Source organism: Salvelinus alpinus, chromosome 30 (genome assembly GCF_045679555.1).
Source record: "Salvelinus alpinus chromosome 30, SLU_Salpinus.1, whole genome shotgun sequence".
Taxonomy (NCBI): Eukaryota; Metazoa; Chordata; class Actinopteri; order Salmoniformes; family Salmonidae; genus Salvelinus; species Salvelinus alpinus.
This window is the reverse complement of record NC_092115.1, coordinates 13,579,347-13,651,435: the sequence shown is the minus strand read 5'-3', so window position 1 is coordinate 13,651,435 and position 72,089 is coordinate 13,579,347. Positions and strand designations below refer to the sequence as shown.

General features: G+C 42.9%; 2 protein-coding genes across 5 annotated transcripts; one reads left to right on the top strand and one right to left on the bottom strand.

The window, feature by feature from the left end:
* Window positions 1-23,933: 23,933 nt before the first annotated feature.
* On the bottom strand, window positions 23,934-35,438 carry LOC139560415 (sorting nexin-16-like). Of its 3 annotated transcripts, XM_071377158.1 has the most exons (9): window positions 35,370-35,438; window positions 34,929-35,019; window positions 31,701-32,043; window positions 28,819-28,905; window positions 25,949-26,097; window positions 25,697-25,766; window positions 25,168-25,304; window positions 24,710-24,904; window positions 23,934-24,440 (listed from the first exon to the last, which is right to left on the bottom strand). In XM_071377158.1, exons 3-9 carry the CDS (start codon window positions 32,025-32,027, stop codon window positions 24,341-24,343), a joined length of 1,065 nt encoding a protein of 354 aa, XP_071233259.1. In that variant the 5' UTR covers window positions 32,028-32,043; window positions 34,929-35,019; window positions 35,370-35,438; the 3' UTR covers window positions 23,934-24,340. The 3 variants fall into 3 exon arrangements, with proteins under 3 accessions (XP_071233259.1, XP_071233258.1, XP_071233257.1); XM_071377157.1 differs by lacking the exons at window positions 34,929-35,019; window positions 35,370-35,438 and adding an exon at window positions 32,145-32,990 and having other exon boundaries at window positions 31,701-32,040; XM_071377156.1 differs by lacking the exons at window positions 34,929-35,019; window positions 35,370-35,438 and adding an exon at window positions 32,145-32,972.
* ripk2 (receptor-interacting serine-threonine kinase 2) lies at window positions 33,946-63,180 on the top strand. Of its 2 annotated transcripts, none has more exons than XM_071377155.1 (11): window positions 33,946-35,032; window positions 35,885-36,038; window positions 38,325-38,480; window positions 39,068-39,225; window positions 45,537-45,586; window positions 45,963-46,124; window positions 50,186-50,271; window positions 50,933-51,040; window positions 52,699-52,795; window positions 53,076-53,288; window positions 58,720-63,180. In XM_071377155.1, the coding sequence occupies exons 1-11, from the start codon at window positions 34,836-34,838 to the stop codon at window positions 59,103-59,105; spliced, it is 1,767 nt and encodes a 588-aa protein (XP_071233256.1). In that variant the 5' UTR covers window positions 33,946-34,835; the 3' UTR covers window positions 59,106-63,180. The 2 variants fall into 2 exon arrangements, with proteins under 2 accessions (XP_071233256.1, XP_071233255.1); XM_071377154.1 differs by having other exon boundaries at window positions 53,073-53,288.
* Window positions 63,181-72,089: the final 8,909 nt, after the last annotated feature.

Genomic DNA, 72,089 nt, shown 5'->3' with positions numbered 1-72,089 from the left:
GTTGCAAGTTCAAATCCCTGAGCTGACAAGGTACAAATCTGTCGTTCTGCCCCTGAACAAGGCAGTTAACCCACTGTTCCTAGGCCATCATTGAAAATAATAATTTGTTCTTAACTGACATTAAAAAAGGTTAAAAATAAAATGGAGGTTCTAGACATGTTGTGTGTTTCCTTACTGTTGTACTCAGACAGTCTGCCTGCTTTGTCAGCAGTGTTGTAGTTCGCACTGTGGTATTTTTTGGTTACATTTATCCTGTATTATGTTTTAAATAATCCAATGTGATGCACAAATTTTCACTTAAATATGTCAGGTATTTTTGCCGGAAAATGTTAGCCCAGCCACTTTTACTTATGCCCAGCCACACAGCTATCCCTGTCTACGCGGCTGACCCAAGCTCTCACTTCCTTTATCCACTTTAATCCACTGGGGAGTTTGCTAGTCATTTCAAAATGTATGTAACCACAGCAGCAAAACCTGTTATTGAGCATACAGCAATATGTTTTGCCAGCAGGGATAACTGGTGAGAATAGCAATAAATAGTAGATGAGTGAGGCTAACAAAGTTATTTATTCAATAGAGAAAATATAGAGAGGATGTTTGTCGAAGTTATTTGATGTTTTTATGGGTTAGCATTGGCTCGACATGACCTACAATCTACAGTAGCAGAGGTGCACAGTTATACAAAAGCAGAATTAATACAGTTATGCAGGAAACGTATACTGTTACATATCCACAACACATCCATACATCGTTTATATACATACATAGAAAATATTGTGGGCCTTGTGATATGTGATGTGTCATTGAACCTATATTGTGGGCCTTGTGATATGTGATGTGTCATTGAACCTATATTGTGTATATTGTGGGCCTTGTGATATGTGATGTATCATTGAACCTATATTGTTGGCCTTGTGATATGTGATGTGTCATTGAACCTATATTGTGGGCCTTGTGATATGTGATGTGTCATTGAACCTATATTGTGGGCCTTGTGATATGTGATGTATCATTGAACCTATATTGTGTATATTGTGGGCCTTGCGATATATGATGTGTCATTGAACCTATATTGTGTATATTGTGGGCCTTGTGATATGTGATGTGTCATTGAACCTATATTGTGGGCCTTGTGATATGTGATGTGTCATTGAACCTATATTGTGGGCCTTGTGATATGTGATGTGTCATTGAACCTATATTGTGGGCCTTGTGATATGTGATGTGTCATTGAACCTATATTGTGGGCCTTGTGATATGTGATGTGTCATTGAACCTATATTGTGTATATTGTGGGCCTTGCGATATATGATGTGTCATTGAACCTATATTGTGGGCCTTGCGATATGTGATGTGTCATTGAACCTATATTGTGTATATTGTGGGCCTTGCGATATGTGATGTGTCATTGAACCTATATTGTGGGCCTTGCGATATGTGATGTGTCATTGAACCTATATTGTGTATATTGTGGGCCTTGCGATATGTGATGTATCATTGAACCTATATTGTGGGCCTTGCGATATGTGATGTGTCATTCATTAGGTCCAAAACATTTAAGCATATATCTGTGTAGTATGTCCATGTTTTTGTATCAGTATGTGTTTACCTGTGCAAGTGCATCAGTGTGATGTCTAGCAGTCTCTGTGAGATGTGTATGTGTGAGTGTGTGTGTTTGCCTGTACAGAGTCTCTGGTTCCTCTTGGGGCAGTGCTGGCCCAGTTTCCAACAGTGGCAGTCGTGTGTGTATACGTGGTGAAGAGTTGTGTATGGTGTGTGGTGTGTGTGGTGTGTATGTGGTGAAGCGGTGTGTGTGTGTGTGTGTGTGTGTGTGTGTGTGTGTGTGTGTGTGTGTGTGTGTGTGTGTGTTGAAGCGGTATGTGTGTGTGTGGTGTGTGTGTGTGTGGTGAAGCGGTGTGTGTGTGTATGAAGTGTGTGTGGTGTGTGTGGTGTGTGTGTGTGTGTGGTGTGTGTGTGTGTGTGTGTGTGTGTGTGTGTGTGTGTGTGTGTGTGTGTGTGTGTGTGTGTGTGTGTGTGTGTGCGTGCGTGCGTGCGTGCGTGTGCGTGCGTGCGTGCGAAGCGGTGTGTGTGTGTGTGTGTGTGTGTGCGGTGTGTGTGTGTGTGTGTGTGTGTGTGTGTGTGTGTGTGTGTGTGTGTGTGTGTGTGTTTGTCTAGGTCTTCTTGGGGCAGTGTGGGCCGAGTCTCCAGCAGTGGCAGATGGTGTTGAAGAGGCGACAGCGGCAGGAGGCACAGGGGTCACAGCAAGGGGTGTGAGGGGCACAGCTATCCATCAGACGACCACACCGCCGGGCAGGGGCTGCAGGCTCGTGTTTCTGAAACTTCACCCACAGGGAAAGATATGTTGGAACGCCAAATATCAGTCATTGAGAAAAATATTTTTTACATACAGAATCACTTAACATCACCCATAGACAAATACATACTGAATAACCCAACATCACCCATAGACAAATACATACTGTATTTGCTCTGAAATGCACTGTCAACTGTGGGACCTTATACAGACAGATGTGTGCCTTTCCAAATCATGTCCCATCAATAGAATTTATATCAGGTGGACTCCAATCAAGTTGTAGAAACATCTCAAGGATGATCAATGGAAACAGGATGCACCTGAGCTAAATTTCGAGTCTCATAGCAAAGGGTCTGAATACTTATGTAGATAAGGTATTTCTGTTTTTTATTTTGAATACATTTTCAAAAATTTCTATTAACCTATTTTCGGTTTGTCATTATGGGGTATTGTGTGTAGTGTATTTAGATCTGTGTGCTCGAGAGGAATCCGATGAGTGCTAACGGTCCCTTTACACCAGGAAGCGGCATCGTGCGGTGAAACATCGTAAGCCATTCGCTATCAACGGAAGGAAAGTGAGAAAAGCGTAGTGGGCAGGGGACAGTCGAGCGATGTAAGCATGGGCAAGGGAGTTGAACATAGCGGGATTAATGTTGGGGAAAGCTGAACTTTATTCTCCACCCGGCACAGCCAGAAGAGGACTGGCCACCCCTCATAGCCTGGTTCCTCTCTAGGTTTCTTCCTAGGTTTTGGCCTTTCTAGGGAGTTTTTCCTAGCCACCGTGCTTCTACACCTGCATTGCTTGCTGTTTGGGGTTTTAGGCTGGGTTTCTGTACAGCACTTCGAGATATTAGCTGATGTACGAAGGGCTATATAAAATAAACTTGATTTGATTTGATGATTCAAATCCTCTTCTCAGCCAACCCTACTGGATTGGCTGAGAATGGCTGTTGATACATAGCACTACCTAGCATGCTTGCTAGCTTGCTTGTTAGCACCCACATGAGGGCGAGGCTAGGGTGGCTATACGAGTGCCTTCAGAAAGTATTCATACCCATTGACTTATTCCACATTTTGTTGTGTTACAGCCTGAATTAAAATGTGATTAAATATTATTTTGTAATCTCACCCATCTACACACAATAGCCCATAATGACAAAGTGAAGAAAAACAATTGAGACATTTTTGAAAATGAAATACAGAAATATCTAATTTACATAAGTATTCACAGCCCTTGGTCAATACATGTTAGAATCAACTTTGGCAGCGATTACAGCTGTGAGTCTTTCTGGGTAAGTCTCTAAGAGCTTTCCACACCTGGATTGTACAATATTTGCCCATTATTATTTTTTTATTTCTTCCAGCTGTCACATGAGTTGACGCTGGAGAGACGAAGCAGGAACGGGGAGTCACATTTAATAAAGGAAGGACATGTAACGAGACAAGAACAGCAGACGGGGAGCAGACGTGACACAAGCTCTGTCAAATTGGTTGTAGATCATTGCTAGACAACCATTTTCAAGTCTTGCCATAGATTTTCAAGAAGATTTAAGTCAAAACTGTAACTCGGCCACTCAGGAACATTCACTGTATTCTTGGTAAGCAACTCCAGTGTATTTTTGGCCATGTGTTTTAGGTTATTGTCCTGCTGAAAGGTGAATTAATCTTCCATTGTGTGGTGGAAAGCAGACTGAAACAGGTTTTCCTCTAGGATTTTGCCTGTGCTTAGCTTTATTCCGTAATTTTTTTTATACTGAAAAACTCCCCAGTCCTTAACGATTCCAAGCATACCCATAACATGATGCAGTCACCACTATGCTTGAAAATATGGAGAGTGGTACTCAGTAATGTACTGGATTGGATTTACCCCAAACATAACACTTTGTATTCAGGACAAAAAGATACTTGCTTTTCCACATTTTTTGCATTAGTACTTTAGTGCTTTGTTGCAAACAGGATGCATGTTTTGGAATATTTTTATTCTGTAAAGGCTTCCTTCTTTTCACTCTGTCAATTAGGTTAGTATTGCGGAATAACTACAATGTTGTTGATACATCCTCAGTTTATTCCCATCACAGCCATTAAACTCTGTATTTGTTTTAAAGTCACCATTGGCCTCATGGTGAGTTTGGATAGAGGCCTGTATCTTTGTAGGCTGTATCTTTGTAGTGACTGGGTCTATTGATACACCATCCAAAGTGTAATTACTAACTTCACCATGCTCAAAGGGATATTTAATGTCTGCTTTTTTTATCTATCAATAGGTGCCCTTCTTTGCGGGGAATTGGAAAACCTCCCTGGTCTTTGTGGCTGAGTCTGTTTGAAATTCACTGCTCGACTGAGGGATCTTACAGATAATTGTATGTGTGAGGTACAGAGATGAGGTAGTCATTCAAAAATCATGTTAAAAACACTATTATTGCACACAGAGTGAGTCCATGCAACTTATTATGTGACTTGTTAAGCACATTTTTACTCCTGAACTTATTTAGGCTTGCCATAACAAAGGGGTTGAATACTTATTGATTCAAGACATTTCAGCTTAACATTTTTAATTCATTTGTACAATTTCGAAAAACATAATTCCACTTTGACATTATGGGGTATTGTGTGTAGGCCAGTGACAATACATTTCAGTTTAATACATTTTAAATTCAGGCTGTAACACAAGAACATTTTGAAAAAGTCTAGGGGTGTGACTACCTCCTGAAGTCACTGTATAGTGTAAATGCACTGTAAACCATGTTTGTGTGTGCTGTAAAGGAGGACAGAGGGTGATTTTTCTGACGTCATGCAAAGTCACCTGATATTAAGGGATTTAATGACGCAGCCAACCACCGGATGGAGGCAAAGACACGTTTATTCGACAGAGATTCTTTAGAAGCTCCTAAATTATTTCCGGACATTTCAGATTGATTAGTATCAGGTTAATTAATTCCTACAGTAATTCTTCCACTTCTGTTCGTAGACAGCTGGTCTTCATACAACCTCTTTAAGCATGATTTAGTACATTGTTCCTGCTATAGTTTTAAGGAGATAAATGTACATTGTTCCTGCTATAGTTTTAAGGAGATAAATGTACATTGTTCCTGCTATAGTTTTAAGGAGATAAATGTACATTGTTCCTGCTATAGTTTTAAGGAGATAAATGTACAACTTACTGCAACGTGGTGCTGTCCCTGATGTGGCAAAATCCATCTCCTGGCAAACAGTCTTCCGGGTTTCCCTTGGCTCCAAACTATAGTTCATAGAAATATAAAACAAGGATTTATGATTAGATATGAAACGTATTGCCCCAAATGATGGGTTCAACTTAAGTATACATCTTCAGTGGTTCTAGGACACTTTTCATTTCCACTTTTCAAAAAATGGGCTGGTGTACAGAAATGCCAGGGACAATTTCTGGTCCCAGTCCGACCCTGTGTGAATCCATAATATGAAGTACATTTGTAATTCAGGTGAACTATTCCTTGAAGAACACAACCTTTTACTATAAATGTCTTAATTACAAAATAGTGCCATCATAGAGAGCTCATCTGATGCAGTACATATATAGCATCAGGGGGTGGAGGCTAGCTGAAAAATGTCTACTTTGCAGACCAACCTTGTGATGAATGGTACTTGTTGTACTGCCAGAATGTTGTATGTACAACCACAATTTGTTATTCTTTGTGATAAGAAACCGTACACAACTAATATTATGCATCTTAATAATTACATATCATGAGTATTGCCAAAAAGCCTAAAGCACAGAGAGGACTAGAGATGGCCATCTGGGTTTTGTCATCTTAATTACAAATTAATCAAATAATTGTGTGCACTTCTTGCTAAAGTAAACCAACCCTGATTCATAAACTTAATGGAGACTTTGTCCCCTGACGGCTTTCAAAGCAGTAACTGCTTTTAGAGACTTCATCTCTTTTACACAAACTCAGATGCAATGACTCATATGATGGCTTAGTCAGTTGATTTCGATTATAGTTTTAGTAATAAAGAGGTAATACAAAAGTATTACATTGCCACATGTTATGCACAGCAATTAAAATTGTATTTGGCGACATGCGTGGGAACTGCATGTGGTTTAACTGGTCAACTGCCATAATTGTATAGGTCATGACTAATGATACGTAAATTGTACGCTTTTGGTTAAAATCTTGTGAACATTATTTTTTTACAATGAAATAATTAAAATTGTTCGCCATAGTTCCTTAATCCAAACGCAAACCATAGCCCTATGAAGCAATCTGTCAGTAATGGCAAATATACCATACATTTATGTGCAAAAGGTGTGATCTTTTCTCTCAGCAACAAGAGCGCGCAACCCTGCTTAATAATCAAAACAGAAAACATGCAAAATAGCTTCACCTGAATCATTTTCATGCTGTATATGCGCATCCCTCTTCAGGTCTTCGGCGAAACATAACGGAATAGACACCGAAAGGAGACAAACCCAGAGAAAATGTTTTCCCAACATCTCCACTTCCAATCTTGTAACCGGAATCCGGGTTAATAATAATGTTATGGACTGCAGCACTGTTCAGGTGAAAGCACACTATTAAATTTGACACGTTGGGATAGGCTACTTACAGGTTACTTTTTATCCACTCTGGGGAAATGAATATATATTTTTATTTTAAATGTCTTAATATGGTAGCCTATCAATATCGCAGCTCAGAAGGTTCTCGTTCTAGGGAATGGGTTCTCATAAAATGGGTTGTTAAGTGTAGTCAAATATTCCACGCCCACAATTTCTTTCAGACTCTGAAGTAGCCTTCTGTTGACCTACCCAATTTTGTTGAATTATGGTTTCCATCCATACATTCCCCCAACTAAGTCAAACAGTAACAAGCTCCCACCGATACTATAGCAAAATGCCACTATAGCAAAAGGCCGATGTGATCGTGTAATGCATTGTCAACTGAGATCTACATCTTGATTGATTATGCCCTGTTGCGCTCAGCTGCACTGCGGCCCTCCATGTAGAGGTAAAGGGAAATCTTTCTAACGGTTTAATATGTTATATTTACTGACACTGGACGGAACCCACATGCAGGTGTGTTCGAAACATTGATATGGTATTTGGGCCTGGGGTTGGCCTGAATGCGACATCAATAAACCGGATGTTAAAGACATTAAAGTCCCTCTCCCACGCTTATTACTTGCCGAGGGACATGTGAGGTGAATTGGCGCGCAGACAGCAGGGAGCCTTCCGAAGTTCTTTCCAAACACCAGACATTCCTCTCTATGAGCCTATGTACACAATCTGCACATTGTTATTCATTTCCTAAGCCCATGTTAATTAATATATATTAACAGTGGGGATCAGTGGAGGCTCCTCAGAGGAGGAAGGGGAGGAACATCCGACTCAGTGAATTTCAGAAAAATGTAAATAGTGAAACATAAAAAAGTTATCCTTTTTAGATAAAACTATACTTTGAAACAAACTGTTTTGCAAGGAAGGTCTACAGTAGCCTCGACCAGTGGCACATAGCCTATTAATGGATGTCAAGGGAAGCCAGCCCCCCCTCTCAAAAAAATAAATACATATTAAATAATTTATCTGTCATCTCTCTGTTTTTCATAATTGTCCTTCAATTCGCAAGAGGCTGAATGTATCTCACCGGAAAAAGCATCGGAGCGAGCGAAACAGCGCCCCTCTGTCTCTGTATGTGTAGGCCATCTATCTGATGCTGTCTGGTCCAAACAAGTATGACATTGTTTCCGCCAAAAGCATTGAATGGAATGGAAGCCAGCGAGCATTTGGCTTCCCTTGATAAAAAAGTATTAAAAAATAGCCAAACTGAGTGAGCTCAACTATGTGCACCCCAAAAAGTTGTCAAGGGAAGCCAGCTTGGATTTTGGCATCACTCCTTACAAATCACATCGAGAGCATAGGTCATTGACAGAAACATCTTGAATTGTTGCATCTCGTTGTATTGTTGTCCTCTGGTGGCTATCTAGCTAAAATCAGCCTTTTCCTAAATTAGCCATGGATGGAGATTGGGATTTGTGACTTGTGGTTTTACTTAATTCTCTGTACTGGCCAATGACTATAATGGCGATTCTGATCCAACCATTAATTCATACATTGTTGTGCCCCTGGCCTGAGAGGATGGAGGTTCAATATGTAGCTAGTTGTAGAAAGCTAATGTTAACTAGCTAGCTAATGTTGCCCATGAATGGAAGTTAGGCTTTAGAGCAAACGTTTTAGCCAGGTAGCCTTGGACAACAAAAACTAAAAGCGTGTACTGTATAACAGACTGATAGACCGTTTTGTCAACATGAAAGAGAGGAAGATGGCAGATGCGTTTCTCTACAAGTAGGATGCGTCAATACATTTTTCTACTTGCACGTACGCGCACGCAAACACACACAAACACGCCCACAGAAATTAGAACCACGGACAGCGACATCATATTTAGCTTACGTTGATTCGACTTAATTGTTTTTGTTATCTTTTAGTTGTCACTGCATTAGACTAAGTAGAGGGGATTTGATGATGTTGAAATGTCGAAGTTGAAATGGTGCTGGAATAGTGGATGCGGCTCCGGTTTTCTTTGCGACTTGCGTTAACTCTCTGTGGTTCTAAATCAATAGTTGTTTAGTGGTCGGAAAATGTCCAAAACATTAACTTGCTTGACCATGCTGTAGGTAATGTAACTGTCTGTTACTTGCAATATGCTTTGTGGAATAAAGCGGACAGAGGTTGCTATCTGGTTTTGTGATAAAATTAAGGTATGGTTGAATTTATTCTGCCACTGTCTTCTTATTGTCTTGGCCTTTAGGCCTATATATCACAGTAGCAAGGCAAATTAAATAACAGTTTATAGAGCAAACAGCACTATTATCACAACACATAGGTTGTAATATGCCATTTTTCTGTCTTCCTCAGTGATTTTACCCACGCACCGCTACTGGCCTCAACAGACCTAGGAGGCTCATAGTTCTCACCCCCTTCCATAGACTTACACAGTAATTATGACGACTTCTGGAGGACACCCTCCAAGAGCTCTTGCAGCATGAACTGACATGTTGTCCATCCAATCAAAGGATCAGAGAATGAATCTAGTACTGAAAGCATACGATACAGCTAGCTAGCACTGCAGTGCATAACCTATGGTTGAGTAGTTGACTCAAAGAGAGAGACAAACAATAGTTGAACAGTTTTGGGGAAAAAAAGGAGAATTAGCAGAGAGAGAGAGATACTGTAGCTATATTTCGTTGTATTTCTTTCACTTTCATTTAACTAGCTAATGCAGCTAATTTAACCTACTCAACAACCTGACTCAAACAGAGAAGAATGCTATTTATGTTAGCTAGCTGGCTAAGGCAATCCAACATTCTAACTCTTCCAAGTCAAGGTAAACTTTCGGTTTGATTCATTTATTGTCACCGGGGCCCACCATTGAAACTTCTAAACTGCTTGCTGTACACTGTATTGCGTAATTGTACACATGGATTGGATTGTGGCTTTACTAACGGGTTGGTTCTAGTAGCTATGTTGACTATGTTGTTAGCTAATATGGTGTGTTTATCAGTTAGCGGATATGGAATGAAGTTTTGGTTTTGAGAGTTTTTTTTCACCTGATCACAGACAGCTGTTGTGTTGTGCACTGAGGTCCACAAGCAAAGGGAAAATGTGAGAGGAGGAGAATGGGTACAGTAAACAGTGCATTTGGAAAGTATTCAGAGCCCTTGACTTTTTCCACATTTTGATATTTTAGTGTTATTCTAAAATGGATGAAATTGTTTTCCCCCCTCATCAATCTACACACAATACCCCATAATGACAAAGCAAAAACACGTTTTAATTTTTTTTTGCAAATGTATTAAAAATAAAAAATACAAATATCACATTTACTTAAGTATTCAAACCTTTTAATCAGTACTCTGTTGAAAGACGTTTGGAGCGATTACAGACTTGAGTCTCCTTGGGTATGAGTTTCTCCCACTCTTCAAATCAAATCAAATGTTATTAGTCACATGCGCTGAATACAACAGGTGTAGACCTTACAGTGAAATGCTTACTTACAAGCCCCTAACCAACAAAATGCAGTTTAAAAAATACGAATAAGAAATAAAATGAACAAGTAATTAAAGAGCAGCAGTAAAATAACAATGGCGAGACTATATACAGGGGGTACCGGTACAGAGTCAATGTGCGGGGGCACCGGTTAGTCGAGGTAATTGAGGAAATATGTACATGTAGGTAGAGTTATTAAAGTGACTATGCATAGATAATAACAGAGAGCAGCATGATGTTCAGGAGTCTTATGGCTTGGCAGTAGAAGCTGTTTAGAAGCCTCTTGGACCTAGACTTGGCTCTCAGGTACCGCTTGCCGTGTGGTAGCAGAGAAAGCAGTCTATGACTAGAGTGGCTGGAGTCTTTGACATATTTTAGGGCCTTCCTCTGACACCGCCTGGTATAGAGGTCCTGGATAGCAGGAAGCTTGGCCCCAGTGATGTACTGGGCCGTACGCTCTACTCTCTCTAGTGCCTTGCGGTTGGAGGCCGAGCAGTTGCCATACCAGGCAGTTATGCAACTAGTCAGGATGCTCTCGATGGTGCAGCTGTAGAACCTTTTGAGGATCTGAGGACCCATGACAAATCTTTTCAGTCTCCTGAGGGGGAATAGGTTTTGTCGTGCCCTCTTCACGACTGTCTTGGTGTGCTTTGACCATGTTAGTTTGTTGGTGATGTGGACACCAAGGAACTTGAAGCTCTCAACCTGCTCCACTACAGCCCCGTCGATGAGAATGAAGGCGTGCTCGGTCCTCCTTTTGCTGTAGTCCACAATCATCTAATTTCTCTTGATCACATTGAGGAAGAGGTTGTTGTCCTGGCACCACATGGCCAGTACTCTGACCTCCTCCCTATAGGCTGTCTCGTCGTTGTCGGTAATCAGGCCTACTACTGTTGTGTCATAGGCAAACTTAATGATGGTGTTGGAGTCGTGTCTGGCCGTGCAGTCATGAGTGAACAGGGAGTACAGGAGGGGATTGAACACGCACCCCTGAAATGTGTTGTTACCTACCCTTACCACCTGGGGACGGCCCATCAGGAAGTCCTCAATCCAGTTGCAGATTTACACGCTGAAGCTATGTTGCGCTTGGTGACCTCTGACTGTTTCATCCTAACATCGTTGGTGCCGACGTGGATAACAATATCTCTATACTCTCTACACTCGCCAGTTTTAGCTTTAGCCAGCACCATCTTCAGATTAGCCTTAACGTCGGTAGCCCTGGTAAACAGTGTATGATCGCTGGATAATTAGTTTTAAGTCTAATACTGCGGGTAATGGAGTCGCCAATGATTAGGGTTTTCAATTTGTCAGAGCTAATGGTGGGAAGCTTCAGCGTCTCAGACCCCGTAACGGGAGGAGTAGAGACAAGAGAAGGCTAGGCCTCAGACTCGCTGCTTAATGGGGAAAACCGGTTGAAAGTTTCTGTCTGCTGAATGAGCGACACCGGTTGAGCATTCCTACAGCATTTCCCTCCAGAAGCCATGAGAAAGTTGTCCGGCTACGGGGACTGTGCGAGGGGATTTATACTACTATCTGTACTTACTGGTGGCACAGACGCTGTTTCATCCTTTCCTACACTGAAATTACCCTTGCCTAACTTTATTTTTTATTTTTATTTCACCTTTATTTAACCAGGTAGGCTAGTTGAGAACAAGTTCTCATTTGCAACTGCGACCTGGCCAAGATAAAGCATAGCAGTGTGAACAGACAACAACACAGAGTTACACATGAAGTAGACAATAAACAAGTCAATAACATGGTAGAAAAAAGAGAATCTATATACAATGTGTGCAAAAGGCATGAGGAGGTAGGCAATAAATCGAATAATTACAATTTAGCAGATTAACACTGGAGTGATAAATCATCAGATGATCATGTGCAAGTAGAGATACTGGTGTGATTGCGTCTGAAGCTGGGCTTGCAGCACTGCTATCCTCGCCGTAAGGCGATCGTTCTCCTGTATATTATGAGTACAGCGACTGCAATTAGAAGGCACCATGTTAATGTTACTACTTATCTTCGGCTGTTGAAGGTGCTGACGAACCATGTCCAGATAAAGCGTCCGGAGTGAAAAAGTTGAATAAAAAAGAGGTTGTGAGGGAAAAACTAAAAATATAAACGGTAATTAAAAAGTAAAAACCGTAAAGTTGTCAGGTAGCAAAGTAAGGTTGGCGACAAAACGCACAGCAACACGTCTGCAAGTTGCAAGTTATTCGTATTTTTTGAAACTGCACTGTTGGTTAGGGGCTCGTAAGTAAGCATTTCACTGTAAGGTCTACACCTGTTGTATTCGGCACATGTTGTGACGGCCCTGAATATTTCTGAACCGTCTCAGTGCTTCTCCTTCTAATAGGGCGCTTCCCCTTTAATTCCCCATTAAATAGCCAGCATCAGCTGCGCAAAGGTGAAGTTGTGATTGAGACATGAATGAGGATGTGTACTACCTTCAGTTCATGAAACTTCGCTATTACGTTTGTTTGTTGCCTTGCAGTGTGTTTTGTAGCCTTAAAACGAGTTTACCCAGGATTGGATCCACTCTGTGCGTCTGTGGACTACAACTCTCCGTTGGTTTTCGTGGCTTTTTCTCCGCTGGAGATCTGTTGGCGGATTGTCTGACTGACCGACTGACTACAACTTTTTGTACACGGTATTTCATTTGTTTGGGGTGATGTATACTGTGATTTATCTAGTTGTTAAGACGTATTATTCTTTGATTAGTCTTTGATACGCTTTCTAGTTGTGTTGCAAAATAAGTGCTATTTTGAGTGTATGAATATACTGGGTTTATGCTACGGACAAACGTTGCGTGACTAAGGTCACTTGAGTCACTGAACTTATTTACCGGGCTGGACTCTTTTTATGCCCGAGGTACAGGACATTTGTAAATGAACATAAGTGCATTGATTTGTTATATTGTGTGTGGGGGTGTGTGATCATTTATGTTGTTAATACAACTACGCAAAAGAATACACTTGTTTGAAGTTCTTTCCAATGTTTTAAGGGGTTTATGAAAAGTATATTTCCATCTTGACTTTTATATAAGTCCTTTGTATTGGTGTGACTTGACGGACCAGATGGTACTCATTCCCTCCCAAACTAAAAGGAGAAACCCATGCTTTCTCTGGTAGGCACAACCTACCTGGCACCCCTATAAATAACCTCAAGTCAAAACCGTTACAATGTGACTAATAAAATTTGATTTGATTGGATATACTGTCCATTTCTGAAACTCACTTAGATTGTACCTTTGATACAGCAGTAGCAATACAAGGATATAACATCTACAAAAAAGACAGGCATGCCTATGGGGGAGGTGTTGGGGTATATGTTCAAAGACATATTCCTGCAAAGTAGGGATGCACAATATATCGGTGAACATATCGGGATTGTCCGATATTAGCTAAATATGACAATATCGGCATCGGCCCGATGTCTAGTTTAACACCGATGTGCAAAACTGATGTCAAAGCTGACGTGCATACCTATATAACGTAGGTAGACGTAAAATCCTGCGCTACACATGCAACACAGCATTCCTAACCTAGCCCACAATGTCTGCTGTGTGGATCGAGCAGTCAACACGTCGAGCAGTCATTTGAAAGAGTAAGAACATTTCAGCGAGACAACTCAAAGGCGAAATCCATTAACGCCAAGATAATGGAATTAATTGCCCTTGACAATCAACCGTTCTCTATCGTGGGTGATGTTGGCTTTCACAGTTGGTCGAGCACCGGTACACACTACCAAGTGCGCTATTTTTCAGTTGTTGCCTGACCGGAGTTACACAGTAATAGCATCACTGCTATTAGCCTCACGACATACTATGAAACGCCATTTGGGTCTTTGCGTGTCAAAAAAGATACACGTCAAATAACACCATTTGACATAACACTATTTGACGCTTTAAATAAGCTTTTAATTTGACACGTCAAATAGCACAGTTCTATTATATAATTTTCTGTGTTCTGAATTTGCACGTGCAAGCCAGGCGCCACCACTACTATCAGTAGCACTGTCAAGCTGTACAAAAAAGTTTGCAAACAAGTTACACCAGCCACAAACGGTGTGTTTACAATACCACGTTGGTAATAAAGCATTATTTGTTTGACCGCAACTTCTGAGGTAGCTAGCTAGCTTTAGCTTGGTACCTAGCTAGCACCAATACAACCAGCCTGAAAACAATGACCAGTAGAAACTGCAATAATTTTCATTATTCTTAGCAATGATTTAGGAATCCTTGTGAGTAAGTATTAGCTAGGTAGTTACTTGTTGTTCGCCTATTGAAATTGAACTTCAGTTCATGAAAATAAATAGCTAGCCAGCGACTTAACCCTGTTGCCCAAAGCTAACATTATAAGCAGCCAGCTAGCTTCATCTGGCTAGTGATGCTCGACCAGACAACCTGTTATGTGTCGTGAAGCTAGCCATAACAAGGATTAGGCACAATAGTGGAATTTGCGGTTTGCCTTCAAAATAAAAGTACCTCTTTGAAAGTAATGCAGAAGGTTACAATTGGTGGAATCATGACATATTTAGACTAGATAATGTTAAACAAGGTTGGATTGTGAAGCAATGAAATGTGCGTATCAGTCTACTCGGTGACACCCACAGAACACGACTGTGAAGTGTTTATGCAAATATTAGCGTTGTAGCTCTTATCGCGGGACTGCGACCGTGTGAAATCACCTCCCCAGTCAGCCTATTGTGTGTATTGACATTCATATTGCACTATACAGCTTTACCGAAGGATTGGGGATCAATGAAATGGGGTATCAGTCTACTCAATACCCAAGATATTTTTTCCCAACGTCCTCCTCAGAGTTATCAGACTCCAAAACATCCACCCAGTATTGTTTTTCCTCTGGAATAGTGTTCAATACAAATAGGTTGACAATAAATCTGGCTCAATTCACAGTTGTTTCAGAGTCCCGCAATAAGAGCTACGACGCTAATGTTCTCTGGGTGTCACTAAGTAGACTGATACCCCATGTCATTTTGCGGCCTGAAACAGATTGTTATTTTGGAATGTTTTTTGGGATGAACATTGTTTGCATCCATGAGCTAGCTAGCTTTTTTTATAACCAGTACTGTAGGTGCACGAGACAACTTTACCAGCATCATAGCATACGTATCGATGGATCGTTGTCACATATGAAATACGAGTGATAATTTAATCAATGTGTAATAACTATGTAAAAAATGTATGAACGTGTTAAATTATTATGTGACGTGCAGTCATATTCAGGTCCTGATTGGTCAACAAGTTTATTTGACGCATCAAATAGTGTTATTTGACATGTATCTTTTTTGACATACAAAGACCCAAACGGCGTTCCATATAAATCCTGGTTGAGAATGAAACGACTGAACAAATGAACAACAAAACAGCACAGCAAGTAAGTGAAAGAAATAGGTTTTGATTATGTTTTACTGGTAATGGGGACATACATAAATGCCAACAAAATAACTTTTTGGTCAGTGTGGTGTGTGTGTGTGTGTGTGTGTGTGTGTGTGTGTGTGTGTGTGTGTGTGTAACCTGACGGCCTACCCCGGCCAAACCCGGACGATGCTGGGCCAATTGTGCGCCGCTCTATGGGACTCCCAATCACGGCCGGATGTGATACAGCCTGGATTCGAATGCTTAAAAGGCCGCAAAAAAATGTAATATCGGTTATCGGTATTGGGGGGGTTTTTGGCAAGGAAAATATCAGATATCGGTATCGGCCAAAAATGTCATATCGGTGTGAAGTGTAGAGAGGATCTCATATCAAATATTGTTGAAGTGTTGTGGTTGCGTTGCCTCATCTAAAGCCTCTTCTTTATGGTGCTGCTATAGGCCACCAAGTGCTAACAGTCAGTATTTGGATAATATGTGTGAAAAGCTTGATAGTATATGTGTTGTTAATAGAGAGGTCTATTTTCTGGCTGACCTGAACATTGACCGGTTAGCAGCTAGCTGTCCTCTCAATAAGAAGCTTCTAACTGTGACTGATGTAATATGTCTGTAATATGACACAGGTTATCACTCAACCAACTGAACTGCATACCAATAGTGTTGGATCTGTGACATCCACTTGTATTGATCATATCTTCACTTTGCTCCAAATCAATATCAGTTCCCATTGGCAAAAGGGACCGTAACATTGTGGAAATAACACGGAAAGCAAAAGTGCCAAAGGTTGCGCCTAAAGTAATTTCTAAGAGATCATACAAAATATCTTATATGTTGAAGGTGTAAAACGTGTGATGTGCATAAGGAAGTGAATCCAAATGCAGCACTGGAAGTATTTGTTAAAGTATTCATGCCAATTGTTGACAAGCTCCTGTTAAGGAATTAACTGTATGAACTGTTAGAGCCCTCACCTGGACAAAAGGAACACCTATGTGAGAATGCTATTCATTGACTACAGCTCAGCGTTCAACACCATAGTGCCCTCAAAGCTCATCACTAAGCTAAGGACCCTGGGACTAAACACCTCCCTCAAAAGGTTCTACAGCTGCACCCTCGAGAGCATCCTGACTGGTTGCATTACTGCCTGGTATGGCAACTACTCAGCCTCAAACCGCAAGGCACTACAGAGGGTAGTGCGTACGACCCAGTACATCACTGGGGCCAAGCTTGCTGCCATCCAGGACCTCTATACCAGGCGGTGTCAGAGGAAGGCCATAAAAATGATCAAAGACTCCAGCCACCCTAGTCAGCATGCATGTAGAGAAGGGCACTCAACTTGGACTGCACTGACTCAGATGACAGATGATTGGTTAAAATAAATAGATAATAAGATCATAGTTGGAGCTGTATTGTTAGATTTCAATGCAGCCTTTAATGTTATGTTATGTCACATTCCATCACATGGTTGGAGAGTTATTTATCCAATAGAACCCAGAGAGTGTTCTTCAATGTACATTAGATATGTACAGTGCGGTGTACCTAAGGCCAGTTGCCTTGGGCTGTTACTCTTCTCTACAAATGATTTGCCACTGGTCTTACACAAAGCTAGAATGACAATGTATGCAGATGATTCCACACTCTACATGTCAACACCCAAAGCCAGTGAGCTCACTGACATTATAAATAAGGAGTTACAGTCAGTATCAGAATGGGTGATTAATAATAAACTGGTCTTAAATACAACTAAAACTAAAAACATTGTATTCTGTTCAAAACATTCTCTAAGATCTAAACCTCAACTGGAGATAAAGGGTGTGACCATTTAGCAAGTTGAGGAAGCTGAACAATTGACAACAATTGACCCAGGGTCGTCCGGGTTTGGGTTTGCCTAGTTAAATAAAGGTTAAATTAAAACAAATATTTAAAAAATCATGCTCAAGTCATATTGACAAAGTTGTTGTAAAGATGGGGAGGGGTGACACACAAATCAACTGTACTGGTTCTTCAGACTCTGGTCTTGTCCCATCTTGATTACTGTCCAGTAATATGGTCAAGTGCAGAAAAGAAAGACCTAGCAAAGCTGCAGCTGTCTCAAAACAGAGCAGCACACCTTTCCCTTAATTACACGTACATAACTAACATCAACAACATGCATGCCAATCTTTCCTGGTTGAAGGTTGACGAGAGATTAATTTAAGATTATCTGCATAAACAAATAACGTTCAGCTCCGACATCCATACATACCCCACAAGACATGCCACCAGGGGTCTCTTCACAGTCCTCAAGTCAAAAACGAATTCACAGCAATGCACAGTATTATACAGAGCCATGATCACATGGAACTCCCATCTCCAAATACTCAAGCAAACAGCAAAATTACTTTAAAAAAAATACATCTCATGAAACTGCGGGGACTGTGAGGGGACACATACACAAACACGCACACACAGACACACTTTAACACACACATTTTTTGTTGTTGTTGTATTGTTAGTATTCATTTTTAGTTGTATTGTTTGTATATCATTGCATTTTAAATGTTTGTGACTCTCCTTGCCTATCAGTGTATCAGTGTTTTGTTACTTGTCATGTTTTGTGTTTTTTGTGGACCCCAGGAAGAATAGCTGCTACCTCTGCAAAAGCTAACGGGGATCCAAATAAACAAATAAATAAAAAAATTCATTACCATTCAGAAGATAGGAGCAGAGCTTTTTATCATGTCGTAAATCTGAAGAGGCTGTGGACCCGATCAGCATGTTTCTCTGTCAAGCCCCCAAAAATATCATAGGCCTTACCTATACATCAATCATTGTGGATATACTTTATGTGAACTGTTATGTATTGAGGTACATGCCCAGCTACAAGGAGTTCATGGGGGTGTGGTTTCGGGGTCACAGTTGACACTGTTGTGAAGTGATCTTACCTGACATGTGAATGTTATATTGATCCAAATTTCTTAGGAAAAACCATTAAAAGTTTGTTTTCAGCTGTCCTTTCTACTACTTGAGAGATGTTACTGCTCCAGCAGTTGGTGAGTCTGGTGGGGCAGAAGCAGGAGTCATTTCAGTGGAGCTTCCGAGGGGAAGCTGTGAGTCAGCTGGGATGGCTTTATCTGGTTATAACAGAGACCAGCTGGTTGTAATCAGGTTACATGACGTCTTCGCAGCCAGAAAACCAGTTTACAACCAGAAAATGACATCAATAAGACATCATGTGCAATATTTTGCTCGCTGGGTTACTTGTGCAGGTTATAAAAGACCCACATCTTAGTTCATATTACAAGAATCATACTGTAATTCAATCGTTGCACATAACGGTATTTCTGCACTGGGCTTTCAGGAGTGAGTTTTTCAAAGGCTTTAAAAATAAGGTTCAAAAGCTCCGCAAAAGGACTCATGAGGCCAATGTATATAAAAAACAAACTGAAAACTGTAGGAATTACATTTTTATCAGAATTCCCCTCTCAGTCCAGATGTTCTTGAGCTCAGAGTCGACAGCCAACCATAACTGCTCTGCAGGGCCGGCGCCAGAACAAATCAGTTGGACAGGAATTTGATTTCTATAGGCGGGCCCGTGTTTTTCACGGGACCTCCTGTTGTTAATGGGTGTTAGAATACAAACCATAGACCAGGGTACCCCAACTGGTGGCCCACGCGGGATGAATCTGGCCCGCGGGTGGTTTTATTTGTTTGTTTGTTTGTTTTTTCGTGGTTGGACAAATAATACACGTGATCGTATACAAATGGAAGCAATGTTTGAAATGATTATATTTTAGTCAAACATGTCTGTTTGGGCTTCTTACGGTCAATTGGCAGTCTACAAATGATTTGTAATTATGTTCCGGCCACCCGACCATCCACTCAAGAAAAAATTGTCCTTGGCTGAATCTAGTTGATGATCCCTGCTATAGAAGTTTGGAGAAGCTTACAATTTAACCTACCATGCCAGTTATGATTAAACTGCATGAATAAAAGTATGTGGACACCTCCTCGTCGAACATCTCATTCCAAAATCACTGGCATTAATATGGAGTTGATCCCCCCTTTGCTGCTATAACAGCCTCCACTCTTCTGGGAAGGCTTTCCACTAGATGTTGGAACATTGCTGCGGGGTCTTGCTTCCATTCAGCCACAAGAGCATTAGCGAGGTCGGGCACTGATGTTGGGTGATTAGGCCTGGTTCGCAGTTGGCATTCCAATTCATCCCAGGTGTTTGATGGGGTTGAGGTCAGGGCTCTGTGCAGACCAGTCAAGTTTTTCCACACCGATCTCTACAAACCATTTCTGTATGGACCTTGCTTTGTGCACGGGGGCATTGTCATGCTGAAACAGGAAAGGGCCTTTGCCAAACTGTTTCCACAGTTGGAAGCACAGAATCGTCTAGAATGTCATTGTATGCTGTAGCGTTAAGATTTCCCTTCACTGGAAATAAGGGGCCCGAACCATGAAAAACATCTCCAGATCATTATTCCTCCTCCACCAAACTATACAGTTGGCACTATGCATTGGGGCAGGTAGTGTTTTCCTGGCATCTGCCAAACCCAGATTCGTCCATCAGACTGCCAGATGGGGAAGCATGATTCATCACTCCAGAGAACGCGTTTCCACTACTCCAGAGTCCAATGGCGGCGAGCTTTACACCACTCCAGCCGACGCTTCTGTGGTGCTGTTTGCCATCGGCCATGGAAACCCATTTCAAACAGTTCTTGTGCTGACGTTGCTTCCAGAGATGATTTTTACACGCTACTCACTTCAGCACTCGGCGATCCCGTTCTATGAGCTTGTGTGGCCTACCACTTCGCGGTTTAGCCGTTGTTGCTCCTAGACGTTTCCACTTCCCAATAACATAGCTTACAGTTGACCAGGGAAGCTTTAGCAGGGCAGAAATTTGACGAACTGACTTGTTGGAAAGGTGGCATCCTATGACGGCGCCACGTTGAAAGTCACTGAGCTCATTAGTAAGGCCATTCTACTGCCAATGTTTGTGTATGGAGATTGCATAGCTTTGTGCTCAGTTTTATACACCTGTCAGCAACGGGTGTGGTCGGAAATAGCCGAATACACTCATTTAAAGGGATGTCCGCATACTTTTGTATATACAGTGCATTCGGAAAGTATTCAGACCCCTTGACTTTTTCCACATTTTGTTACATTACAACCTTTTCTAAAATTGGTTAAATTGTTGTTTTTTCCTGATCAATTTACACACAATACCCCATAATGACAAAGCAGAAACAACCTTTATTTGACTAGGCAAGTCAGTTAACCAATTCTTCAATGGAAGACCTAGAGCTGGCCGCCTGGCCAAACTGAAAGGTCTTACCAAAGACTGAATGTTCCTGAGTGGCCGAGTTACAGTTTTTACTGACATTTTTTTGAAAATCAATGGCAAGAGGGGAAAATGGTTGTCTAGCAATGATCAACAACCAATTTAACAGAGATTGAAGAATTTTGAAGAGAATAATGGGCCAATGTTGCACAATCCAGGTGTGAAAAGCTCTTAGAGTGTCACGCCCTGACCTGAGTTATCTCTGTTTTCTTTATATTTTGGTTAGGTCAGGGTGTGACTAGGGTGGGTACGTTAGTTTTGTATTGTCTAGGGTTTTTGTATGTATAGGGTTGTTGTAGGTCTAGGTGATTTATATGTCTATGGTGGCCTGATATGGTTCCCAATCAGAGGCAGCTGTTTATTGTTGTCTCTGATTGGGGATCATATTTAGGTAGCCATTTCCCCTTTTGTGTTCGTGGGTTCTTGTCTATGTGTAGTTGCCTGTCAGCACTCATTTGTATAGCTTCACGGTTCGTTTGTTATTTTGTTAGTTTTGTTCAGTGTTCATTCTTTTTTTTTTTTTTTTTTTTTTTTTTTTTTAATAAATTTTATCCCCTTTTCTCCCCAATTTTCGTGGTATCCAATCGCTAGTAATTACTATCTTGTCTCATCGCTACAACTCCCGTACGGGCTCGGGAGAGACGAAGGTCGAAAGTCATGCGTCCTCCGAAGCACAACCCAACCAAGCCGCACTGCTTCTTAACACAGCGCGCCTCCAACCCGGAAGCCAGCCGCACCAATGTGTCGGAGGAAACACCGTGCACCCGCCCCCCTCAGTTAGCGCGCACTGCGCCCGGCCCGCCACAGGAGTCGCTGGAGCGCGATGAGACAAGGATATCCCTACCGGCCAAACCCTCCCTAACCCGGACGACGCTAAGCCAATTGTGCGTCGCCCCACGGACCTCCCGGTCGCGGCCGGCTGCGACAGAGCCTGGGCGCGAACCCAGACTCTGGTGGCGCAGCATAGCACTGCGATGCAGTGCTCTAGACCACTGCGCCACCCGGGAGGCCTCCAGTGTTCATTCTTAGATTAAAGAAGAATGTATGCATACCACGCTGCGCCTTGGTCTGCTCCTTTTGACACCCGTGACATAGAGACTTACCCAGAAAGACTAACAGCTGTAATCACTGCCAAAGGTGCTTCTACAAAGTATTGACTCAGGAGTGTGAATACTTATGGAAATGAGATATTTCTGTACTTAATTTTCAATAAATGTGCAAACATTTCTAAAAACATGTTTTCACTTTGCCATGATGGGGTATTGTGTGCAGCTGGGTGAGAGAAAAACATTTATTTAATCAGTTTTAAATTCAGGCTGTAACACAACAAAATGTGGAATAAGTCTAGGGGTATGAATGCTTTCTGACGGCACGGTAGCTATTGCCCAACATCTATCCTCCATGGCCTCCTCTCAGTCCTCACATACAAAACCGAACACAAATCTGACAATCAGGAATCTGATCTCCAGCAATGTGTAGTGTAAAGTATAGAGCCGGAAAGCATGGGGAAGGGGAAGAACATAATTTACAGATGTAGGATCTTAATTGAATAATCCTGTTGTGGGAGAACTTTCCTGCAATGCAGAAAATGTAAAACATGTAATGTATTTGAGGTTTAAAAAAGCTGATGAAATTTGTAATTTCCACTTTAACATTTCAGATTTGCCCTAATGAAAAATGTATCAACCAATACAAAAAGTCCATTAATTACAATCCACATAATAATTCACACTTCCTGTTGCTGCAGGATTCTTTTCCTGCTGTAGGAAACTGGCTCAAATTAAGATCCTATATCTGTATATCCAAGACATAGTGTATCTTTTTTAGTCGAAACAGCAGGAAAGGAGTTCAACTGCATTCTGCTTAAAAATGTCTAACCATGTCAAATCTTTGTACTTTTTATCACAAGTGCACATCTTGGGAGTGATTCCTCTTGGCACTCGGTGGTGAAATATATATATCCCCATTGCATTTGTACTCTCAAAGTAGTGTTTCCTGTTCTTAAGCCAATGCTATGACTGCATGGGAAGCAAATGGAGCTAGAAGCTTTAGGTATCTGTAAGATGGAACTATATTTGGAAAATAATATTAGGAAAATGGAAATTAAGTGAGTGATTTAAGTGAGTGATTTAAATGTACCCTTTTTATTACCTAAAAATAAGCCCTGTGGATTTGGCCTTGAATATGTTCTTCAAACTGTTTGTGGCGTATTCGGCATACAAGTGTGTGTGTGATGGCTATTATGTCAGTATCCGCTATTAGGCCAAGGGTAACAGGTAGCCTAACGGTTAGCCCAGTAACCAAAGGTTCACTGGTTTGAATACCTGGGCTGACAAGGTGAAAGATCTGTCTACGTGCCCTTGAGCAAGGCACTTAAACTAAATTTGCTCCAGGGGTGCTGTAAAACACATTTCACTGCACCTATCTGTATGTGACAATAAAACATCTATTAGCGTTTGTGACAGAGCGGTTTCTGTTTTCTTCCCTCAAAATGTCCTACATCTAAGGCCCAGTGCTCTCAAAATTCTGTTTTTCCTGTGTTAGATATTTCTGAGAGATTTACTCAGAGCTCGAATGATTCCACTTATGGGTGGTGGGAACTGAACATTAAGTTCCCGACACTTCAGCCTAGGGTTGACTAGATGTGTTAACAGCACCACCTTGTGGTGAAACAGGGGACTTTATATTATTTCTACTTGCCTACCAGCACCTTCTCAAAATCAAATCTAAAACTTATGTAGAAGAGGATGATCCATTGGCTGGTGAAGTCAGAAGAAAAAAAAGTGGAACAAATGTAGTTCCTTGATTTTTGGGTTAATGTCCCTTGAAGTAAAGGGTTTGTGTTGTGTGTGACTCAATTACAGAACATAAAGCGTTTTAAGATCAATCAAGTTTATTAGTATTGCTTTTCGCAGGGAGGAGGTACGAACCTGAGTACAGTACTACAGTACTTAGCTTTGTAGAAAAGAGATTGATGTAAGGCAGTTAGACACATATTGCAGTATATCTTCACTTGATTATTATACAACCAAGGCATTAGATGAGAGCAGAACAAGTGTTGGAAATCATTACTCATAAACAGTATATTTCTGGAATCCTTAGACACACAGAACCCCCCCCCACACACACACACACCTTATATGAAAACTTCAATCACCCATTAACGCAGTCACTACAAGCAAGAATCTGTACATGAAGTCTATTCACTCGTAGCTCATCATCTTGGAATCATCTACTTTTCCAGGTCCCAGGTCAGAATCAAATGCAGAATTCCACGTCATTCTATGGAGTTGTTGAATTTATAAAAGCGTCTTGTGAACAATCAATGGCCGCAGATGACCAGTACGCCCCGTGACCCTTGAGTGGCCTTTGGATTTCTGAGCTGGATTGACAGAGAGTGGGTAAAAGGTCAGAGGTCAAATTAAACATCCGTTACATCATGAAGCACAGAGACATAGATGAAGTATCCTATTATGTCTCCATGAGAGGAGGTAAACAGTGATCTGTACATCATATGGATCTGTTAATTGGAGTTTAAGATTGTTTACAGATCAGATAACCTGTAAAACATCTAGCTCAGGTTGGCACAAGTAGCTCTGTGGACAGGAGAGACGGATGTGTGTCTAAAGACACGAGATGTCAATGAGGTACCTTCTTCTTTCAGGACATGTCTCCTGGTCAGCCTCCAATGCAGTGGATGATCCCCTGTCTGTGTCTGTGTCCACCTCTCCGTCTGTGTCTCTGTGTCTGTCTGCGGCAGTGTCTGTGTCAGAGCTGTTCTCACTGCCTAGGGCTGATAGTCTGCTGCTCTCCGGAGTAAGGCCCTCTGGGCTGGGGGACTTACCACTGAGACAGAGGGACGCCATGTTAACACACATACTGTACAAACACATACACACAAGACATACATCTAAAAGCTCACAGACGGGGGATACACACACACACACACACACACACACACACACAACTGGATCGTGTGGTCAGATCATGTGGGAGATGGGGAGTACATCTCGCTATTTCCACGAGAACTCAGGACCCTTAGCAGACACACAAACACACAATCGCCTGATTTCTCGGTCTTCAGACACTAAGAAAGAACAAATCCTCACTTCGCTCTCTTCTCCAGGAGCCCAATGTGGGTCTGTCTCTCGTCCAGGGCTGTTTTCAAAGAGTCAATCTCTCGCTGTTTCTCCGACAGATCCCTCTGGAGACGGTGGTTGGTCTCCTCCAGCGTCTCACAGAAAGCCTGTCAGCAAGATTACCACAATAACAGAACCTGGATTATGTTCATGAGGCACCAAACGGAAGAAAACAGAATAAAACAGGGAGGAACTACCTAGACTTGTCCAATAAGAAAAGCTCATTTTTGTTTAATCTTAATAACATTTCCCGTCATATGCCCTGATGAACACAACCCTAGTTCTATTTGGCTCAGTTGGTTGAAGTATGCTGATTGCCACACAATGGTTCAATTATTCACAATTGACATTCCGAGACCATAGCATGGTGCCAGCTAAGTATTTGGTAGGTCTGCTATCTTGATCAGGTCTCTCTAGCAAAATACATGTGTTCTCAATGAGACTAACCTGGATTATTAAAAGGTTCATGATAATAAAATGTACTGTAGAGATGGCTCACCCTGCTCTCCTCCAGGCTGTCAAAGGGGCCTGGCGGGTCATCCAGACAAAGGAACTGTCTGACCGCTTCACTGTGGGGGAAAGGTCAAAGGTCAGAAAGATGACATGGACATCCTCCAAAATAATTACGATATGTGCACTCACTGCAGATACACACACACACAAAAGACACACTCTTGATTTCTCTTGAAAACGACATGTTGTGAGACAACCCTGGATAAAATAAAGGTCAAGAGGAAATGCTGTAGTCCACCTGTTGGTGATATCTCTGTGTGCTATGAGGTTCTGTAGGAAGGCTTGTAGGCCTAACTGTCTCTCCTCCAGAAACTCCATGTCGTAGTTATCCTTGAACCAGCGCTTGGGTGGCAGGGATAGTCTGAACCTGGGAAATAACTCCTTTAGCTGAGAGAAAAACACACAGAGAGAGAGCAGTTCAATATTTCATTCACATAAATTGCTCCCTCAAGTTGGATTGTGTCAAGTTGATTTTATTGATCTCCTCGTTTGATCTCACCAATTTGGCCCTTGATTTGGCATAATTAAATTAGTCACAGGGAGCCACACAGAGACAAGTACAAAGCTCTCCCTCACCTTCCATTTGGCAAATTTGACCATAATTCTATCCTCCTGATTCCTGCTTACATGCAAAAATTAAAGCAGGAAGCACCAGTGACTCGGTCTATAAAAAAGTGGTCAGATGAAGCAGATGCTAAACTACAGGACTGTTTTGCTAGCACAGACTGGAACATGTTCCGTGATTCTTCCGATGACATTGAGGAGGACACCACATCAGTCACTGGCTTCATCAATAAGTGCATTGACGAAGTCGTCCCCACAGGGATCGTACGTAAATAACCCAACTAGAAGCCATGGATTACAGGCAACATTTGCACTGAGCTAAAGGGTAGAGCTGCCACTTTCAAGGAGCGGGACTCTAACCCGGAAACTTATAAGAAATCCCGCTATGCCCTCCGACGAACCATCAAAAACGAAAAGCTTCAATACAGGACTAAGATCGAATCGTATTACACCGGCTCTGACGCTCGTCGAATGTGACAGGGCTTGCAAACTATTACAAACTACAAAGGGAAGCACAGCCGAGGCCCAGTGACACAAGCCTACCAGACAAGCTAAAATACTTCCATGCTCGCTTCGAGGCAAGTAACACTGAAACATGCATGAGAGCATCAGCTGTTCCGGACAACTGTGTGATCATGCTCTCAGCTGCGAGTAAGACCTTTAAACAGGTCAACATTCACAAGGCCGCAGGATCAGACGGATTACCAGGACATGTACTCCAAGCATGCGCTGACCAACTGGCAAGTGTCTTCACTGACATTTTCAACCTCTCCCTGTCCGAGTCTGTAATACCAACATGTTTCAAGCAGACCACCATAGTCCCTGTGCCCAAGAACACTAAGGTAACCTGCCTAAATGACTACCGACCAGTAGCACTCACGTCTGTAGCCATGAAATGCTTTGAAAGGCTGGTCATGGCTCACATCAACACCATTATCCCAGAAACCCAAGACCCACTCCAATTTGCATACAACCCCAACAGATCACAGATGATGCAATCTTCCTTTTTTTTTTAAATTTTATCTGCCATTTCCAGCTGCAATAGTCATTTACAACATTAATAACAATGTTTACACTGTATTTCTGATCAATTTGATGTTATTTTAAATGGACCAAAAATGTGCTTTTCTTTAGTGACCCCAAACTTTTGAACAATAGTGTATGTGAGAATGCTATTCATTGATTACAGCTCAGTGTTCAACACCATAGTGCCCTCAAAGCTCATCACTAAGTTAAGGACCCTGGGACTAAACACCTCCCTCTGCAACTGGATCCTGGACTTCCTGACAGGCTGTCCCTAGACTGTAAGGGTAGGTAACAACACATCCGCCATCATGATCCCATTACGGGGTCCCGTCAGGGGTGCGTGCTCAGTCCCCTCCTGTACTCCCTGTTCACTCATGACTGCACGGCCAGGCACGACTCCAACACCATCATTAAGTTTGCCGGTGACACAACAGTGGTAGGCCTTATCACCGACAACGACAAGACAGCCTTTAGGGAAGAGGTCAGTGACCAGACCGTGTGGTGCAAGGACAACAACCTCTCCCTCAACGTGATCAAGACAAAGGAGATGATTGTGGACAACAGAAAAGGAGGACTGAGCACGCACCCATTCTCGTCGACGAGGCTGCAGTGGAGCAGGTTGAGAGCTTCAAGTTCCTTGGCGTCCACATCACCAACAAACTAACATGGTCCAAGCACACCAAGACAGTCGTGAAGAGAGCACGACAAAACCTATTCCCCCTCAGGAGACTGAAAAGATTTGGCATGGGTCCTCAGATCCTCAAAAGGTTTTACAGCTGCACCATCAAGAGCATCCTGACGGGTTGCATCACTGCCTGCTATGGCAACTGCTCGGCCTCCAACCGCAAGGCACTACAGGGGGTAGCGCGTACAGCCCAGTGCATCACCGGGGCCAAGCTTCCTGCCATCCAGGAACTCTATCCCAGGCGGTGTCAGAGGAAAGCCCTAAAAAATTGTCAAAGACTAAAGCCACCCTAGTCATAGCCTGTTCTCTCTGCTAACGCAGGGCAAGCGGTACCGGAGCACCAAGTCTAGGTCCAAAAGACTTCTTAACAGCTTCTAGCCCCAAGCCATAAGAATCCTGAACAGCTAATCAAATGGCTACCCAGACGATTTGCATTGCCCCCCCCCTTCTATGCTGCTGCTACTCTCTGTTATTATCTTATCAATGCATAGTCACTTTAATAACTCTACCTACATGTACATATTACCTCAATTACCTCGACACCGGTGCCCCCGCACATTGACTCTGTACCGGTACCCCCTGTATATAGCCCCGCTATTGTTATTTACTGCTGCTCTTTAATTATTTCTTATCTCTTACTTTTTGGGGGGTATTTTCTTAAAACTGCATTGTTGGTTAAGGGTTGTAAGTAAGCATTTCACTGTAAGGTCTACAACTGTTGTATTCAGCGCATGTGACAAATACAATTTGACTTGATAGAAATAGAATGGGCAGTTCATCCAGTGGAAGGGACTACTCAGAATTGAGCCCTGGTGTCTGCTGCAGGAGCTCACCTTATCGTTGAGTCTGGCGAAGTCTGTGTACCTTCTGAAGATCACCCAGTTCTCTTCCTCATTCCTTCTCACCAAGATTTTATACACCTGCAGTGAAAAATAGACCATGTTATTTTTGTATCATATACTTTATGCCAGGGATCATCAATAGCGACGGGACAATTTGTTCTTGAGCGGATGGTCGGGGGGGGGGGGGGGGGGGGGGGGCAGGAACATAATTACAAATCATTTGTAGACTGAAAATTGAGCGAAAGAAGCCCAAACAGATCTAATGTTTGACCATATCATCATCATTTCAAACCTTGCTTCAATTTGTATATGATCGTGTGTCTCCCTATTATGTGTGGGAATACTTGGGAACAGATTTCTGAAATTACTTAGAGATGATTTCCTGGTGTTTTTACTGTCTTTTATGTCCAACAATAAAAAATATACAGGGGACAAACAAAAACTATTTAAATAGAAAGCGTGGGGGGCCAAAAACCACTTTGGCCCGTGGCTGCCAGTTGGGCAACTCTGCTGTATACACACAAAGACATGGATGTAAGTAACCATAGCCATAACACAATCTTTGTTCAGTTCTGTTAAAGGTATACTCTTATCAGACACTCATTGTATCTCTCAGCACAACTAACCTTTAGATACTACTTTAGTGAGTGTGTTATAAAACCAAGCCAACTACACACAAAAACAAAGTATCTGATGCCATTTAAAAAAATATATATATATATATATATATATACAGTGGGGAGAACAAGTATTTGATACACTGCCGATTTTGCAGGTTTTCCTACTTACAAAGCATGTAGAGGTCTGTAATTTTTATCATAGGTACACTTCAACTGTGAGAGACGGAATCTAAAACAAAAATCCAGAAAATCACATTGTATGATTTTTAAGTAATTAATTTGCATTTTATTGCATGACATAAGTATTTGATACATCAGAAAAGCAGAACTTAATATTTGGTACAGAAACCTTTGTTTGCAATTACAGAGATCATACGTTTCCTGTAGTTCTTGACCAGGTTTGCACACACTGCAGCAGGGATTTTGGCCCGCTCCTCCATACAGACCTTCTCCAGATCCTTCAGGTTTCGGGGCTGTCGCTGGGCAATACGGACTTTCAGCTCCCTCCAAAGATTTTCTATTGGGTTCAGGTCTGGAGACTGGCTAGGCCACTCCAGGACCTTGAGATGCTTCTTACGGAGCCACTCCTTAGTTGCCCTGGCTGTGTGTTTCGGGTCGTTGTCATGCTGGAAGACCCAGCCACGACCCATCTTCAATGCTCTTACTGAGGGAAGGAGGTGGTTGGCTAAGATCTCGCGATACAAGCGCCCCATCCATCCTCCCCTCAATACGGTGCAGTCGTCCTGTCCCCTTTGCAAAAAAGCATACCCAAAGAATGATGTTTCCACCTCCATGCTTCACGGTTGGGATGGTGTTCTTGGGGTTGTACTCATCCTTCTTCTTCCTCCAAACACGGCGAGTGGAGTTTAGACCAAAAAGCTCTATTTTTGTCTCATCAGACCACATGACCTTCTGCCATTCCTCCTCTGGATCATCCAGATGGTCATTGGCAAACTTCAGACAGGCCTGGACATGCGCTGGCTTGAGCAGGGGGACCTTGCGTGCGCTGCAGGATTTTAATCCATGACGGCGTAGTGTGTTACTAATGGTTTTCTTTGAGACTGTGGTCCCAGCTCTCTTCAGGTCATTGACCAGGTCCTGCCGTGTAGTTCTGGGCTGATCCCTCACCTTCCTCATGATCATTGATGCCTCACGAGGTGAGATCTTGCATGGAGCCCCAGACCGAGGGTGATTGACCGTCATCTTGAACTTCTTCCATTTTCTAATAATTGCGCCAACAGTTGTTGCCTTCTCACCAAGCTGCTTGCCTATTGTCCTGTAGCCCATCCCAGCCTTGTGCAGGTCTACAATTTTATCCCTGATGTCCTTACACAGCTCTCTGGTCTTGGCCATTGTGGAGAGGTTGGAGTCTGTTTGATTGAGTGTGTGGACAGGTGTCTTTTATACAGGTAACGAGTTCAAACAGGTGCAGTTAATACAGGTAATGAGTGGAGAACAGGAGGGCTTCTTAAAGAAAAACTAACAGGTCTGTGAGAGCCGGAATTCTTACTGGTTGGTAGGTGATCAAATACTTATGTCATGCAATAAAATGCAAATTAATTACTTAAAAATCATACAATGTGATTTTCTGGATTTTTGTTTTAGATTTCGTCTCTCACAGTTGAAGTGTACCTATGATAAAAAAATGACAGACCTCTACATGCTTTGTAAGTAGGAAAACCTGCAAAATCGGCACTGTATCAAATACTTGTTCTCCCCACTGTATATATCTGAAAAGGAAGATAGAAATTACAAAGCTGCATCAATCTTTCTAAAAGGAGATTGTGGTTGTAAGAATAAAATACAGCGACCCTACCTAACTGAATCACACTCCACAGAGTCACTTCCTTGTGACTGGTTGTCTATCTCTGGTAATTTAACAACAGATGCTCATCTCACACACACACACACACACACACACACACACACTATTAGTTCAGCCTTTTCCATGAATGAGAACACACATGATAGAGGCAGTCACAAAATCATATGGAATTCAACCAGATGGGATGATGATTTTTAAATGTGCCTCCAACAGTGGCAAAGCTATAACTCTTTAAAACAAAATGCTGCATACTACAGTAACTACCATTTAATAACTGATGGAAACTTGAAACATGGATGGAACTTTTAAACCAAGTTCCCTGACATCATGTGTGCAGGATTTTTAGTTTCTGCTTCAACTAATTTGTTTAATCAAATAAGGTGTGATCATAGAATTACAATCAATGAATCATATGGGTGACTCCTTACCGTGAACTTTGCCCTCTCCTCCATGACCTCATAGCCCAGCAGGGTAGGGGTGAGGGGCCTCTCCCAACTGTCCCCTGGAGTACCATCCTCCTGGACTGACCCCTGCTCCCCTCCTCTGGATGTCCTGTACCCCTCGGGGCTGGAACACGCCTGGGGGAGGCTCGGACAGGCTACCGTGGCCCCCCAGGACCCAGTGGCCTTCACCCAGGGGGACTTTCCAGGAGGTGAAAAGCCAGAGCTAGAGATAATTCCCTGGGGGGAGGTCCTCTTGGGCCAGGTCGGGGTCCGTTCCATGGGGACAGGCACTGGGACAAAGGGGGTGGCCATCTTACCTCTTTACCTTCTTGAATAATGAAGCAGAGAAACAGGAGCTTTAGTTGTTACATTGTGATCCATTATCTGTTCGAGAGAGAGAGAGAGAAAGATAGATATTTGGATACTCACATACTGTAGCCTATCCCTGGCTATTTAGAAACGAATTGCTCTGATTTGGAAAAGGAGATGTGGATACTGGACAGACCGGAGAAGATACTCCGCATGCCTGACAGCTGTAGATGATAAAGAAACTAAGAAATTCCAGTCAGATTCTCTGGAATCACCGACGAATGCATACCAGATGAAGTTTATGGACAGAACATCTGCATTGTCAATCACTCACTTCCCGCATTATCCTAGCGGAACAAGACGGGAAAATGACCCCTTCCGGACATGGGCAGACGGATATGCTAACGTAAACATGATCATTCCTGCCGAGCATATTAGAACGTTCAAAGTGTGAATATCCGACTCAAATAGGTTTATTTGTCACTCGATGCTTTTATTGTAGCCTACTTTGAGTGTTCACAAAATAATTATTAGATCAAAATCATTACACTTTGGCTAACTTTAATTTTTTCTCTCCATTTAGCTAGTTTATGCAAAGACGCAGCCAACTGGGCATACTGTTTGAATTGACTGGAATAGACGTTGAATTGCCGTCTGTATCCAGTGGGACAGCTCTGACAATTCACGCCTCTACAGTATGATGCCGCGTTCACATGCTAGTCGGAACTAGGAAACTCGCACATTTCCGACATGGCAACTATTTGAGCTATACACGTGCCGCGTTCAACGAAACAGCAAGTTTGACAATTCCGAGTTTCCTAGTTCCGACTAGCATAAGAACGCGGCATTAGTTTAGAAACTGTGGATGCATACCAATTTTATTTTGTTCCCTCTCACGTAAGCTAGACATAAAAGCGCACTTCTCTTTCACAATCGGTCACAAACAACATTGGAGCAAAATCCCCTTGTAGAGACCCATGTCCTTCAAAGTTCATTGAAAACAATCACGTCATGATACCCAAATATCTGGGAAATTCCCTACTAGATTGGAAATTCTACAATCCGCTTGCTTGAGTTTTCTATCTTGCTCCAGTGTCCTCTCTCAAAAAGCAAAACCATCAACTCTTTACAAATGTATCACCAAAATCACCAAAACGTATTTGTATACTAGTTTTTTGGGGGGGATAAACTATCAATGACAAACCAGACATGGATGTGTTTGGGTTAAATGCGGAAGACACATTTCAGTTGAATGCATTCAGTTGTACAACTGACCCTTTCCCTTTACTTACTGTCAACAATATATTACATATATTTATTGTATCTCTGCCGTCACAAAAAAACTACTGTCGCATGTGGGCGTGTCTAAATCCCTCCATGCCAATTTCCCAGCAAAGGCGTTCAAAGATACCAAAAAGTAAAAATATGGGCAGCAAAACCTATATATTTCAACTTGTCTTTTTCGTGTTTTACTTTCATTTTTGTCGCGTTATTAAATATGATGGTATATATTTGCTACTTGACACGTGAAACCAATTATAGCAAAGTACTTCAGATGGTGCCAGAATGTTGCGGTCCTTTTTGAAGAGTCAATGAGCTTGTTTTAGTGGTAAGACTGAAGCAACCGACTGCAGAAGAAAGTCCAGAAGGACAGCTGGGGAAAGTGCATCTGCGCCACCCACGCCTGCATGGCTTGCCGTTAGGGGTTTTAGGCTGAGTTTCTGTACAGAACTTTGTGACATAGGCTGATGTAAGAAGGGCTATATAAATACATTTGATTGATTAAGTCGGACAATGATGTGGCTGGGCTCAGTGCAACATGGCAGTGTTGCCATTGTTTTATAAAGTATTTCTTTGTAATTTCGAAATAAACATATCTCAAACCTCCATATTAAACACTCACAAACTGTAAATATGTGTGTACATTGTACTTTTAATTGTTGCGAGAGAGCCTCAAATATCACATTCAATTGTACATATCCACATGAATGCGGGTCACATCTTCGGTCAAGTTCGCGTGGGTCAAACAAAACTGAACATTGCAGTCGAAACTTCATGACCTTTGATCACATGGTTGTTGTGAAGTTCATGCAGTCGATGTGAGGAGCAAATCGGACCGTTTTTATCCCCATAATGTATCGCACTTTGAAATGCGACTTGACAAAAGTGGTCCCCTCGAACGAGCCCAATCACAACGCCATAACGTTCGGATCCTGAATGTAACTCAAAAGAAACCCGGAAGGGTCTTGTCATCCTATGCCTTCACAAAATTACAATAACGGACACAGAAACCACCGCTTTCGTAGCTACCTAAACGTAAAATGTAAACATTGCTGTCCTTATTTTAAATCAGTCAGTTATATTGTAGCACGCTACTAGCTAACTAATGACGGACAGGGTCAAGAATATGCCCCAATGCGGTGTCGGTATAAATCAGTCACCGGTTGTTTTGGCGTGGAGTGGTTGTTCGTCCCTAACGTTACTCGCTAGAGAGTTGGACACATTGATAGAAATGGACAGTCTAACATTTTTTTGTTAGCAAAAATTCAAGTCACAGTTTTTTTTTTCGACGTCCAGTTGCAATCATTAACACTGGCAGCGCGAGCACATTATATCAAACCTGCAGGTCAAACGTCATTACGTGAGCTAGCTAGCTTTTAATGGAACATTTATGAATCTGTACTCGGCTCTGTCAAGCCACCAGGGTCTTTTCGTTGCGTCGGGAACAGGAACTCTCAATTCCGCTTTCTCTTTTAGGCAGAGGAGGACAAGCTATTTTCAAGAGGTCCTTATTGTAGGTTCACAATAATTATGGAGCAGCAGCACACGGGCTGTGTGAACCTTTGTAGTCTCACGAGCACTCTACCGGTGATCCCCTATCAAAAATTGACGGACTTGCATTACCTGAGTAAAGGTGGGTTCGGAACCGTATTCAAGGCACAGCATTGCGATTGGCGGACCACCGTTGCCATCAAGTGTCTGAAATTGGATTCTCCTGTTGGCGAAAGGTATGTTTGTTCAAATCAAGATTAAGTACGACTATATGCCATTAGATCTAATCTGACTACAAGCTATCATTGCCTTGTCAGATTTGATTAATATATCGACTAGATAGGCCATGATCATGACTCAAAGTTCCAGTACATTAAGTTACACATAAATCATTAGACGAATACGTCTTCTGTACAGGGGAGTTTCATTCATATCCCCGACACTAAATATGACCATTGACATGGATAATTAACATGCGTTGCTTGCGGTACGGTTTTGCAACCATAAGAACCATATCTTTCATGTCAGCGATAAATCATTTTCAAAAAACAAAAGGTTTAAATTGATACACACCTTTTTTATAGGGTTCCCACACGGCCACATTTCCATGTTACAGCGTTTGTTTACAGACCGTGACTAACTGACCTGTCCTAATTAACTCTGCGTCTCGGAACATCTGTGTGTAAACGTAAGACAGACGCCACAAACGTTTTTGTCACGGAAAAAATACTGTCGGCTGCAACTGTGTTAAAAGTGTGTATTTTGCATTTGTGAAATTATTTTGATATGAAAGTAGAGGGATTTAGCTTCGAGGCATTTCGCCCTTTTAAATAGAACACGTAAGGTCCTTGGACTCAGAAGTGAAGTTAGGCTCTCTAGTCCAATATTGGGCCAAAGGAGAAGTATATATTACAAGCCTCTTGGCTATGTGCCAATTTGAATAGAAAATACATTAATTTCACTGTTTTCCATCACTCAGAAATGTACCTTATTTTTTTCTATACACACAAAGATTCAATATGAAAATCAATTCCTGAGTCATTTGAATGACTAATGTCAAAATGTTCTCATCATGACTGTGTTTACAGGGAGAGGAATTGCCTGCTGAAGGAGGCGGAGGTGCTTCACAAGGCCAGGTTCAACTACATCATCCAAATCTTTGGCGTGTGCAACGAGCCCGAGTTCTTCTGCATCGTCACTGAGTACATGAGCAATGGCTCTCTGGATCAGCTGCTTCACGAGGTACACCCCGTTAGTAAGAACAGTGTACCTGTTCAAACTAGGGAGTCGAGACTGAGGCACAAGAATCTTGCCATACCAGTCTAGGGGGTTTTCATTTCCTTCACCCACAACTATTTTGAAGCAGTGTATAGGCATAGTCTGTGTTTCCCACAATCATTTTGAATGAAGACGCATGTCATTCAAGCTTTGGTATCAGATTGCTATACTCTCGCTATGACTGAAAAACGCGAGCGCTGCGATGTCAGCACAATACTTAGCACTGCCATTTCTTCTCATTCCCCCTGTGAGCATGGTTAAGAATACATTTGGTAGAAGGTAGCTGTTTGAGTTTCCTTTTCCTGTGGGCCCAATAAATGTCAGTCTAGCGATGGTTCTGTACTGCTACTGCTCATTTCATGCCAAAGTTTGCAAATAGCAAATAATAGATACAAATTATATACAGTAAATTTGGAAACTATTCAGACCCTTTTCCCACATTTTGTTACGTTACAGCCTTATTCCAAAATTGATTTAAAAAAAGTCCTCATCTACACACAATACCCCATAATGACAAAGGGAAAACTGTTTTTTAGATATATATATTTTTAAATAAATTAGCAAACATAAAAAACATACCTTATTTACATAAGTATTCAGACCCTTTGCTATGAGACTTGAAATTGAGCTCAGGTGCATCATGTTTCCATTGATCATTCTTGAGATGTTTCCACAACTTAATTGGAGTCCACCTGTGGTTGACGGAATTGTCCCTAGAACTCCGAGACAGGATTGTGTCGAGGCACAGATCTGGGGATGGATAACAAAACATGTCTGTAGCATTGAAGGTCCCCAAGAACACAGTGGCCTCCCTCATTCTTAAATGGAAGGATTCTGGAATCACCGACACTCTTCCTAGAGCTGGCCGCCCGACCAAACTGAGCAATCGGAGAAGGGCCTTCGTCAGGGACAGAGCTCCAGAATTCCTCTGTGGAGACGGGATAACCTTCTAGAAGGACAACCATCTCTGCAGCACTCCACCTTTCAGGCCTATATGGTAGAGTGCCCAGACAAATGCCACTCCTCAGTAAAAGGCACATGACAGCCTGCTTGGACTTTGCCAAAAGTCACCTAAAGGACTCTCAGACCATGAGAAACAAGATGAAACTCTTTGGCCTGAATGCCAAGTGTCACTTCTAGAGGAAACCTGGAATCATCCCTAGGGAGAAGCATGGTGGTGGCAGCATCATGCTGTGGGGATGTTTTTCAGCGGCAGGGACTGGAAGACTAGTCAGGATCGAGGGAAAGATGAACAGAGCAAAGTACAGAGATCTTTGATAAAAAATCTGCTCAGGACCTCAGACCGGGGCGAAGGTTCACTTTCCAACAGGACAACGACCATAAGCACACAACCAAGACCACACAGGAGTGGCTTTGGGACAAGTCTCTGAATGTCCTCGAGTGGCCCAGCCCGAGCCCCGACTTGAATCCGATCAAACATCTCTGAAGAGACCTGAAAATAGCTATGCAGCGACGCTCCCCCTCCAACCTGACAGATCTTGAGAGGATCTGCAGAGAAGAATGGGAGAAACTCCCCAAATATAGGTGTGCCAAGCTTGTAGCGTCATACCCAAGAAGATTCAAGGCTGTAATCGCTGCCAAAGGTGCTTCAACAAAGTACTGAGTAAAGGGTCTGAATACTTATGTAAATGTGCTATTTCATTAACTTAAAAAAAATAAAAATGCAAAAATTTCTGCAAACCTGTTTTTGCTTTGTCATGGGGTATTTTGTGTAGATTGATGAGGGGGAAAAAACGAATCCATTTTAGAATAAGGCTGTAACGTAACAAAATGTGGAAAATACTTTCCGAATGCACTGTACTTACTCATGATATACTTGTGCCAGGTAAGCCTACTTTGCAGTTAACATTTTAATTGAGAACGTTTTGGGGAAAGTATTTCATTCATACCACAAGACGGTTATCGCATCAACTGGCTACACAAAGTGATACGCGTGCACATCACACAGACAGACGGGCAATATTGCTGGAAATTAATTGGCAGATATTGTGTTAGGTTTGGCAATTTAAGCAAATAGTGGCCAACCAGGAGTGGGATAATGTCAATGTGGCATTTATTAGATCGTAGCTGGGAGCTTGCGGTGTCTGATACTTGTGAGATTTGTTTATGACAGTTTGCAGTAGAACATTTGAAAATGTCAAGAACTTTCAGAATTGTTTGGCGAGTTACTCTTAGGTGGGCTGCGAGCTACTGGTAGTACTTTCCCTTCTCTCCTCCCACACTCTGTAGAAGACAGTGTACCCCCTGCTGGCCTGGTCGTTGAGGCTGCGTGTCCTGTACGAGATAGCTCTAGGGGTTAACTTCCTACACAACATGACCCCACCCCTCCTGCACCACGACCTCAAGACGCAGAACATTCTGCTCGACGGAGAGTTTCATGTCAAGGTGTGTGTGTGTGTCAACCTCTGTCTTAGCAGTTTTCATATTATATAGTCCCCTGAATCACTGTTAGTCTACACCTGTTGTTTTATAAAGCATGTGACAACATTTGATTTTGTTTGCTAAGGCAAAGGCAATTTGTCTTACATTTAATATGACCGTGAAGTATTCATGGTTCCAATTAAACTGTTTGGTCCACTGAAAACGGGGGCAGGAGAGGATTAAAATATGAATCAGCTCTCCATCATTCAGCTCAACCCTCCTGCATGAACCAATCTAATCTTCATCTGCCCCTATTAAGCTTCAAGCATTAATATGAGGCTTTTAACTGACTAAAGTCGTAATGGCCCAGATTCATTTTGGTTGTGTATAAATAAACTGAATTTTCAAATTTCCCTGAGAAATAGCCTAGGCCTACATATTTGAATGTCTCTGATGATAAATGTCTCCTTGGAAGTTCAGGGTTGTGTACTTGTAGGGAGAAAATGTTTGAAAACTGAGTAAAACAGGGAGGTACTACCTGTCCAATAAGAATTTTCACTTTTCGTTGCAAAATCCTGCTCTCAAAACCCAGTTGTCCTTGTTGTGTCCAGATAGCAGATTTTGGCCTGTCTAAGTGGCGTCAGCTGTCCATCAGTAAAGGGTCAGGATCCAAGCCACCTGAGATGGGGGGCACCGTCATCTACATGCCACCCGAGGCTTATGAACCCTCCAAGAGCCGCAGGGCAGACGCCAAACACGACATGTACAGGTGAGCCAACAAGAACCAGGCTTTGAGTTATAGGACCTGGCCAGATCTGTTTGTGCGTTAGCCGGCCCCTCTGCTATATGCATGGCATGAACAACCGAGCACTATGCTAAAGCCCAAAGTGATATGGCATCCAGGCAACCTAGTAAGCCATGAATAATATTAACATACTGTAGCTAGGTTCAGACCACTATCTTAAAGGGCCTCTAAAAAGTCTAAAGCCAACTTATCATCTGACCATATCCTGTGATTTCTTTATTCTGTATCAGCTAAAAATGTTTGTTCACAATACAGCATTTAGGCTTTTAGCATAGCCCCTTTTCCACCCCTGGCTTCCCCCTACTAGCTAACCACTAGCAGCCTTGAAAGACATCACTTATTAGCAGTTCAGCATTTCTCCTACTGTTACACAAAATCAAGATTAACATTTTCTATCATAATATACATTGAACGTCTATGACCAAACTGGCTAAAACTCTGTTGTTGGCCATTGATAGCTATAGCTAGCCACATGCTAACCTGAGAGCTGCTACTACTAGCAGCAGTAAATCCCATATACACTGCTCAAAAAAATAAAGGGAACACTTAAACAACACAATGTAACTCCAAGTCAATCACACTTCTGTGAAATCAAACTGTCCACTTAGGAAGCAACACTGATTGACAATAAATTTCACATGCTGTTGTGCAAATGGAATAGACAAAAGGTGGAAATTATAGGCAATTAGCAAGACACCCCCAATAAAGGAGTGGTTCTGCAGGTGGTGACCACAGACACTTCTCAGTTCCTATGCTTCCTGGCTGATGTTTTGGTCACTTTTGAATGCTGGCGGTGCTTTCACTCTAGTGGTAGCATGAGACGGAGTCTACAACCCACACAAGTGGCTCAGGTAGTGCAGCTCATCCAGGATGGCACATCAATGCGAGCTGTGGCAAGAAGGTTTGCTGTGTCTGTCAGCGTAGTGTCCAGAGCATGGAGGCGCTACCAGGAGACAGGCCAGTACATCAGGAGACGTGGAGGAGGCCGTAGGAGGGCAACAACCCAGCAGCAGGACCGCTACCTCCACCTTTGTGCAAGGAGGAGCAGGAGGAGCACTGCCAGAGCCCTGCAAAATGACCTCCAGCAGGCCACAAATGTGCATGTGTCTGCTCAAACGGTCAGAAACAGACTCTATGAGGGCCCGACGTCCACAGGTGGGGGTTGTGCTTACAGCCCAACACCGTGCAGGACGTTTGGCATTTGCCAGAGAACACCAAGATTGGCAAATTCGCCACTGGCGCCCTGTGCTCTTCACAGATGAAAGCAGGTTCACACTGAGCACATGAGCACATGTGACAGACGTGACAGAGTCTGGAGACGCCGTGGAGAACGTTCTGCTGCCTGCAACATCCTCCAGCATGATCGGTTTGGCGGTGGGTCAGTCATGGTGTGGGGTGGCATTTCTTTGGGGGGCCGCACAGGAAGGCATTGATGCTATGGACTGGCCCGCCCGTTCCCCAGACCTGAATCCAATTGAGCACATCTGGGACATCATGTCTCGCTCCATCCACCAACGCCACGTTGCACCACAGACTGTCCAGGAGTTGGCGGATGCTTTAGTCCAGGTCTGGGAGGAGATCCCTCAGGAGACCATCCGTCACCTCATCAGGAGCATGCCCAGGCGTTGTAGGGAGGTCATACAGGCACGTGGAGGCCACACACACTACTGAGCCTCATTTTGACTTGTTTTAAGGACATTACATCAAAGTTGGGTCAGCCTGTAGTGCGGTTTTCCACTTTAATTTTGAGTGTGACTCCAAATCCAGACCTCCATGGGTTGATAAATTTGATTTCCATTGATAATTTTTGTGTGATTTTGTTGTCAGCACATTCAACTATGTAAAGAAAAAAGTATTTAATAATAATATTTCATTCATTCAGATCTAGGATGTGTTATTTTAGTGTTCCCTTTATTTTTTTGAGCAGTGTATAATGGCTAACACAAACAGGCAGTTCAGCAAAAATAAAGACATACCTTGAAATAAACAATGACATTAATCCAATATTATTTGACTATTTCTGTAACATGTGCCGCCACCAACAGACCATTCCCTTGGCATCAACGCCGGAATGAATAGAAGAATGGCGCAGGGGGGAATAGCAGACGTTTTACGGGCTCCTGACCAATTGTGCTATTTTTTTTGGTGGGGTGTTGTGCCGATTGTAACGTTTTGTGCATAATGTTTCCATTATCATTTCCTATGACCGAAAAGAGCTTCTGGACATCAGAAAAGCGATCACTAACCTCGATTTGGATGAGGATTTCTACTTCAATGAGTTGGCGGCGAAGTACATACTGCTTATCCCGGATCAGGCCCAAATTTCCGACAATCGAAAAAGGAAGAGGCGGTGTTATAGAGGTCGGCGTACGGGATACCCGACGAGACTACATCGGCAAGTGGATAAACTGCCTCTACCCTCCGTTCGTTCTATTGGCAAATGTACAATCACTGGAAAATAAATTGGACGAGCTTCCATTCGAGACTATCCTATCAACGTGATCTGAAGAACTGTAATATCCTATGTTTTTCAGAGTCGTGGCTGAACAAAATCATGGAAAATATAAATCTAGTAGGTTTTTCTATACATTAGCTGGACAGAATGGCATCGTCGGGTCAACTCAAGGTGGGTGGTGTGTGTCTCTGTTAACAACAGCTGCTGCACAATCTCTAATATTACGGATGTCTCATGGTTCTGCTCATCTGAGTTAGAATACCTCATGATAAGCTGTAGGCCATACTATTTACCAACACTTTTTACAACACTTTTTTTTTTTTTTAAGCGGATGCTAAGCTACAGGACTGTTTTGATAGCACAGACTGGAATATGTTCCAGGATTCATCCAATGGCAATGATGAGTTTACCCCATCAGTCACCTTCTTCATTAATAAATGCATCGATGACATCATCACCCACAGTGACCGCACATACATATCCCAATCAGAAGCCATGAATTACAGGCAACATCCACACTGAGCTAAAGGCTGCCGCTTTCAAGGAGCGGGACACCAATCCGGATGCTTATAAGACATTCCGCTACGCCCTCCGATGAACCATCAAACAGACAAAGCGTCAATACAGGACTAAGACTGAATCCTTTTACACCGGCACTGACACTCGTCGAATGTGGCAGGGCTTGCAAACTATCACGAACTACAAAGGGAAACCCAGCAGCGAGCTGCCCAGTGGCGCGAGCCTACCAGACGAGCTAAATGCCTTCTATGCTTGGTTTGAGGCAAGCAACACTGAACCATGCATGAGAGCACCAGCTGCTTTAGATGACTGTGTGGTCAAGATCTCTGTAGCAGATGTGAATGTTAGCCTGCTTAAAAAGTTCTTACAAGTCCACAGGGCCAGAACCATTACCAGGATGCGTACTCAGAGCATGCACTGACCCAGCTGGCAAGTGTTTTCACTGACATTTTCAATCTCTCCCTGACCCAGTCTGTAATACCTACATGTTTCAAGCAGACCACCATAGTCCATGTGCCCAAGATCGCCAAGGTAACCTGTTTAAATGACTGTTGCCTTATAGTACTCAACATCTGTAGCCATGAAATGCTTTGAAAGTTGTGGCTCACATCAATTGTCCCAGGCACCCTGGACCCATTCCAATTCGCATACCGCCCAATAGATCCACAGATGACGTAATCTCCATTAAATTCCACACTTCCCTTTCCCACCTGGACAAAAAGAACACCTCCATGAGAATGCTTTTCATTGACTACAGCTCAGCGTTCAACACCATAGTGCCCTTCAAGCTAATCACTAAGCTAAGGACCTTGGGACTAAACACCTCCCTCTGCAAATGGATTCTGGACTTCCTGATGGGCTGCCACGCTGACCCTCAAAACGAGGGTCTCAGGGGTGTGTGCCTAGTCCCCTCCTGTACTCCCTGTTCACCCATGACTATGTGTCCGCGCACGACTCCAACACCATCATTAAGTTTGCTGACGACACCGGTGGTAGGCCTGATCACTGACAACAGTGAGACCGCCTATAGTGAGGAGGTCAAGAGACCTGGTAGTATGGTGCCAGGAGAACAACCTCCCTCAATGTCAGCAAGACTAAAGAGCTGATCGTGTTCTTCAGGAAACGGATGGGCCGAGCATGCCTCCATTCACATCGACCGGGCTGTAGTGGAGCGGGTCGAGAGCTTCAAGTTCCTCGATGTCCACATCACCTATCATGGTCCAATCACACCCAACAGACATGAATAGGGCATGACAAAGCCTATTCCCCCTCAGGAGACTGAAAAGATTTGCCATGGGCCCTCAGATCCTCAAAAAGTTCTACAGTTACACCATTGAAAGCATCTTGATTGGCTGCATCACCACTTGGTATGGCAACTGCTTGGCATCCGATAATAAGACGCTACAGAAGGTAGTGTGTACGGTCCAGTACATCACTGGGTCCGAGCTCCCTATCTTCCAGGGCCTCTATACCAGGCAGTGTCAGAGGAATACCCTAAAAGTTGTCAAACACTCCAGCCACTCTAGTTATAGACTGTTCTCTCATACAGCACGGCAAGCGGTACCAGAGCGTCACGTTTGGGACCGAAAGGTTCCTGAACAGCTTGTACCCCCAAGCCATAAGATTGCTGAACAGTTAATCAAATGGCTTTTTTTAATGCACTGACTCTCTTGCACCGGCTCTGCACACTCACTGGACTCTACCCACACACTCACACACACTAAACTGACACTCCCAACACACACATACTACACTGGACTCTACCCACACACTCACACACACTAAACTGACACTCCCAACACACACACATGCATATTTCTGTGGGGATCTACCTCAAATACACAATTAGTTTCTACAACATTCCTTGCCTATCATTTTTCAAAGGGAGTAGCAGAAGTGTCAGCCCAGCGGGACATTTTTCACATAACTTTAAAGGGGGCTGAACTTCCTGATTTTTAGCCTCGGTTTCAATTATCTTCATTAAGAAATGAAACTGCGAACGAGATGTGGGTTTTGGATTCGTGCTTTGATGTTGGTGTCTCGTGTGTGTGTGTGTGTGTGTTCGAATGTGGGAAGCATTTGTACTTCACTCTGCCAAAATGGTACATAGTTAGTACATCACCCTTTTTAGATAACTTGAAACAGTCTAACCAGGTCTTGTGTCTGGAAGTAGCCTAAACTAGCTACTGTAGCAAGCTAGCCAACTTCTTTCGCCAATTAGCTTCAGCCGGCCGGTGTGCGTCCGTGGCAAAGTTGGTTTGACTTTGGATAGCCTGTCTGGGGCTAGTTAAGGACCGTCAATAAATTGCACAATGTAAATGGGACAATATTTTCACGTTGCACACCTTTTTAGTTGTCTCATTAAATGCGTTCAATATTTGTATATGGATTTCTCCAATTTAGTTGGTTTGAGGTTTTTAAGTAATTGAAATTTGTAGCTATTGACATTTTTAAAAATATTGTCCCATGTACATTGTGTAATTTACTGATGGTCCCTAACTAACCCCATAGAGATGTCAAATAAAATGTACCATGGGCATTATGATTGGGTTGCATGCAGCTGCTTTCTGAATTGATGATTACTTGGGTGCTGTGGGCAGGATTGAAAAACTGTTATGGTACCCTTAATTCCATGACATACCATTATTTCTTAATTATCTCGCAAATCTCAGTTTTGGACGAGACTATGACAAATGATCCTATTTAGACTTTGTAGTCAATTCTGACACTAGAATAAATGTCTGACTCATATCGATGCCACAGGCCGTTTTCAAAAGGAGAAGTTGCTTATCATGTTCAGTTGCTGTTTAATAGAAGATTGTATTTCAAGGCAAGTGTAGTATTTAGCCTAAGGTAAATCGATCTACTATCGAGAAAACGGCAAAGTACTTTATGTTAAGTTTCAATTTCATTGATCTCAGTGAGCGTCTCTAGGGTGCTTGCCCTTTCTAGATGAACACCCCCTTAAAGGAACCCCTTGTTTCAGTGAAGATGTCACAAAGGGAAATGCTGAAAAGAGATATGAGACTAGCCCTTCAAGTTCCCCTAACCTCTGACTGATTCACAGTCAATGGGGCTTCTGGGCAGTAGACTGTCATCATGAACGAGTCATGCCGCCGCTGGGAAGTGTATTGGCCTTTTGTGTACGACTGAGGAAATGAGATTCATGACTGATTTTTAGTATTAGACCTCCCTTTGAGGGGAATGCTCATCTGACATCAATATTTATTTTTCTCCCCAGAGGCTGCTATTCTAACTGTGGGTCAAATAAAGCTGTTGTTTTTTTATGTTCCCATTTTAGTTATGCTATCATTATGTGGGAGGTGCTGGCCAGGAGGATACCATTTGAAGGTAATTTAAGGTTTAGATGTTTTTTATTTTTTTTATTTTTTTACTGTTAGAATGCAGTATGGAATGTTTGTAAAAGCAATATGTGTTTTTTATGGATGTTAATCTCACTTTTATGGAATCATATAACCTCATTCAAAATAAATGTTGTCAGCTATACGTACACATTAGATTAGCCACATGACCTTACTGTGTTTGTAGTCAGTGACATACCATACTCATGAGTTAACCTTTATGGTCCTCTGCATGCTCGAAAATAGCAAAAAACGAAGTCCAATTATAGTTGGAGGCAGCGGTGGGATTTCCAGACGCAAGTGATATTAAATTAAACCTTCATTCAGAAGTAAAAAACTGAGTGAGCATTTGTATTTCTGTACAGAGGCGACCAACCCCATGCAGATCATGTTCAGCGTGCTGCGGGGGGCACGTCCGGAAACAGGCCTGGACTGTCTGCCAGGGGACATCCCCAGCAGGGAGACACTCATCAACCTCATGACTTTCGGCTGGACCGCTAACCCAGACGAACGGCAATCCTTCCTCCGTAAGAGACATAACCTCTAACCTTTGACCTCAACTCGTTACCTTCACATAGGCTGAAGTTGCCCCTAGACACAGATCTCAGAGCAGTTTGGCGCTTTCCTGCCACAAATGTTTATGGTTAGGATTTGGGAAAAATAAGCTGATTCTGGATCTGTGCCTAAGGGGGACTTCTACTCATAGCCTCTTTCTTCTCAGTAAGAGATCACCCTTCATCTTACCTCACAGTAACCTTTACTGACTCAGACGGATGCCATTCTGACCTTATCTTGTTACTTGGCACAGAAACCTCCCTTAAAACCTCTCTGGGGTAGGTGGGAAGCTACCGTCCCACCAGGCCAACATCCGGTGAAATTGCAGAGCTCTAAAATTCTAAATACACCATTCGTAATATTAAACATTTATGTAAATACATGTATCTTACATCATTTAAAAGTTTAACTTCTTGTTAATCCAGCCGCTGTGTCAGGTTTCATAAAGGCTTTACGGCGAAAGCACCCCATGCGATTTTCTGAAGACAGCGCCCCGCACACAAGTATTAGTAGCATTTTCCAACCAAGCATTAGCGTGGCATTAACTTTAAAGATCCTCCTCTGGTGGCAATGCCAAGTGTCCTAACTACACAGTGATTGTTCGTTTTGTTTGATAAAATAAATTTTTATAACCTAACACGAAACATTTGTAAACTGCGTGCGTCGTGATTTCCGTCTCATTCAACTTTGGACGAAACATTTGTGGTAATTACACACACAAAACAAATGTTTATCCAGTCATGGTTGGTTTCATTGCAATCCTCTGGTTGTTACTAACACAACCATACTTGATTGTTCTTTTCCCGGGACGTATTGACCGAAACGAACCGATTTGAAGACACCAATCAATGACCTCATTGCGCACCAATGGTAGGACCGGTCTATCGTTGATTGACTGTATTTTGGCCCAATGACCCAACGGCGATATGTAATGGTTATACGTTCGAAGACCAGCCTTTGTCGTAAACTCTGGCGTGAAAGCGGTTCATTCGCTATTGCAAATCCTACTTGACGGAGCCACAAGTGTTACTCATAGCAGTACATAGTCAATAGCATTTTCAGCAAGTTTATGTATTTCAATTATGACGAATAAATCAGGAAAAGCTAAAACAAAGTCTAGGTATACAGATTTAACCAAAATTATAGAGGAAATTGATAGAGAAAGCGAGACCGAGTTGCTTCAGGAAGATGAATCTTTCAGCGATGCTAGTTTTGACTCCCAGGCGGAAGACATGTTTCTGCACGGAGAGGATGCCATGCTGCACTGGTAAGTTCTAATGCTAATGTCGTTGTTTGAATATCAAATATTATTAATTTGAGATTTTTGGGGAGATATTCTTATTTTATTTGCAATATATACAAATATCATCAGTAATGAAATGTGTAAAGTACACATTGGCTATACTGTGTGTGTGTTATATATTTTTTACATTTATTTTACATAAACATGGAATGGAACAGCACTTCACCATAGTGATTATGTTCCCTGTACTCATATATATATATTTGTTTATTTTACATGTAGATACAGGGCTCATACGTGAAAGTATTGGTACTGATTTAAAAAAAATCTTTCACAGTGGCAGTGATTCTGATTATGAGCCGCCAATGTCTAGGTGTCCATCTCCCTCTGAAGCTGGTTCATCCAGCCGGACCCCTGCTGTCTCCGGCTCCACACCTACCCGTCCATCTAGATGTGTGAAGTCAGTGACAAAGAAGCGGAGGTGGGCAAGAGAGAAACCTGCAGACAGGGCCAGAGGGTCATTGGCACTCTGTGTTAGAAGATGATATGGAACCAATTCCACCAGTTTTTAGACCCAAAAGGCAGCCAGGACCTCAACTAGACATGACTGCAAAGTACAGCCCCCTTCAACTTTTTCAACTGTTTTTCACCTCGTCATTTGTTGATACCCTGGTGTCGAACACCAATAAGTACGGGGCTAAGAAGCAGGCAGGAAAGAAAGAGGCATGGAAGCCCATTTCCATGTCAGACCTTTTCTGCTACCTTCCAATGGTCATTTACATGGGGCTGGTGAAGTTGAAAACTCTAAGGGACTACTGGAAAACGTCAGCTCTCTATCAACTGCCTTTCCCCATGACTGTCATGTCTTGTAAAAGGTTTCTGATTATCTCACGGGCACTTCACATCAGTGACCCAGAAGTTGATGGGGAGATTGACAAGAAGAGAGGCACAGCAATGTTTGATAGGCTCTGCAAAATCAAACCTCTCTACTCCAACATCGTTGAGGCCTGCAAGACCTATTTTCAGCCCGCCCAGAACCTGTCCATCGACGAGAGGATGGTAGCCTCAAAGACCAGAATTGGCCTCTAACAATACATGCGGAACAAACCAACAAAATGGGGTTACAAATTGTTTGTTTCGGCTGATTCTATGTGTACCTACAATAGCAATTTTTTTGTTTGAGGGGAAAAACAGTTTTGCTACCGGTAATGTACTTAGTTATGATTCCGTTATGGATTTATTGGATTTTCAACTGCTGGGGAAGGCCTACAAACTGTTTGTGGACAACTTCTACACAAGCCCTACCTTGTTTACAGAGCTGAGTAAACTGGAGGTGTGGGCTTGTGGCACCATTCGGACCAACAGAGTAGTCTTTCCAAAGACAGGTGAACGACATGCCTGAGCGGGGTACCATGAGATGGATCCGTGAAGATGGCCTGCTCTTTGAAGTGGATGGATACCAGAGAGTTGGTCATGTGCACAACTATCCACAAGTCCTTCAGTGGCGATCACGTCGTAAGGCGTATGAAGGACGGTACCGGGGCATGGACCACCAAAAATGTACCAATTCCTGCAGCCATAAAGGATTACAACAAGGGCATGGGAGGTGTGGACCTGTCACAAGCACTGATAGGTTACTACAATGTTCTCCACAAGACCATGAAATGCTACAAGACATTTTTCTATCATTTCATCGACATTGCTGTGGTGAATGCCTTCATCCTCCAGAAGGAAATGGCTAAGAGCTGTGGACAGCCCCCCCATCTCAGAGCTAGCCTTCAGAGAGCTGCTCATCCAGGAGCTTGCTAGCTACAGCAAGTCCACTGCATCACCTTCTGTCCCCTCTACCTCTGTCCCTTCTGCTCCTTCAACCAGTGGTGTTCACCTGCCCAAACTCATCTCTGCAGGCATGAATGTGCCCCAGGGCAAAAAGGGCACAGTAGGGAGGCGTCGTTGTGCCCTTTGTCACAGGAAATGCCCCATCACCTGCACCACTTGTTCAGTAACCCTATGCTTTACAGCAGAAAGAGACTGCTATGGGCCAAGGTACCAGCAGCACAATATTGTGTAGAGGACCGAGGGTCTTCACAATATTGTAAATAGAACATGTGTAAATAGTTACCCTTGTTTTTTATTTGTATTTTTATATATTTTTTGGGGGGGGGGGGCGTTAGAATAGCATTTATGTATTTTGTATATAGTTATTTGCTTCAAAATGTATCACTGTACCAATTCGGCCACTTGGGTACATTTGTGTGGGACACCTGGGTGACTTCATGCTCAATATCATGTAGCTCGCTCAAGAGTTATCTATCTGAAACTTTGCTAAACTATTGTTGCCCTCTTATGTTCTTCATTCAAATGATCCCCAGCATCCTATCTGAATGTTTGGCTGTTCTTGGTCATTTGAAAGATGATGCAACAACATTAGAAAAACAGAAAACGTATGTTTTTTTCCTTGTATTATCTTCTACCAGATCGATTGTGTTATATTCTCCTACATTCAATTCACATTTCCACAAAATTCAGTGTCTCCTTTCAAATGATATAAAGAATATGCATATCCTTGCTTCTGGGCCTGAGCTACAGGCAGTTAGATTAGGGTATGTCTTCAGGTGGAAATTGAGAAGAAGGGGGGATACCCCGAAGAAGTTAAGATCAACATACCTAACTCAATGTTTTGTACAATTATTCCATTGACATCAATGTATTATCTATGTAGGTGTTGTCAAGTATACATTTGTCCCTAAAAACTATAGAGCCATAACCGTCTCTACCTGTCTTGTGCAGAGTGTGTGATGGAGCTGGAGCCAATGCTGAGGAGGTTCGATGAAATCAACGTCCTGGAGGCCGTGCTGGAGGTCAAGAAGTCAAAGGTCAGTCAGTGCGAGATTGTCCAGTACACAGGTCAAAAGGAAAGGGTTTGGCAGGAAACATACAGTCCCAAGTCATTCACTATGACTCAAGTAACCTCATCCCCAGGCTCATATGACCTCACTGTGTGTATTGTTAAATGTTTTAGTTCTGTTTGTGATAGCCCCAAATTTGATGACTTCAGACTTGACCAGGGTTTGGCGCATCGTGACTCATTGATATGTCTTGAGATGAATGACTCGACAATTGACGAACAGAGAGACAAATGTATGACTTCACATTTCCCCTACTTTCACTTCCTTATTCACCGTTTAACGTGGAAAGAAATGCACACAATGATTTGCATCAGTTTATTTTTAAGCAATAAGGTATGAGGAGGTGTGGTATATGGCCAATATACCATGGCTAAGGGCTGTTCTAATGCACGACGTATCACGGAGTGCCTGGATACAGCCCATAGCCATGGTATAATGGCCATATACCACAACCCCCCGAGGTGCCTTATTGCTATTATAAACTGGTTACCAACGTAATTTGAGCAGTAAAAATAAATGTTGTCATACCTGTGGTATACGGTTTGATATACCATGGCTGTCAGCTAATCAGCATTCAGGGTTCGAACCACCCAGTTTATAAAGCAGCATACATTCTCTCTCTCTCTAGCTGATGAGGCGGGCCAGTTGTTACTCTGCCACACCCGTGGTGTGTGAGAGGGGGAGAGACGAGGAGAAGTCTCTGAACATTCTGAAGAACAACCCCAGTCCCTGGCCAGTGAGTATAATGACCGGCTGTCCCCGGCAAAACGTTTTTAATGGGTCAACCGAGAGTCCTCTTTTTTTTACCAATTGATAGGTCAACATTTTCAAATGTGTATTTTTCATTATATAGACACACCCTATGTGTTTATTAATAAAATAAACTATATGTACTGAGCTTGTCTGATGCTTTAAGGGCACTGTTTGATGAAATAATTAAGACGCACAAATGTGGCAGTTTGTTCATGTTCCTCAACCACATTCATCTATCTACTCCGCCTGTCTGCAACGAACAGGAAAGTGAAACGTGTTAACTGTCAGGCCTGATGCTCGCCCTCGCAACATTGTATCAACTATTCTGAGCCCTCAGTTTCCCACGCCAGTGAGATCCGGACAGACATCTGTGTTTGCGCAAAGTTGAGAAGTAATCAGGTTTCCACTGGATCAGAGCATGACATTTTTCCCATTCGCGCCGAGGCTCGGTGGTTTTCAAAAAGGAGAGAGCTGAAAAGATTTGACAAATACATTGAGGAGCTATTGTCATTCTCAATGCATGTAAAAACAGACTTTGTTTACTTGATTGAAATGATTATTTTGCGTAGCTCCACTGCTCATTAGTTATGGTGAGTTAATACTATCAGACATCCCTAAATGGGCACATTTCTACATTTGCACGTAGGCCAAGTAGCCTAGGCCTACTTATATGCGTAATCGGGTCCTTAGTCAACATTGACAGGATCGCTCCAAACAAAAGACAATGAATTAATTGGCAGAACTTGTGTGTAGTGTAGCATAGGTTGTGAGCTCTGCAAACAACGTGTCCACTCTGTAATGACTGTAATAATATTAATATATTGGATGCATTATCAGAAATTACCATAACAAACATTGTAGATTAGAAATTATTGGGATTAATGGTAAATGTACTACTGGTGATATACTGTATGTAATGGGGAATTGATAGACGCTAACTATCAGAGGGCAAACAATTTACACAATTACGTTTTCTTGACTCAACATTTTAAATTATACCCAAGACAAATTATCTTCACATGCTATAGGCCTAAGGAATACTCTCATGAACTGTGGCAGGTCCAAAGCAGTAGCCATTTATGGAAAACCAATGCAATTTCACTTTTTTTTTTAAATCAAATTGCTTGGCGTGCCAAGGCAAATACCTTCATGGCCTTGTGTTGCCGATGCCTGTCTGAGCGTGATGGCCTGTGCTGCCTCCGCAATGGATTAGTCCAGGCACGAATCAGACAGGTGTCTTATGTGCCATGAAAAAATATATATTTGCGACCAATTAACAAAAAAACCTCTGTCAACCAACAACCTAAATACTTTCTGAAGACACTGTATTTTTGTTTTATTCTATAAACTACTGACAACATTGACCAGTTGTCATTTTCTGTACATAAATGCTCTAAATGACAATATTTTTATTTGGCATTTGGGAGAAATGTTGTCAGTAGTTTATAGAATAAAACAAAAATGTTAATTTTACCCAAACACATACCTATAAATGGTTCAACCAGAGAAACGGATAATTTTGCAATGGTCTCTTAATTTTTTCCAGAGCTGTATATCTGTTCTTTTAGGGCCAGTTTACTCTTATGTAGCACACTCAGGTGTGTGTGTGTATGTTTTTAACATGCTGTGTCACTGCCATAGGGAAGCTCCACCTCTGGCTCTGGGTCTTGCTCCTCCCAGGAAACGGACATCTCCCAACCAAGCTCCCTCACTAGCACCAATGCTCCGCCTTCTAAAGGTAAATCCAGCCACTTTCCTGGACTGTGATTGACAGCTGTGATTAACAGTTAACCTTATGCCCTGAAGGGAAATAGTGAGTTTCCTGAGTACTAGTCTGTTTCTGCGTTGTATACGAGTTGCATTGATACCCAGTTCTCTCTCTTCTCCCTCATTCTCCGTCAAATCATTTCTTTAATTAATGAGGAGGAACTTCCTCCCTGGAGAAAAGCCTCCTCTGATTGACACCGACCTCTCCTTGTCGCCCCCTCCACCCAACCCCTCCTCATCCCTCCTAGAAGTGTCCCCCTCGATGTTCATGCCCCACACCCTGGAGCCTCCGCAGCCCCTCAGAGAGCAGAGCCTGGGGGACAACAACCTCAACAACTACCCCCAGAGCGCCAGGCCCCTGGACGAGCTCAACATTCCCCTCAAACCAGATCTGCCTGAAATGGAGTGTGTGACGTACCTGGACAACCTCACCCTGAAGCCACAGCCATACCAACCCCAGCCAGGTAACGGAGATAGAAATTCAAAATTAAATCACATGACACGACTAACATTAATCTCCTAGTCTCACTACCTACCTAGCTACTGTAAAAAATATTCAGACCCCTTGACTTTTTCCACATTTGGTTACGTTACAGCCTTATTCTAAAATTGATTAAATTGTGTTTTACCCTCATCAATCTACACACAATACCCCATAATGACAAAGCAAAAACAGGTTTTTAGAAATGCTTGCAAATATATTTATCTATATCTTAAAAAATTATTACATTTACATAAGTATTCAGACCCTTTACTCAATACTTTGCTGAAGCACCTTTGGCAGCGATTACAGCCTATTCTTCAAATCAAATTTTATGTGTCACATGCGCCGAATACAACCGGTGTAGACCTTAGAGTGAAATGCTTACTCACAAGTCGTTAACCAACAATGCAGTTTTAAGAAAAATACAACAACAAAAAAGAAATAAAGTAACAAATAATTAAAGAGCAGCAGTAAGATAACAATAGCGAGGTTATATACAGGGGGTACCGGTACAGAGTCAATGTGTTGGGGCACCAGTTATTGAGGTAATATATGCATGTGGGTAGAGTTATCTATGCATAAGTGACTTTAATAACAGAGTAGCAGCAGTCTAAAAGAGGGGGGGGGGGGGGCAATGCAAAAAGTCTGGGTAGCCATTTGATTAGATGTTCAGGAGTCTTATGGCTTGGGGGTAGAAGCTGTTTAGTAGCCTCTTGCAGTGATGCAAACAGTCAGGATGCTCTCGATGGTGCAGCTGTAGACTTTTAAGGATCAGCGTACCCATGCCAAATCTTTTCAGTCTCCTGAGGGGGAATAGGCTTTGTCATGCCCTCTTCATGACTGTCTTAGTGTGTTTGGACCATGATAGTTTGTTGGTGATATGGACACCAAGGAACTTGGAGGCTCTCAACCTGCTCCACTACAGCCCGGTCGATGAGAATGGGGGCGTGCTCGGTCCTTTTCTTGTAGTCCACAATCATCTCCTTAGTCTTGATCACGTTGAGAAAGAGGTTGTTGTCCTGGCACCACACGGCCATGTCTCTGACCTTCCTATATGCTGTCTTGTTGTTGGTGATCAGGCCTACCACTGGTGTCTTCTTGGGTATGATGCTACAAGCTTGGCACACTTGTATTTTGGGAGCACAATCAAGTTGTGGAAACATCTCAAGGATGATCAATGGAAACAGGATGCACCTGAGCTCAATTTCGAGTCTCATAGCAAAGGGTCTGAATACTTACAGTTGAAGTTGGAAGTTTACATACACTTAGGTTGTAGTCATTAACTCGTTTTTCAAAGACTCCAAATTTCTTGTTAACAAACTATAGTTTTGGCAAGTCGGTTAGGACATCTACTTTGTGCATGACACAAGTCATTTTTCCAGCAATTGTTTACAGACAGATTATTTCCCTTATCATTCACTGTATCACAATTCCAGTGGGTCAGAAGTTTACAGAAAATGGTGTCATGGCTTTAGAAGCTTCTGATTGGGTAATTTACATCTTTTGAGTCAATTGGAGGTGTACCTGTAGATGTATTCCAAGGCCTACTTTCAAACTCAGTGCCTCTTTGCTTGACATCATGGGAAAATCAAAAGAAATCAGCCAAGACCTCAGGAAAAAATTGTAGACCTCCAAGTCTGGTTAATCCTTGGGAGCAATTTCCAAACGCCTGAAGGTACCATGTTCATCTGTACAAACAATAGTACGCAAGTATAAACACCATGGGACCATGCAGCCGTCATACGGCTCATGAAGGAGACGCGTTCTGTCTTCTGGAGATGGGCGTACTTTGGTGCAAAAGTGCAAATCAATCCCAGAGCAACAGCAAAGGACCTTGTGAAGATGCTGGAGGAAACAGGTACAACATTATCTTTATCCACAGTAAAACGAGTACTATATTGACATAACCTGAAAGGCCGCTCCGCAAGGAAGAAGCCACTGCTCCAAAACCGCCATAAAAAAGCCAGACTACGGTTTGCAACTGCACATGGGGACAAAGATCGTTGGAAAGATTTTTGGAGAAATGTCCTCTGGTCTGATGAAACACAAATAGAACTGTTTGGCCATAATGACCATTGTTATGTTTGGAGGAAAAAGGGGGAGGCGTGCAAGCCGAAGAACACCATCCCAACCGTGAAGCACGGGGGTGGCAGCATCATGTTGTGGGGGTGCATTGCTGCAGGAGGGACTGGTGCACTTCACAAAATAGATGGCAAGATGAGGAAGCAAAATTGTGGATATATTGAAGCAACATCTCAAGACATCAGTCAGGAAGTTAAAGCTTGGTCGCAAATGAGTCTTCCAAATGGACAGTGACCCCAAACATAATTCCAAAGTTGTTGCAAAATGGCCTAAGGACAACACAGTCAAGGTATTGGAGTGGCCATCACAAAGCCCTGACCTCAATCCTATAGAAAATTTGTGGGCAGAACTGAAAAAGCATGTGCGAGCAAGGAGGCCTACAAACCTGACTGTTACACCAGCTCTGTCAGGAGGAATGGGCTGAGATTCACCCAACTTATTGTGGAAAGCTTGAGGAAGGCTACCCGAAACATTTGACCCAAATTTAACAATTTAAAGGCAATGCTACCAAATACTAATTGGTTGTATGTAAACTTCTGACCCACTGAGAATGTAATGAAAGAAATAAAAGCTGAAATAAATCATTCTCTGTGCTAATTTTGACATTTCACATTCTTAAAATAAAGTGGTGATCCTAACTGACCTAAGACAGGGGATTTTTACTTGGAGTAAATGTCAGGAATTGTGAAACTCAGTTTAAATGTATTTGGCTAAGGTGTATGTAAACTTCTCTCTTCAACTGTATGTAAATAAAATGTTTGTTTAATTTTTAATTAATGTGCAAAAATGTCTAAACCTGTTTTCGCTTTGTCATTATGGGGTATTGTGTGTAGAGTGCTGAGGATTTTTTTGTTTGTTTATATAATCCATTTTAGAATAAGGCTGGTAACAATGTGTAAAAATGCGTGTGTATAATGTTTGTCTATGGAGATTGCATGGCTGTGTGCTCGATTTTAAACACCTGTCAGCAACGGGTGTGGCGGAAATAGCCGAATCCACTGATTTGAATTTGACAATCCACTAATTTGGTGTCGACATACTTTTGTACATACATACATACATACATACATCCATCCATCCATCCAGTACCAGTACCAGTAAAAAGTTTGGACACTGCTACTCATTCAAGAGTTTCTATATTTTTACTATTTTCTACACTGTAGAATAGTGAAGATATCAAAACTATAGAATCATGCTGGAACCAAAAAAGTGTTAAACAAATCAAAATATATTTTATATTTGAGATTCTTCAAAGTAACCACCTTTTGCCTTGACCGCTTTGCACACGCTCGGCATTCTTTCAACCAGCTTCACCTGGAATGCTTTTCCAACAGTTTTGAAGGATTTCCCACAAATGCTGAGCACTTGTTGGCTGCTTTTCCTTCACTCTGCGGTCCAACTCATCCCAAACCATCAAATTTGGGTTGAGGTCGGGTGATTGTGGAGGCCAGGTCATCTGATGCAGCACTCCATCACTCTCCTTCTTGGTCAAATAGCCCTCCTTCTTGGTCAAACATCCTGGAGGTGTGTTGAGTCATAGTCCCACTATCATTAGTTTTTCAACAGGACAAAGCACAAACCAGATGGGCTGGTGTATTGCTGCAGAATGCTTTGGTAGCCATGCTGGTTAAGTGTGCCTTGAATTCTAAAAAAATCACTGACGGTGTCACCAGGAAAGCACCACCACACCTCTGCCTCCATGCTTCACGGTGGGAACCACACATGCGGTGATCATCCGTTCACCTACTCTGTGTCTCACAAAGACACGGCGATTGGAACCAAACATCTCAAATTTGGACTCATCAGACCATGGACAGATTTCCCCCGGTCTAATGTCCATTGCTCGTGTTTCTTGGCCCAAGCAAGTCTCTTCTTCTTATTGGTGTCCTTTAGTAGTGGTTTCTTTGCAGGCCTGATTCACACAATCTCCTCTGAACAGTTGATGTGTCTGTTACTTGAACTCTGAAGCATTTATTTGGGCTGCAATTTCTGAGGTTGGTAACACTAATGAACTTATCCTCTGCGGCAGAGGTAACTCTGGGTCTTTCCTTTCCTGTGGCGGTCCTCATGAGAGCCAATTTCATCATAGCGCTTGTTGGTTTTTGCGACTGCACTTGGAAGAAACTTCTTGAAATGTTCAGTATTGACTGACCTGTCTTAAAGTAATGATGGACTGTCGTTTCTCTCTGCTTATTTGAGCTGTTCTTGCCATAATATGGACTTGGTCTTTTACCAAACAGGGCTATCTTCTGTATACCACCCTTACCTTGTCACAACACAAGGTATTGATGATTGGCTCAAATGCATTAAGAATAAAAGAAATTCCACAAATGAACTTTTAACAAGGCACACCTGTTAATTGAAATTCATTCCAGGTGACTACCTCATGAAGCAGGTTGAGAGAATGCCTATAGTGTTCAAAGCTGTTAAGGCAAAGGGTGGATACTTTGAAGAATCTCAAATATAAAATATATTTTAATGTAACTTTGTTTTTTGTTACTACATGATTCCATGTGTTATTTCATAGTGTTGATGTCTTCACTATTATTCTACAATGTAGAAAATAGTAAAAATAAAGAAAAACCCTTGAATGATTAGGTGTGTCCCCACTTTTGACTGGTACTGTATATATTTATTTTGAGTGTACAAAACATTAGGAACACTGCTCTTTCCATAAGAGACTGGCCAGGTGAATCCAGGTGACACCTATGATCCTTGTTGATGTCACTTGTTAAATATACTTCAATCAGTGTAGATGAAGGGAAGGAGACATGTTTAAAAAAAAAAATTAAATCAAGATTTTTAAGCCTTGAGACATGGATTGTGTATGTGTGCCATTCGGAGGGTAAATGGACAAGACAAAAGATTTAAGTGCCTTTTGAACGGGGTATGGTAGTAGATGCCAGGCGCGCCGGTTTGAGTGCATCAAGAACTGCAATGCTGCTGTGTTTTTCACACTCAACAGTTTCCTGTGTGTGTCAAGAATGGTCCACCACCCAAAGGACATCAAGCCAACTTGACATAACTGTGGGAAGCATCGGAGTCAACATGGGCCCTGTGAAAAGCTTTCAACAGTTTGTAGAGAATTGAGGCTGTTCTGAGGGCAAAAGGGGTTGCAACTAAATATTAGGAAGGTGTTCCTAATGTTTTGTACACTGTGAGAGAGAACAGCAGTGGTCCAAGAACAGAGTCTTGAGGAACACTGAAAAGTTTGTTCTATCTAAGGTACATTTTCATGTTCCTCAGTGCTGTTCTCAGGCCACTACTGTTCCAATTATTTATATTACTGCTAATCTAATACCTACTTTGGCTTTACCCAAATCCTCCAGACTTCAACCCACCTTCGGACCCCCCCGACCTCACGCTGGGCCCTGTGGCGCGCTGGATCGCAGCACGGCGCGAGGATATCGTTTCCCAGATGACGGAGGCCTGTCTGAACCAGAGCCTGGATGCCCTGCTGGCGCGCTCTCTCCTGATGCTCGAGGACTACGAGCTGGTGGTGAACCGGGCCACGCGTACCGCCAAGGTCCGCCAGCTCCTTGACACCTGCCACCGCCACAGCGAGGACTTCTGCCGCGTGGTGGTCCGCAAGCTCCAGGACAACAAGCAAATGGGCCTGCAGCCGTACCCCCCAGAGCTCAGCTCCCCTGTCGCCGTGCCAAGCCCCAGCGCACCCCCACTCTCTGTGTCCTACAACAACCCTAGGAAATACTAGAACAGAACTAGACCAGAGACTAAACTGTTCCAAGACTTTTAGCTCATTGAGCTAGGTAGTGGAAGAAGCCTCTACGGTCTGTTAGTCCTGGGTTATATTCATTAGGCACCAAATGGAAGAAAACTGACTGAAACAGGGAGGGACTACCTAAACTTGTCCAATAAGACACTTGTTTTCCATTGCACATTGTTTTGCTACGGTGTGCACTCGTGAATACGACCCTGGGTTTTGACTGTGAACTTTGAATTTAGTGTGGTAGGGTCAAGCCCAGCTGTCGTTTCATATTGCTCATCATGGTACCTACTTTCCTGCCCACTCACACAGGACATTACTCTATGTTGCTACTGTTCATTGAACTGAAGGTTCCTAGAAGTTGAGCTTAAGGACTTGAAGGTAAAGATGCCTTTTGGAAAAACAACCAGTATTCACTAAGTTTCACCTGTTTTCTGAAAGCAGAGAACTGGTTGGGATTAGCAATCATAATCAAAAACCTGTTAGAATTTAATCCAGGCTTTGAAGAATTATATTATGGATTTTATGTAATTTGTCAGGTAAATCATCTGGTTCTCTTGAAGCATTCCCTATATTCTGAGTGATTGGGGTACGGGCCTGAGTTCTGCTTCTATGCATCTTTCTGTTATTGTTGTCCCCCCCTTTGCACTGAATGGTGTTATCCAGAGAAATACTGTATATCCAGAGAGACCGTATAACATCATACTGATCTAAGGCTCTGATTTCACTCTTTATTGAGTGGACATTCTAGAACAGGGGTATTGAGCTCTCACACTACGAGGTCCGGAGCCTGCTGGTTTTCTGTTATACCTGATAATTCATTTCACCCACCTGGTGTTCCAGGTCTAAATCAGTCCCTGATTTAAGGGGGAACAATGAAGAAAAGATAGTGGGACTGGCTTCGAGGTCCAAAGTTGAGTTTGAAGGGTCTAGACTCTACGGGTCTGGATGGGACCCAATTACTGTGACTGAAATTCTGTAGTTGACCCTCCGATCCGGGTCTATGTAACTACAGCTGATAGACCAGAGTGGACATGAATGGATCTGACCACGTCTCTGCATTACCTAAAATGTTTTATTTTACGCTAATAAGGTGAATCTATTGACTTATGGAGAGCCAACATATAAAGACCTATTTATTAGCCAGAAGATAAACTTGGCTGATTTAACATACATTTGTCACTCTGGTACAATCAGATCTGGTCTAGACCCTGACCCCTTAAGGTATGGGTCCGGTCTACGTTTTGTTTGGGTCCAGATCCCCCTTTTTAAAAAATATATCATATCCAGGTCTGATAAGGTACTCGACTGGACTTCTGCCATTTTGAAGTTACTGTAGCTTTGTATTTTACATTGTATTTTTTCCCCCACTGACTTTTCAAGACAGATTTGATTTATCTTATAAAGGAGCTTGCATTGACATTGACATAGGATGGGCCAAGTCAGTGGATTTAGGTTTGGTGTGTAGATGTAGCTAATGCAGAGTTAATCCTTGGTCTTCATCTTAACACATTTACAAATGGTGACAGACACAATAACACTGTAGCCAGAAAGCGGAAAATAAGGTCATGTAGCTAATGTAGATCAGAGTGTACCAGGATCTGTCTGTAGCTATTTTGGTACTCTCCTTGGACTCAATGGTCTCCGTTATGGGTGGTTTTTGTAGACATGTTTTTTGCGATAGAGGTCGTGGCCCATACTTGTTACAGAATCTCTGTTTGATCTACATGTTTTGGTACAAGACCAGTGAATGGATAGAGCAGGGTTTAGTCATTGAGCCAAGTGCTAAATATAGAAACATGTCCCTCAGCAGCTTAGAGCTGTGGTTGGTTATCCTGCACTTATGACAAAAACATTCAGCCTCAGATTGTGGCACTCTGGGTGTGTGATGCTAAAGTAGAGTCATTCAGAGCTGAAGTTTCCATCATCCAGTGCTTTAAGCCAGGGGAGGGGGATCCCTACAGTAAATACCAGTCACAGAGGAAGCAGCCAGGGACTCTCACTGAAGAGACTGGTTTATGTCTGTCTAAAGTGGGTCAAAGCAAACTCTTTTACGTAGAACACTTAATCACTTCATGAATTGCATGGACTTCGTATTTCATTCAGTGATCTATCCTCAGTTTTGTCAGCACATGACAGGTCTCGAGTAGCAAAGGGCACTTCCTGGGACACATGACTGGAAATTGAATCATACTATAGCTTTTATACAAACTTAATCTATATACCATAAAGTAATTACACTTTAAAGTCACAGTCAAATGTAACTATCTGCTCTAGGTTGGTGGTCATTCTCAGCCTTGAGGCTGTAGTTGGAGCAAGCATAGGGGCCAACTAAATCTAAGCGCTATAACTAGCTAGCTACAATGTCCCCTCAATCTGAGCGCTAGCTAGCTACAATGAACCCTCAATCTGAGCGTTATAGCTAGCTGTCAACAATGCACACTATCGCCTGTAGAAGCCTCAGCAGGGACCCTGTGTTACGACTGTTTCTCACCTTGGAGCTCTTCTCTGCTAATACATATCCAGAAATGACTAAGTGCCAAAATACACTGTAGTTAAGCAATTTCCTGATAAAACATATTTTCCCGTGGTTACCTCACCATCGTTTCTGTTTCTCTCTGTCAGTGATGTGTGCATGCAATGTCTCCACATAGGGAACCAAGAGCGCCACTAAATCAGAGACGTGTAGTTTCTAGAAGCCTTACCGTCAAATGCACTTCCTTAAATGAGTTCTGGAGGCACCGTGGCTAAGTATCATTACCTTGGGTCTGTGCCCCACAATTGTGACTCTTTGGAATTGAGGAGCACTGGCTGAGGGGTTTTGGTGTGTTTTTTTTAATTTATTAATCTGGGTGTTTTTACCTATTTTTATTTTATTTGTGCTGCAGAATAAACAATGTACATTGTTTTCCCCCATCATGAGGGTGCTCTTTGTAAGTTTGTTATCAGCTTTAGTTGAATTAGAACATGTGCTGTGGTATAGGGTGGCAACTGGCAAGCCAAAGCCAGCCAGGAGAGAAACTCTTCCAAAATCCTCTGGACTTTTACTGCCTTGTTGTCAATACTGTGCCTCATATTTGAGATTTTTTTATTCTTTTCCACTATTCTTTTCTCACATGATATTTGCACAAAACTCCAGATGTTATCAAATTACATTTGTATTACATTCCTAGTCATCTTAATATACTTTTGGACAAAATGTTGTATTAGTACAACAGTCTTTTTTTATTGCGCTATTCTATTTATCTTTAGCTGAACTCTTGCATAGTTCTAAACCATTAGGTGTTTGTTAGAAAAGTGTCTGAAGAAAACATTGCTTTACATGGAATTCCTTCAAGCAGCCATCAACATTGCCATATTCCTGGTCAGTGTTCTGTTTTATCCATATACTTATGTACTTATTTTCATATCATTAGCAACAATATAAAATATCCTGTATACATAGTGTGTACACTGAGTATACCAAACATTAGGAACACCTTCCTAATATGGAGTTCCCCCCCCTTTTGCCCTCAGAACAGCCTCACTTCGTCAGGGCATGGACTACAATGTGTCAAGCGTTCCACATGGATGCTGGCCCATATTGATTCCAATGCTTCCCATAGTTGTTTCAAGTTGGCTGGATGTCCTTTGGGTGGTGGACCGTTCTCGATACATACAGGAAACGGTTGAGTGTGACAAACCCAGCAGCGTTGCAGTTCTTGACACAAACCGGTGCACCTGGCACCTACTACCATACCCCGTTCAAAGGCACTTAAATACCCTCTGAATGACACACATACACAATCCAGGTCTAAAAATCATTCTTTAAACTGTCTCCTCCCCTTCATCCACACTGATTTTGAAGGGTATTTAACAAGTGACATCAGTAAGGGATCATAGCTTTCACCTGGTCAGTCTGTCATGGCAGGTATTCTTAATGTTTTGTGTACTCAGTGTAATATGTAGTACTGAAGCATCTTTTGGCAGAAATATAATTGAATATTTACTGTACATGTATTGCATGACGTTTTTGATACCGTTATACGCTTTATTGCTGTGTCATTAAAGTGTGTAATCCTTCCACCTGTTTTTCTCTGATTTAGTTTGCTTACATATTGCAGGTTTAATAAGTATAATGTATTTGAGTAGGAAACAAGAAGTCCCAGCAGTAGAACATACCAGAGGGGGGCATAGTTTACTAGGCTATATCAATTATTGGGATCATCTGGTTACCATCAGTGTTTGGAGTACCTTGAGTTCGTTGACAAAAACAGACCATGGGACGCCTTTTCACACTGACATTTATACTGAACATAAATATAAACGCAACATGCAACAATTTCAAAGATTTTGAGTTGCAGTTCAAAAACTTGAGACATCTGTGGCATTGTGTTGTGACGAAACTGCACATTTTAGAGTGGCCTTTTACTGTCCCCAGGCACAAGGTGCACCTGTGTAATGATCATGCTGTTTAATCAGCTTCTTGATATGCCACACCTGTCAGGTGGATGGATTATCTTGGCAAAGGAGAAGTGCTCACTAACAGGGATGTAAACAAATTTGTGCACAAAATTTGAGAGAAATAATCTTTTTGTGCGTATGGAACATTTCTGGGATCTTTTTATTTCAGCTCATGAAACATGGAGCCAACACTTTACATGTTGCATTTATATTTTTGTTCAGTGTTTGTGTAAATGTCCACGGTGGGTCTGTGTAAACTATGCGATTATATTGGAGACCGGTTTATAGCAGTGAATGTCATCTATTAATTTACGGTTAGTATTTCTAAGTAGCAGCCATATCAGCCAGGGAAACTTGTTCTCATTTTATGATAGAACATTCCGATTTTTCTGCCTGACTGTGGAGCTCTTTACCTGAAATATTAGGATTTTCGTGTGATCACAACAAAACAACTTATTTTTATCAAATAGAGATATCATTTAAATGGTGTTTTCTTTGAAAAGATGGGCCTGTTTTCTGCCTGAGTGTGTCACTGTTTTCCACAGTTTTCTGGATTACCTCACAAGTATCTGCATAGCCCTGTCTGGAGGGCCTTTCAACTACGTGGCCAAATACCTGCCTGAAGACAGGAGGCCCAAGTTTATTGGCAAATGAAATGGTAAGGGTCAGAGCAATAGACACACAGACACAGGGCTGGTTGACAAGATCCTGAGGCCCATTGTGAGGTCAATTCTTTTTTTTTTTTTAAGGTTATTGTGACCAACAGATGCATATCTGTATTCCCAGTCATGTGAAATCCATAGATTAGGGCCTAATTAATTTATTTCAATAGACTGATTTCCTCATTTGAACTGCAACTCATTAATCTGCACGCAATACCTCATAATGACAAAGCAAAAACTGTTTGTTTTTTTTAATTTTAGCAAATGTATAAAAAAACTATTGAAATATCACATTTAAGTAAGTATTTAGACCCTTTACTCAGTACTTTGTTGAAGCACCTTTGGCAGCAATTACAACATTGAGTCTTCTTGGGTATGACGCTATAAGCTTGACACACCTGTATTTGGGGAGTTTCTCCTATTTTTCTCTGCAGATCCTCTCAAGCTCTGTCAGGTTGGATGGGGAGCGTCGCTGCACAGCTATTTTCAGGTCTCTCCAGAGATGTTAGATCGGGTTCAACTCCGGGCTTTGGCTGGGCCACTCAAGGACATTCAGAGACTTATCCCGAAGCCACACCTGCGTTGTCTTGGCTGTCTGCTTAGGATCATTGTCCTGTTGGAAAGATGAACCTTCACCCCAGTCTGAGCTCCTGAGCGCCCTGGAGCAGGTTTTCATCAAGGATCTCTCTGTACTTTGCTCTGTTCATCTTTCCCTCGATCCTGACTTGTCTCAGAGTCCCTGCCTCTAAAAAACATCCCCACAGCATGATGCTGCCACCACCATTCTTCACCGTAGGGATGGTGCCAGGTTTCCTCTAGACGTGACACTTGGTATTTAGGCCAAAGCATTCAATCTTCGTTTCATCAAACTACAGAATCTTGTTTCTCATGGTCTGAGAGTCCTTTAGGTTCCCTTTGACAAACTCCAAGCAGGCTGTCATGTGCCTTTTACTGAGGAGTGACTTCTGTCTGGCCACTCGATCATAAAGGCCTGATTAGTGGAGTGCTACAGAGATGGTTGTCCTTCTGGAAGGTTCTCCCATCTCCACTGACGAACTCTGCAGCTCTGTCAGAGTGTCCATTGGGTTCTTGGTCACCTCCCTGACAAAGGCCCTTCTCCCTCATTTTCTCAGTTTAGCCGGGTGACCAACTCTAGGAAGAGTCTTGGTGATTCCAAACTTCTTCTATTATAAGAATAATGGAGGCTGCATTTTTTGGTACCATTCCCCAGATCTGTGCCTCAACACAATCCTGTCTCGGAGCTCTTTAGACAATTTCTTCGACCTCATAGCTTGGTTTTTGCTCTGTTCATGCATTGTCAACTGTGGGACCTTATATAGACAGGTTTGTGCCTTTTCAAATCACGTCCAATCAATTGAATTGACCATAGGTGGACTCCAATCAAGTTCTAGAAACATCTCAAGGATGATCAATGGAAACCGGATGTGAGTCTCGTAGAAAAGGGTCTGAATAATTATGTAAATAAGGTATTTCTCTATTATTATTTTTTTACATTTGCAAAAAAAAAAATAGAATTATGGGGTATTGTGTGTAGATTAATGATAATTTGCTTTAATTTAATCAATTTTAGAATTAGGCTGTAATGTAACAAAATGCAGAAAAAGGGAAGGTGTCTGAATACTTTTCTAATGCACGGTATGTATTACAAGAACATTTACTAGCCCGTCTGGCCATGTAATTGATACACTACTGTCAAGTGTCAGTGTGCAGCGGTTAGGACGGAGTCAGGCGCAGGACACATGACTGGGTAAAATACGAACTTTACTCGAAAAGAAACAACAATGATTTCCACACAGGGAAAAACACACCTGCTCACAGAAGTCTTGAACACTAAACAAAGAACAAACACGCACAAAACCATGTGGGAATCAGAGGTTCTCGCCCGACGCCTTGAGTCCATGATGGCTCGCACAGTATACGCCGGGGCCCCCTCGATGTCCAGAGGGGGCGGAGGAACCTCCCGCACCTCAGACTGCTGGAGCGGACCAGCCACCACCGGCCTGAGAGACACATGGAACGAGGGGTTAATACAGTAATCAAGGGGAAGCTGTAACCTACAACACCTCGTTCAGTCTCCTCAGGACTTTAAATGGTCCCAAAAACCGCGGACCCAGCTTCGAGAGCCAGACCTCACTGCGGTGGCGGTCGGCGCTCGCCTTCTGTCGCCTGATGGCCCGTTGCAGGCGCACATGGGCAGCGTCCCATGTCTCCTCCGAGCGCCGAAACCATTCATCCACCACAGGTGCCTCGATCTGGCTCTGATCCCACGGTGCCAGGACCGGCTGATAACCTAGTACACACTGAAACGGAGACAGATTAGACAGTTGTAATTTCCCTCTGGGCAGGTGTCTAGGTGCCTTGCACTGGGCGCACACCGAGCAGGAGGAAACATAAACCCTCACGTCCTTAGCTAAAGTGGGCCACCAGTACTTCCCACCAAGACAGCGCTCTGTCCGACCGATGCCGGGATGACCAGAGGAGGGTGACGTGTGGGCCCAACAGATCAATCGATCACGGACATCAGACGGAACGTACAGACGCCCAATTGGACACTGGGTGGGAGTGGGCTCCGTACGTAACGTACGTAACGAACCGCTGCACCTCCTTTACCGTGGTTGGAGTCGGCCAATTACGCATGGCTGAAATGCGGTCATTCTCCATCTCCACGTCTGCCGCGGACAGGCAGTACCCTAGGAAGGAGACGGACTGTTGGAAGAACAGACATTTCTCAGCCTTGACGTACAGGTCATGCTCCAACAGTCGACCAAGCACCTTGCGCACCAGGGACACATGCTCGGCGCGTGTAGCGGAGTATATTAAAATGTAATCTATATACACCACTACACCCTGCCCGTGCAGGTCCCTGAAAATCTCGTCTACAAAGGATTGGAAGACTGATGGAGCATTCATCAACCCGTACGGTATGACGAGGTACTCATAGTGCCCAGAGGTGGTACTAAATGCCGTCTTCCACTTATCCTCCTCCCGGATACGCACCAGGTTGTAAGCGCTCCTGAGATCCAATTTGGTGAAGAAGCGTGCCCCGTGCAATGACTCGGTCAATGACTGGCTATGAGAGGCAGCGGGTAACTGTACTTAACCGTGATCTGATGGATACACGTGACAGAGGATACACGTGACTCCTGGGAAGTGCTGCGTCTACCAGGAGATTTATCGCACAATCCCCCCGTCGATAGGGTGGTAGTTGAGTCGCCTTCTTTTTACAGAAGGCGAGAGCCAAATCGGCATATTCAGGGGGGATGTGCATGGTGGAGACCTGGTTTGGACTCTCCACCGTAGTTGCACCTATGGACACACCTACACACCTCCCTGAGCACTGACGTGACCATCCCTTGAGATCCCTCTGTTGCCACAAAATAGTGGGGTCATGATAGGCCAACTAGGGAAGCCCCAACACCAAAGGAAACGCAGGAGAATTGATCAGGAAGAGACTAATTCTCTCCTTATGACCCTCCTGCGTTATCATACATAGTGGAGCTGTGACCACCCTAATCAGGCCCGACCCTAAAGGACGACTAAGGCATGTACAGGGAAGGGCACATCAACAGGAACAATAGGGATCCCTAATCTAAGTGCAAATGAACGGTCAATAAAGTTCCCAGCTGCGCCTGAATCTACTAGCGCTGGGAATGCGGGGAAAACTCAGGAAATTCTATACATACACACATTTGCGCAACAGGGAGCTCTGGGTGAGTCGGGTGCCTACTCACCTGGGATGATCCACCAGTGCCCTGCCTGCTGCCTCGACTCCCTGGGGAATCTCCCCAGCACCGACTAGCAGTGTGCCCTCTGGGGCCACAGGTGGTGCAGGGAATGGCCCCCCCTCCGGTCACCCTTAGAGCAGCACCTCCGAGCTCCATAGGTGTAGGATCGGAGGTGCTGGGGGATGGAATGGATTGACCACGATCCAGACGTCCGCAGGTGGCCAACAGGTTATCCAGCCGGATGGATAAATCCACCAGCTGGTCGAGGGTAAGGGTGGTGTCCCTGCAGGCCAGCTCCCGACGAACGTCCTCACGTAGACTACACCGGTACTGGTCGAGCAGAGCCCTCTCATTCCATCCCGCGCTGGCAGCCAGGGTCCTGAAGTCCAGTGCGAAGTCCTGTGCGCTCCTCATCTCCTGTCTGAGATTGAACAAGCGTTCCCCCGCCGCTCTCCCCTCAGGTGGATGATCGAAGACCGCCCGGAAGCGGCAGGTGAAATTCTCATAGTGGACCAACGCTGCGTCTATTCCTCACCATTCGGCGTTGGCCCACTCAAGCGCTTTCCCCGACAAACAGGAGATGAGGGCGGACACGCTCTCGTGTCCCGAGAGAGCCGGGTGGACGGTCACCAGGTATAGCTCCAACTGGAGCAGGAATCCCTGGCACCCGGCAGCCGTCCCATCATATGCCCTCGGGAGCGAGAGCCGAATCCCACTGGGTCCAGGTGACGGAGGGGTGGACAGCGGTGTGGGTTGGGGTGAAGTTGATGGGGGTGTGGGAAAACTCCCTCTCTCCCATCGCTCCATGGTGTGCAGCACGCAATCCATGGCTGTGCCCAGATTTTGGAGCATCGTCGCGTGCTGCTGGACCGCTCCTCCACCTGTAACAGAGGACTGGGTGCACCTGCTGACTCCATTTTTTTTTTTTTGGTGCGTGTTTCTGTCAAGTGTCAGTGTGCAACGGTTAGGACGGAGTCAGGCGCAGGACACATAACTGAGTAAAATATGTACTTTACTCAAAAAGAAACAACAATGATTTCCACGCAGGGAAAAACATACCAGCTCACAGAAGTCCTGAACACTAAACAAAGAACAAACACACACAAAACCATGTGGGAACCAGAGGGTTAAATAGGGAATAAATTATAAAGTAGGAGAGGAGGAGGAGAGGCACCAACTTCGGCGGAAGTCATGACAACTACATGGTAATACAAAGTTGGAGTTTCTTAAAGATCCCAGTCGAAGTAGTGAGCACTTGTCATGATTTGGTTTCAGACCGGATAGATTGGCAAAACCATCTAAATCTTTGGTGAGTGCACTTATGGAGGCCGAACGAGGACAGAGATGGAAGGTGGCATCTTCTGCAAAGGTAGAAATCTTGGTCATAAAACCATACATGTCTAATCCTTCGATCTCTATATATTTTTTTACTTTATAGCTCGTATTTCAATTCCAATTAGAGATAGATACAGTGAGAGCGAGCAACCCTGTCTCACTGCTCTTGATAGTTTTAAACTATCAGAGATGTATCCATTATCTACTTCTCTAGTGAGCCGACTCCGAGCTGGGGTAGTTTGTTCGGCCTGTGCTGCAAGAGGGCAGAGTTAGCCGTTTGAGAGAGTGGTGAATTTGCTGCGAAAAAAAACAAATCCAGGGGACGCAGGGGAACATAACGAACAAACTACTGTTCATCATTCCAGTCGTTTGCAAAGGAGCAGGCGTGATTAGAACTCAGGTTGTGTTCATAAATTCAATCTGGAGTGCCAGAGTGCGCTCAGAGTGCGCCCTGGGCATTTGTAAATTCAGAGCATTGTCAGATTGTCCGTTTGGAAATTCATCAGATATTCTGCGTTCTGGCACACTCAGACAAGAGTGCTCTGCAATCAGAGTACAACCAGAGCGAATTTATGAACGCACCCCAAGAATATAAGCGTTCTGAGCTTTGATCAACGCTGGGAGCAATATTTAGATGCTGACCTATAATTGATTTTTATTGTGTACAAAATATATATTTTTATGAATCTACTTTTCTTCAATTTAGGAAAAATTACAGAGGTCTGGACCTTGATGTCGTCCTATGTAGACACGGTCATGATTGAGACGCAGCCCGATCAGATAATAGATAGATAGATAGATAGATAGATAGATAGATAGATAGATAGATAGATAGATAGATAGATAGATATCTCTATCCTAAACAGACAGATTTTGATGGATTTTTAATTTAATTTATTATGACTTGAGCAAAGCAATTATTTGATTTTTTTTATAAACACTACCGTTCAAAGGTTTGGGTCACTTAGAAAGGTCCTTGTTTTTGAAAGAAAAGCACTTTTTTTTACCATTAAAATAACATCAAATTGATCAGAAATACAGTGTAGACATTGTTAATGTTGTAAATTACTATTGTAGCTGGAAACGGTTGATTTTCTATGGAATATCTACATAGGTGTACAGAGGCCCATTATCATCAATCGTGTTCCAATGGCACGTTGTGTTAGCTAATCCAAGTTTATCATTTTAAAAGGCTAATTGATCATTAGAAAACCCTTTTGCAGTTATGTTTGCACAGCTGAAAACTGTTGTGCTAATTAAAGAAACAATAAAACTGGACATCTTTAGCATAGTTGAGTATCTGGAGCATCAGCATTTGTGGGTTCGATTACAGGCTGGGCCAGAAACAAAGACCTCTCTTCTGAAACTCGTCAGTCTATTCTTGTTCTGAGAAATGAAGGCTATTCCATGTGAGAAATTGCCAAGAAACAACGCTGTGTACTACTACTCCCTTCATAGAACAGCGCAAACTGTCTCTAACCAGAATAGAAAGAGGAGTGGGAGTTCCCGGTGCACAACTGAGCAAGAGGACAAGTACATTACAGTTGTGGCCCAAAGTTTTGAGAATGACACAAATATTAATTTTCACAAAGTCTGCTGCCTCAGTTTTTATGATGGCAATTTGCATATACTCCAGAATGTTATGAAGAGTGATCAGATGAAATGCAATTAATTGCAAAGTACCTCTTTGCCATGCAAATGAACTGAATCACCAAAAAACATTTACACTGCATTTTAGCCCTGCCACAAAAGGACCAGCTGACATCATGTCAGTGATTCTCTCGTTAACACAGGTGTGAGTGTTGACGAGGACGAGGCTGGAGATCACTCTGTCATGCTGATTGAGTTCGAATAACAGACTGAAAGCTTCAAATGGAGGGTGGTGCTTGGAATCATTGTTCTTCCTCTGTCAACCATGGTTACCTGCAAGGAAACACGTGCCGTCATCATTGCTTTGCCCAAAAAGGGCTTCACAGGCAAGGATATTGCTGCCAGTAAGATTGCACCTAAATCAACCATTTATCTGATCATCAAGAACTTCAAGGAGAGCGGTTCAATTGTTGTGAAGAAGGCTTCAGGGCGCCCAAGAAAGTCCAGCAAGCGCCAGGACCGTCTCCTAAAGTTGATTCAGCTGCGGGATCGGGGCACCACCAGTACAGAGCTTGCTCAGGAATGGCAGCAGGCAGGTGTGAGTGCATCTGCACGCACAGTGAGGCAAAGACTTTTGGAGGATGGCCTAGTTTCAAGAAGGGTAGCAATGAAGCCTCTTCTCTCCAGGAAAAACACCAGGGACAGACTGATATTCTGCAAAAGGTACAGGGATTGGACTGCTAAGGACTGGGGTAAAGTAATTTTCTCTGATGAATCCCCTTTCCGATTGTTTGGGGCATCCGGAAAAAAGCTTGTCCGGAGAAGACAAGGTGAGCGCTACCATCAGTCCTGTGTCATACCAAAAGTAAAGCATCCTGAGACCATTCATGTGTGGGGTTGGTTCTCAGCCAAGGGAGTGGGATCACTCACAATTTAGCCTCAGAACACAGCCATGAATAAAGAATGGTACCAACACATCCTCCGAGAGCAAGTTCTCCCAACCATCCAGGAACAGTTTGCTGACGAACAATGCCTTTTGCAGCATGATGGAGCACCTTGCCATAAGGCAAAAGTGATAACTAAGTGGCTCGGGGAACAAAACATTGATATTTTGGGTCCATGGCCAGGAAACTCCCCAGACCTTAATCCCATTGAGAACTTGTGGTCAATCCTCAAGAGGCGGGTGGCCAAACAAA

Coding starts and splice junctions, on each gene's coding strand:
- ripk2 (XM_071377154.1), top strand. CDS start 34,836: ATGGAGCAGCAGCACACGGGCTGTGTGAACCTTTGTAGTCTCACGAGC. Junction 50,272..50,932: donor TGGAGGTCAAGAAGTCAAAG/GTCAGTCAGTGC, acceptor CTCTCTCTCTAG/CTGATGAGGCGGGCCAGTTG. Junction 52,796..53,072: donor CAATGCTCCGCCTTCTAAAG/GTAAATCCAGCC, acceptor CATCCCTCCTAG/AAGTGTCCCCCTCGATGTTC.
- LOC139560415 (XM_071377158.1), bottom strand. CDS start 32,027: ATGGCCACCCCCTTTGTCCCAGTGCCTGTCCCCATGGAACGGACCCCG. Junction 25,305..25,696: donor ACAGCCTGGAGGAGAGCAGG/GTGAGCCATCTC, acceptor TCTTGCTGACAG/GCTTTCTGTGAGACGCTGGA. Junction 24,905..25,167: donor CTCCTGGAGAAGAGAGCGAA/GTGAGGATTTGT, acceptor CCTCTGTCTCAG/TGGTAAGTCCCCCAGCCCAG.